The 71,459-nt window shown below is 46.0% G+C and overlaps 3 protein-coding genes across 3 annotated transcripts in view; all 3 read right to left on the bottom strand.

The window, feature by feature from the left end:
• Positions 1-12,703: 12,703 nt before the first annotated feature.
• Positions 12,704-32,097, bottom strand: AMER1 (APC membrane recruitment protein 1). The gene is made up of 2 exons (XM_083372305.1): positions 32,026-32,097; positions 12,704-17,103 (listed from the first exon to the last, which is right to left on the bottom strand). The coding sequence occupies exon 2, from the start codon at positions 17,029-17,031 to the stop codon at positions 13,777-13,779; it is 3,255 nt and encodes a 1,084-aa protein (XP_083228431.1). The 5' UTR covers positions 17,032-17,103; positions 32,026-32,097; the 3' UTR covers positions 12,704-13,776.
• Positions 32,098-50,170: 18,073 nt separating this feature from the next.
• Positions 50,171-56,927, bottom strand: ASB12 (ankyrin repeat and SOCS box containing 12). Its single transcript, XM_083372015.1, has 3 exons — positions 56,780-56,927; positions 52,519-53,361; positions 50,171-51,021 (listed from the first exon to the last, which is right to left on the bottom strand). The coding sequence occupies exons 2-3, from the start codon at positions 53,336-53,338 to the stop codon at positions 50,888-50,890; spliced, it is 954 nt and encodes a 317-aa protein (XP_083228141.1). The 5' UTR covers positions 53,339-53,361; positions 56,780-56,927; the 3' UTR covers positions 50,171-50,887.
• Positions 56,928-67,141: 10,214 nt separating this feature from the next.
• MTMR8 (myotubularin related protein 8) overlaps positions 67,142-71,459 on the bottom strand; it is a 46,017-nt gene continuing 41,699 nt past the window's right edge. Inside the window, exons 13-14 of the mRNA XM_083372322.1 lie at positions 69,328-69,454; positions 67,142-68,207 (exon numbers count right to left, since the gene is read on the bottom strand). Coding sequence (XP_083228448.1) covers positions 67,899-68,207; positions 69,328-69,454 — 436 coding nt within the window. The 3' untranslated portion in view covers positions 67,142-67,898. The remainder of the gene's footprint in view (positions 68,208-69,327; positions 69,455-71,459) is intronic.

The raw sequence follows: 71,459 nt of genomic DNA, 5'->3' as shown, positions 1-71,459 counted from the left end.
CAGAAGCAAATTACTCCCACAAAGAAGATCCATCATGATCCTTCTTCCGCAGCCTCTATGTCGGCATTTGAATTTGCCATCATTGCATGGACGAGCTTTCCAATAGGGAAAAGCAAAAAGGTCATTGTTATAAGAAGATTTTCAGCTGACCAATCTCATGCTTGCATTGTGAGACAACCCCAAAACTGCATTAAAGTTATAAAGCCAGCTGGCTCAAAGCAGTCTGGATTGTAGTGGGGAAATGATGGGTAGTGGGGGGGAGGGAAGGAAAGGATATTCCTTTTAAATAAGTGTTTCCGTCTCCTTGTGCAACCTTACACAGAGAAACGCAAAAATGATCCTATTATTTCCAAACTTAAGATGCTTCCTACGTCATCTATTGTGCAGATGGAGAGTAGCGCAGTGTTTGCAGTCTTGAGGATTTCCAGAATATTTATCTCTTGGAGAACTGATTTCTTAGCTGCCTTTCTTAGGGAGAAAAAACAAGAGGGAAGAAGAAACTTCTTCTTAGGACCCAGAAATCGTGAATTGACAAAGTCAATTTGCAGCCACTTTCCCAGTGAACTGCTGAAGCAGCTCTTGCTCATCGAAACATGCTTGACCCCAAGACCAGAGGGAGAAGGTGGGGGATTCATGGGGCCGAGAGGCTACAGTACCCATGTGTCTTGAGGGACCCACGTCAGGGACGTGAGATCCATCTTCCAGCATGATTTAATTAGACCTAATTCAATTTGAGAAGATGTGGGCCATCCTGGAAAAAAAGATAGGAAAAAGAAAGAATGATGGATGAGCAATTATGGCTTAGGCTGAATGAGATTACAAGACTGACTAGCAGTAAACATTAAAGCAGAATTAAATCAGGTTTAGGCCGAGTAGGGAAAGAGTCTTTGCCCTCCATTTAATCTCAAATGGACCCCAGAGACCCACCCAGAGGGGCCATCATGAAAATTGTCTTCCTTTAAATGTGAAGATCATATGCACCAAGTGACAAAGGAACCACATGCAATCCCTTATGGAGAGTGTCAGATCCTGAACATATGATAGATAGCTTCCTAATGGATTTTCTCCCAGTCTGGGGGTGGGGTGGGGGTCCTCCCTGTGTTTGGGTATCCATTCTCATAACGTCCATCAAAGCTGATTGTCATTCCTTTGAGACAGGCCACGTCAAGAGTCAGGGACAGCAAGGTTTCCAAAAATGTTCTTTGTTCCATCTTATTCCAAACACAATCAAAACAGGGTTATTTTGGGTTTATTCTCATGATGAAAAATCTTTTCTAAACCATTAAAAGTTCCTTCGTGTTTTTCCCACTCCCAAGGCCAGTTTTTAATGTTTTAATTTGTATGTATGTATGTGTATTTTCAAGCCTAGGTCCACACATCTCAGTGATCTCCTTAACCATGGAGTTGGCGGAATAGAATATAGAATAATAGGTTGGAAGGGATCCTGGAGGTCTTCTAGTCTAACCCCCTGCCCAAGGCATGAGTTTTTATACCATTCCAGAAAACTGGTTGTCCAATCTTTTCTTGCAAGCCTCCAGTGATGGACTATCTACAACTTCTGGAGTCAAGCTGTTCCCTTGATTAATTGTTCTCACTGTCAGAAAATTTCTCCTAGGTTGGATCTCTCTTTAACAACTGACTGAGATCATGAAAAATGTAACCCACCATTTATAATAGAGGTTCTTCAAACCTGGCCACTTTTAAGACTTGCGGACTTCAACTCCCAGAGTTCCTCAACCAGCCATGCTGTCTGGGGAATTCTGGGAGTTGAAGTCCACAAGTCTTAAAAGCTGCCAAGTTTGGAGACCCCTTGTTATAAAGACACTTCCTCCTCATTCTCTGTCAGGTTTTAATTTCCATCTTGTCAACACTGCCAGCCTGGGCAGGAAGGCCAAATACCATGAAGGAGGAAAGGAAGATTGAAGGGTCTTTACTTTAAAGCAGGGGTCTTCAAACTTGTGGACTTCAACTCCCAGGGCTGGCTGACGAATTCTGGGAGTTGAAGTCCACAAGTCTTAAAGTTGCCAAGTTTGAAGACCCCTGCTTTAAAGTCTTCACTTTACTCTAACCCATCCTTTCACAGCTTAGATTCACACAACACTCTACATTTCAAGAAGTGTTGCAGGAAGGTTTGTAAATCAGGATATGAATCCTAACATTGTGAAACAAGCTTACCGATGAGAAAACGGTTATCAAGCATTCCAAATGCATTTTGGCTTAATGCCCAGATGTAATTTTTGGCAGAACTTATAAATATGATATTATCAAGCATTTTTTGTTACCATTTATTTTATTTTGTTTTATTTTATTTTAAAAAAATCTCTTTCCTAAGTCACCAATGAAAAAGAGCAACCTCTTTCTTAAAAAAAACAACCTCAAATTTATTCATTAGCCTTTAGCAAGAACATTCATTGCAAAATATCTTGAAAACCGTGTAGTCCAATGAAGGTCTTTAAAAAACATTCATGAAACCCAAACCAAAACAAATTGAGGAACAATGAAAGACGGAGTGACAAACGAGAGAAGTTTCATTTACATTAAACCCAACTGCATGAGACAACTTTACATTTGGCAGTGATTTAACATATACTTTGTAATTTCAGCATAAACAATTTCAAAATTCTAAGACAGTCAATGAGATTATTTCACCACATTGATCAGCACCAGATCTTAGATCTCTTAGGATGGTAGAAGGTTGTTTGAGAAGAGATTGCTTATAGAAGGTCTGACTATATCGGTGTTTGCCAACCTTGGCCACTTGAAGATGTGTGGGCCTCAACTCCCAGAATTCCCCATGCTGGCTGAGGAATTCTGGGAGTTGAAGTCCACTTATCTTCAAGCTGCCAAGTTTGAGGAACAATGCTGTATGTTTGAGAAACAATGCTCTAATCATGTACAAACAGTGTCACCATAACTAGCTGCCTGTGTATTGAAAAAGAAGCACAAGAAACGGATCGATGGAAAATCCACTTTTGCACCTCCTTCTTCAGAGGAGGACAAAGTAGATCAACATCTGCTAATATCCAGCAAAATATGAGCTAGGAACTTCCCTGGTCACTGCTGAGTCTCAAGTAGCTCTCAAAATGGATCAAGGGATCAACCCTGCTCCCCCCCCCTCCATATACTCATGTTTTTACTTTTTCTCTGTCTGGTTTTGCAAAAAAACACACACCTAACCATAGTTCTCCGAATATCCAAGTATTTGCAACATACAATCATAAATACGTAAAGAGTGAAAAGTTTCAGGATTTAGATTATGAACTCTCCTTCTGTGCCCAAGTAGATTACAGAGCGTCATCCTTCAGGTTTACTTGACCTTGTGTATTTACAACCAAAAAGGACAGATATACGCATACAGATAGTCTTCCACTTAAGACTGGCCACTTAATGACGCTTTAAAGTTACGACAGTCCTCCCCAGAGCTATTTATGACTGTTTTTGAACTTATAATGGCTACACATCCACCCCTCATGTGTGGACACACGATTGCGTTTTTGGCACTTTGCAACCAGCTCACCTTTCAAGCCATTTCCACCCTCCTGCAGAGAAGGGCAGGATATAAATGGAATTAAAATAAAAAATAAATAAATAAAATATGACCACAATTAGCAAAGGTTTTTTTTTGCTGATTACACCCATTGGGGAAAATGGGTTTGCTTAACAAATGTCAAAAAATTGGTTCTGGTCACACAATGCCTTGATTTATGACTGCAATAACTGATGACTGTAATTCTGGGCTTAGTTACAGTCGTAAGTTGAGGACTATCTGTATTAATGTTTTCATGGTCATTACATGACAAAAGGAAGGCCCCACTTCATTATTCAATAAATATCTGCTTTTTTCTTCTTCCAAATGAAAACATTCTTTTATCGAGAATAAAAAGTCATAACCACATTTAAAGACAGCCAAAAGTATCATGCAGTAAAACATTCTGCCACCCTTAAAAATGCTGTTTTTTCCCACTTGTCATTTTTCTGTAACATGGCACATTTTAATACTATCCAGAGATGTAAAGTCTATTTAAAAAAGAAGAAGAAGAAGAAGCTAGAAATTTACAGGAAAATAAAGGGAATAAATCAGGTTTTTCATTGGGCTCATAAAAAAGAAGAAATAGGGGAAGAGAACACACAATTCCCTAACCCAATTTTTAAAGCCCTCATATTTCTCATGTAGTAAAAGCTGACAACAATAAAGCTAGGGTGGGATTTAATATCAGTCCTCTGAGTTGGCCTGATGGGTCACCGGAACAGTGTTTTTCCAACTTTTAAGACGTATGGACTTCAATTTTCAGAATTCCCCAGCCAGGAGAATTCAGGGAGTTGAAGTCCACGCCTCTTAAAGTTGCCAAGTTTGAAACACACTGATCTAAGATGCTGACTAGGATAAAATTAGGACAGGTAAGATCGTGATTATGTTGTGAAAATCCTGAGCCCAAAAAAAAATCTTTCACCATTTTTGTGAACCAACCCGTCACATTGTCCTCATGTGGCATATCTGTTTAAACCCAGATCGTGTCAGTCTTAAATTTGCATCTTGTTCAATGCATTAAGGGTTAAGATGCTGCATTAAACTCAGCCAGAGAACTGGGATGCGTTTGTTTCTTCTTACTCCGATAACTAGCTTTCCACACTTCAGGAAAAGGAGTTCCCATGCTCTTTTGGTTTTTAAATTTCCTCTCCAATATTACCCTTATTAAAGCTGTAAAGCACACGATAAACACACTGGAACGCGGAAACATTTTGGCACAATTATTTTTCTTCTACTCTTTACATGTAACAGACATACCGTCTTAAGAAACACCAGGAAAAGAAGAAAAACAGCAACAGGTCAGTATTTTAGCTTAGTGTCAAGGTCGGCAGCCTTTGGCTACAGATCATATAGCAAGAGCACTTATATACCGCTTCACACTGCTTTACAGCCCTCTTTAAGCAGTTCACAGAGTCAGCCTATTGACCCTAACAATCTGGGTCCTCATTTGACCGACCTCAGAAGAAGGCTGAGTCAACCTCAAGATGGTCAGGATCGAACTCCTGGCAGTGGGCAGTGAGTTAACCTGCAATGCTGCGTTTTAATCACTGCGCCACCATGGCTCCTAACGCAACATCCGATCAGCTACAGCAATAGCAATAGCACTTAGACTTATATGCCACTTCACAGCCCTCTCTAAGTGGTTTACAGAGTCAGCATATTGCCCCCCCCCCCAACAATCTGGGTCCTCATTTTATCGACCCCGGAAAGATGAAAGGCTGAGTCAACCTTGAGCCGGTTAGGATCGAACTGCTGGCAGTGAGCAGTGACTTAGCCTGTAATACTGCATTCTAAGCATTGCACCACCACACCCCAGCCAATTTGTGGCACAACCCGTAATTCCTGCCAACTCTGCCAAAAGCTGGTGGCAAATCACTAATGCCCAGCAATAGGATAGTTTGGTTTTTTTGTTTTTTAAAAAGCAAGGTTTAAGATAGCTGTGTCAGTGCAGCAAGCTGTTCAAAAGAAAAGGAAGAATTGTTCATTTCAGTCCCATCTGCTCTGCAAATAGGTCATCAGACGCTCCCTGCAAATTCCTTTGGAAGCTGAATAAGCAAGGCTGCTTATCCCCGTTTAAGAGAAAGACACAATTCCCTAAACCAAAGCAAAAATGCAAGATTCTCCAGGAGAGAAAAACCAAAAATGAGCTTCTCAAGGACAAGATACCTGGGGGACAAGATGAATGAAGGCAAGACGCCAATTTTAAGTACACTGATGCCCACAATCTATTATTAGCATGTTCCCCCTGCTTTTCACTGCATGCACAGAAGTGGCAGCCATCATCTTTTCTTCAAATATGAAACTGGATTGATTTCTTTCAATTTCTTTATGACCTAGAGGCTACTTTACTCCCAATGGGCTTTGACCAGCTTATGCTTAAAAAGCAGGAAACAATGAAAACGGATACAGACCGGATATGTTCAAAGGGCAGAGGTCTCAAAATATTCCATGGGGCTCCCTATGGAGACTCTGTCTATGGAGATTCTCAGTCATGCAGGACAGGAGTCTCCAAACTTGGCAACTTTTAAGACTTGTGGATTTCAACTCCCAGAATTCCTCAGCCATGCTGGCTGAGGAATTCTGGGAGTTGAAATCCACAAGTCTTAAAAGTTGCCACATTTGGAACCCTTGATCCAAGTCGTGGCTGTTCCATGGGGCTTAACCAGTGTCCTACCCCAGGGCCTGGGAGAAGAGCAACGGCTTCAAAGGGTTTCTGAACATCATCAAGAAGGAACCCTTATGGATTTCTGGGGGGAATTTTATTCCAGACAGTTGGTGCTGTGACAGGAAAGGCATGCTTCCTAGATCTTGACAGGAGATGCCGTTTGATCGGAGGGACCTGGAGTACTTCTACTCTACTATTACCAGACGAGCAGAAATGATCAGAGATAGCTGGTCCCTCAAACGACCACATCCAGTGCCACAAAAAGCTTTTGAGATGGTAACCAGCATCTTGAATTATACTTGGAAGCTAACTGATAAACAGAGAAGCTCGTTGAACCGTGGTGTCACATCACCAGATTACGGCATATCCTATTATTGCCTGCACCACCACACTCTGAATCGGTTGTAGCCTTCAAGCGTTCTCCAAGAGCAGCCACATGGAGGCCACCTTTGCTATACTCCATTTGTGAGGTGACTAGGACATGAGGGACTGTCTGAAATGCTTCCTGATCCAGGAATGGAGGCAACTGGCTCATTAAATGGATCTGTGCAAGAGGCTTTGTGGCCACAGCTGCCATCCACTCTTCAGACAGGAGCTAGGAATCCAAAACAATCCAAGGTCTCCAAGATGACACAACTAGTTGTAACCAGCTATGAAAATAACCTTGAGAAAAAGGAGAAACAGACACGATTAAGGAATGGTCAGCTTGAGAGAAATTCGAATCCAAAGTAGGAATGTAAACTTGAAAAAGCATCTCAGGCTGGACCCTAACCCTACTTCTTTCTCTTCAGGACAAAGGGAGAAAGGGAGAAAGGGGGGAGGCACAGTGAGAGTTGAAAGAGTATGCAACCTTATCATATAAGTAGCTTTAATATTCGTAACTTTGGTGCTCGAGTTTGGTCTACTACCTTAAAGAGGCAGTCTTGAATAAGAAAGGGTCACGCCATATTTATATAACGTATTTTTAGTTTTTGTCGTTGTTAGTCACCCAGAACTGCATCTATGAGCTAGGCAGCCATATAAATCAATTTAAATAAATAAATCCAAGACTAGAGTTAAAAAGTGCTCTGGACAGGGGTGGGGTGGGCAAATATCTATTTTTTATTTATTTATTTATTTTATTTTAATTCCATTTATATCCCGCCCTTCTCCGAAGACTCAGGGCGGCTTACAAGCTTAGCAGTAGCCTTCATTCTATGTATATGCCTGCTTATTAGGGCTTTCACACACACCCCAAGCGGCATTATTACAAAGTCAGCTTATTGCCCCCAACAATCTGGGTCTCCATTTTACCTACCTCGGAAGGATGGAAGGCTGAGTCAACCTTGAGCCTGGTGGGACTCGAACCTGCACTAATTGCAGGCAGCTGGTGTTACTTAAGGAGGCATTAGCCCACTGCTCCACCAAGGCTCTAGAACTACTCAAGTCTTGTTGGAATTGAGTCCGAGTCTGTTCCTTTGCATCCAGACCTACACAAGACTCAAGATACAGGAAGAGAAAATTAAGCAGGGAACAGGGGAGGTTTGGGAATGTTTCCAGACTTTTAAGTCCTCTTTGCAGTGAAGAAGCTTTTCTTCCTCCTCCTCCTCCTCCTCCTCCTCTTGTAACTGTGTGTGTGAATAACCTTGAGAGACAGGAAGGAGGGCTTCAGCTTAGACCACCATCATAAAAAAAGTATCTCAGTCTGTGAAAGGAAAAGAGACGTGGGAAACATCCCAGAAGGGACCTTCCATAGTTTCTGCAGAATAAAAGGAAGGGGTTAATAAAGGTAGTCCTCAACTTACAACAGTTTATTTAGCGGCACTGAAAAATGTGACATGACCATTGTTCACACTTACAACCATTGTGGCATCCTTGTGGTCGCGTGATCAAAATTCAGATGCTTGGCATCTGATTCATATTTATGATGGTCGCAGCGTCCCAGAGGGGGGGGGTGTCACATGATCCCCTTTTGCGACCTTCTGACAAGCAAAGTCAATGGGGGAGCCAGATTCACTTAACAACCACGTTACTAGCTTAACTGCAATGATTCACTTAACAACTGTGGCAAGAAAGGTCGGGAAATGGGGCCAAACTCATTTAATAAATGTCTCACCTAGCAACAGAGATTTTGGGCTGAATTGTGGTCGTAAGTCGAGGACTGCCTGTGACTTTCAGATGTGCAAGATTCTATTCGTGTAACCTTACAAAAAAGGTACAGCTAATGCTCATACCGGTGCTGCTTATCTGGGATAGCTCAAAGAGTTAGCAGACGTTTGTTTTTCTACATGCAGTGAGTATATTTTAATACAAGGGCACCATCAAAGATATGGCAGTTTCTTCCTAGTTGTCAGAACGAGATCTCCTTCTGCGTAACACACGATGCTATGCAAATGGCCATCATCATCTACTCTATTTCTTCAGCCTTGAAAGTTATCAAGTCAAAAATGTCCAATCAAATACAATCAAGACTGCAAGACAGATCACAACAGGAGAAAAATCCATTCCAGCTCTAACACACTACCTTTCGCCACAATTCTGCCAACATTTCCTTGCGACAATTCACTTTTTTTCCCCCCAAAAGGCTACAACACCAAAATCTGAAAGCCCCTTTAGAATGAGGTCAGATGCAAAGTCAAAGTACGGAGCACCCTAGTACATTATAAAATTGGTTTTCTTTGGGGGGGGAAAGCACTTCTATAAATATCTACAACCTAAAGGCTAACAAATACATATCTGTAGACATTCTTATTAGTTTGAACACTTATAATATCCCTTTTCCCCAAACAAACAAACAAAAGAGAGAAGTGTTTTACGCCATTTAACAAATCCCACAAGATGTCTTTGGTGATATATTCAAAAGGAAGAACTATGTGCACGCCACACCAAATCCAAAACACCTGAAAGCATCAATTAATGGATGAACACGTTACAGCGAAGTTTACCCATCGTATCGGCAGCATAATCGTTTGCAGCAATTGAAAAGAGAGGTCCCTTCAACAGATCATGCCTCTCAATCTCGCCCCGGCCTATTTCAGAAGTCCCAGCTAGGCAACATTTTGGAGGCTCGTCAAGTTTAGATACCACCACCACCACCACCACTACTACACTGTGGCCAGTTAGCTGCATTTGGCTTGGAATCACCCAGGCTTGCAGTCAGGGATAGGGGATCTTAAACATTGGCCAACGGTCATGTTGGCTGAAAGCAACAGGGGACAATGCTCTACATATCAAGACGTTCCCATCGGAAGGAAAGCCACCTTAGATATTTTAAGATGGGTGGAGTTGACAAAGAGGCTACCGTTGGGCTGAGTCGCACCCTACTCTGTGTGCCACCCAATGTCTGGAGGGAGGTTTCAGCTTTCCCCTTCTCTCCCCCAGCTGGAATCCTGAGCAGAATTTTCCCCCACCCCCTTTGAAGGAGATGGCAAACTGATGGTAAGGAGCACAAGTGCCAAGACTGGAAGAGTCTGAGAAAATGGAGATCAGGTGGAAAACTTCTTCCCAAACATTTTCAAGGTGCCATGACATAATTTGTTAAGTTCACTCCCCACCCCACCCCAAGAAAAATTAGCATGGCAGGGAAATCTCCCTGGAGGCTTTTAAGAAGAGACTGGACAGCCACTTGTCTGAAACGGTTTAGGCCAGGGTCTTCTGCTGGTTGGACTAGAAGACCTCCAAGGTCCCTCCCTTCCAACCCTGCCATTATTATTAAGAAGACTGGACTAGAATCTTTCTGCCCAATTTGCTTGTTTTCGCCCAACACTGAAAGCCTGTCCTTTATTTTATTTTTATACAACAGACTTCAGCACTTCAAGCTTTTCCCCTCTCCAGGTGGTCCTTGACTTACAACCATTTTTTCAGTGACCGTTCGAAGTGACGACAACACTGGAAAAAGCGACACCAACGTTTTCCACACAAGTGTGGCAGCATCCCCGTGATCATGTGATCAAAATTCAGGGGCTTGACCCATGACGGTTGCTGTGTTCCGGGATCATGTGATCCCTTTTTGCAACCTTCTGACAAGCAAAGTCAATGGGGAAGCCGGATTGACTTAACCGTGTTATTAACTGCAGTGATTCCCTTAACAACCGTGCAAGAAAGGTTGTAAAATGGGGCAAAACTCATTTACCAAATATCTTGTCTGGCAAGGAAAATTTGGGGCTCAATCCTGGTCATAAGTCAACAACTATCTGTAGTAGCTTTGTCCCTATTTTATTTCCAGATTTCAGCTTTTCTCTCTCTAGGGACAGCTACTCCTAGTTGGGAAATCCTTGATTTACTACAAATGGAAGCAGCCAAGAAGCCCGTTTTCTTCTTTTCAAGGGCAGCATCCAGAAGAGGGCAGGGTCACATATTTTAGCTCCTATTTAGAGGGAGAAATTAAATGCTATTAAATGATGCCCCAAGCCTATCACTTAAATTGAGCTCAATGGTTTTGTTTTTCACTCCCATTTCTTTAAAAAGTAAAATTTCGCCACCACGTTTCAGGGACAAGGATTCAAGGGCTTTCCAGCAGCCAAATGCAGAATGGGTGGTATCACAGATAGCTTATCAACTTATTCGTCATAACGCAGAAGTCGGACCGGCGCTTGCTCTGCCCGCGAGCTTTTGAAAAAACAAGTTTCATCCATCTTTGTGCAAAAAGGATTCTGAAGAATTAGCACCAACCTTCCAGTCAGGAAAGGACCAGGGCTTTTTTTGTCATAGAACGCCCAGAACGGAGTTCCGGCACCTTTCTCGGATGGAACCTTGTAGGGTAGGCAAGGCGGGTTGTATGACACGTATGAGTTCCGTCAACTTTTTTTTTTTTACCAAAAAAAAAGCACCGGGCAAGACTTTCAAAGTTTGTCTCACTTGCGAATTCTGAACGCTGCCAGGGGCAACCACGAAAGAAAGGATTGCACGGATTGTTAGAGATGACTCGCCCTGGAGTTCTCCTGCACAATATTTCTGCAAATATCGATAAAGGAGAACATTTGTAGCTCGGGGTTGAAATGAGGGGTCCTTGATGCTTTTGAGCTTTTCTTGCAGACGTTTCATTACCCAAACTAGGTAACATCATCAGTGTTACTCACTAATGATTAGCATTAGTAATGTTACCTAGTTTGAGTAATGAAATATCTGCAAAAAAAACAACCCAGCTCAGAAAGCACCAAGGGCCCCTCATTCCACAAATACCGGGCATTCTTGAAGCCGTGTCTTTGGCAGAGAGACAAACTTGAGAGCTTTTGCCTCATATTACGTGTCCTGTGTGTGCACAGGTGGTACACAGCATCTGGATTTTGTACCAAACCAGCCAGCCTTATTTGGAAAGAAAAGGAGCTTTTCCCATTGGAATGTCACAATTCCCTAGACCAGGGGTAGGCAATCTCAGCTCTTTTATGACTCATGGACTTCAACTCCCAGAATTCCTGAGTCAGCTGACTCAGGAATTCTGGGAGTTGAAGTCCATGAGTCATAAAAGAGCCGAGGTTGCCTACCCCTGACCTAGACGCACATCCTTCTTAGGTGCAACTGGGACAAGTAGAGGTACAGTGCAAGAGAGCTGCGAGGGGAGACCAAGCCAACTTTGGCCAACTAATGGAGGCTTTATTTCCTAAGAAGCTTCTCTGCATCCAATATTACTATTAACCTCCATTCTAGACAGCCTAGAAAATTGATTTCAACAAATATTCAGTCAGGCAGTACTTGGAATCTGATTCCAAAAATGATCTTCTAAGCACGCACGCGCATGCGCGCACGCACACACACACACACACACAGACACACACACAGAGAGAGAGGCTGGATCTAACTCATTAAAGCAACTTCATCCTTTTTCTAGCTCAGATATAGCTTCCTTCTGCAATGGCCAGCTGATCCTGGTAAATGGCAGCACATCTTGAAAGAGCTATAGACGGGGTTCACAAACACACACACACACACACACACACACACACACACACACACACACACAGAGCCCAACACATACAAGCAAGCCAAGTCTCCTTTTTGGAATCAAATTGGAAGCACTGCAGAGTTCTAAAATTTAACCATTCTGCTACTTTAAATAAGGGCACAGGGGTTCCCCCCCCATTTAAAATATGCCCTTTCAGAAGTTACAAGACCTCCGCTGCATTGACTTTACTTTGTTCCAGTATCAAGAAGTGTTTTTAATTTTTTAATTGTATGCATGTCTCCTTAGAAGCAATATACCCCAAGTACGATCCTCCTAGATTACAGATCGCAGAGCTTTTTTTGACCCATTCCCCTCTATAATCACATCTTGCCCTAATTTAAGTAACAGCCAACTTCTTGCTGTTTTGCCCAGCCCATCCATGGCAACCCTAATCTCCTAGTTGACAAACACCAGGTTGGTTGGTTTTCTGCCTCCCCCCCCCAATAAAACCACAGAAAGCCCAGCTGAACTTGAGCAGCACTCTCTTGACGCAGGGTTTCCAAACTTGGCCCATTTCTAGGTATATGGACTCCCAGAATTCCATAGCCAGCACAGCCATTGCTGAGAATTCTGGGAGTTGAAATCCACTCAACTTCAATTTGCCAAGCCTGGGAAAATGTTGCTGTAACAAGTAAACGCACTTAAGATGTGCTTCACGGATGCAATCCTATACGTCCCGAGGGCCTGTTGGCTCAAGGCAATCCTAGACCTTGCACCACTCGTCAAAGGCCACATTCCCACCATGACCTAGGCCAGGGGTAGGCAACCTCGGCTCTTTTATGACTCGCGGACTTCAACTCCCAGAATCCCTGAGTCAGCATAGCTGACTCAGGAATTCTGGGAGTTGAAGTCCACGAGTCATAAAAGAACCGAGGTTGCCTACCCCTCACCTAGGCTAAGACTCATTGTTGGGGTGGAGGGGAGATATAAAATGGGTGCTAAGCCTTTAGAAGGCTCAAGGCACTAATTCTGCCCCTTAACTTCCCTCCCAACTAAAAAAAGAAAAGAGAAAATTGGCCCCAACCATTCGGGAAGAGGTTCTGGGACCATAAAAGGTAGGCATGCCAGCACCCCTCTATTCTTGCCCTCTTATTCTCTCGTAATAAAAAGCAGCTTAGCTGGTCAACTTCCCAGCATAGGTGCTCTCAAACTCAACTAGGAGTTGACCAGTTTCACCGTAAGCAAGCCTCTCATTTCGGAAGCTTCCTCCAAAATATACCTTCTAACTTTGGCCACCTAGTCGGCTTTGGGAAATAATTTCTGCTCCTCTTCTCATGACGGTGCAACTGGACGCGATCCAGGACTTTATTCCCATCCCCTCAACTTCCAAGACCGCCCCTGTTCTCTCCATACCATTTTGCGGGATCCGCGGAAGTTCCCTCTGCCCACAAGCATGCCGGTTTTTAAGGCGAAACATCAGCAGGACATTTCAGCCCGGTTCTCCCAGCTTCTAACCCAAAGTCAACACTCTGTAGTATTTTTCTGTATCCCTCACCACCCACCAGAACCAAAGCCCCTTCCGATCCAGCTTGAACCCTACGCAAGGAAGCTACTTGGCTAATGACGTTCATGGACTGACTAGCTGGCCGGAAGTGTCTCCCAAAGGCTCTGGGTCTAGAGATTCCCCAATGTTCAGCTTTGCCCCTACAGGTAGTCTCAGCACTACTTGGTGTGAAGCTCAGATGTCCCCCGAGCCGCGTCTCCAGGCTTACACATGGATGACTTGTCAGGGGAGCAAGGGAAATCAAAGCTCAAAGGCAGATCTCGGCCTTTCTCTCCCAAAGGGAGGACCCAAGCGTGTTTTTTAGCCAGATTGCCCCCACCAGGCCTCTGAGGAGTAGGGCCCACTGGTGACATCACAGGGGCCTGCAGAAAGAGAGTGGAGGGCCTGGTCAATGGTCTCAATGCTGGAAGGACAGGATGGTTGCTTTCATCTGGTTCCTTGGTGAGATTCTGCCCCAGGCAAGCCCAAGGAGGAGCCGTGTCAGAGTGCTCCAATATTCCCCAAGGACCTTGAGAGGGAAGTGTATTCGAACCAGCCTCTCCCGCTTTCGTTTCTTGCAAGGAAAATTCCTCCTTGCTGTATGGTGCATTCAATTGTCCTGGCCACGAGAAGCCACCCACGCCATCTTTTCTTTCTCCTGGAGAATGTGGCACCCCTTCCTGGCCAATGCCCAATCCCAGAGGACCGGGATCCTTTTTGGAACCGCTCCGCGGCTCCAACGGCCTAAAACTGTCCTTGGATAGCTGCAAGCTTGCCAGCTCAAACTCCAGACTTTCGGTGTCCAGAGATCGGCTTCTCCTGCAGACGGACAGCGGCTCCAGGAGAGGCGGACTAAGCTCCTGAAGCCTAAGACGCCGAGGGAGGCTGGCAGCTCCCCAGTGGGAAGAGACCTGAGGGTACTCGGGAAACATTCGCTCGTCACATTCAGCAAAGGAGGCTTTGGAGTCGTAAGTGTCCCGGAAAGCCTCGAAGGAGGCGGTCAGGTCCTCATCCGTGTTCATCTCCAGATGTCCCTCGCACTCCCCTTCCCCTTCCTGTTCCACATCGACAATGTCAAAAGTCACCATTGTGGGCAGGTCAGGAAAGTTCTGAGTGAACTCGGAGCCTGAATCGGAACTTCTCAGACTTTCAGACAGGCTGGAGAAAAGAGTCCCGTTGCTGGTGAACTCCACCAAGGCTTGGGAGAAGTTGACAGCTTCTTCTGGTCCGTCGCTGCCTTCCTGGCAGGGCTCTTGAAAGTCAGCCCTTGGAGAGCAGCTGGGGTGGCCATGCGCTCTGTAGAGAGGGCAGGTCACAGAGTTTCCCGAAGCCAAAGCATCGAACACCGGATGTTCTCCGCTGGAGTCCAATTCTGAGCTATTCTCTTCCGATGGCTGAATAAGGCAACTACTGTGTGCTTTCGTGGTGGTGCTGGTGCTGCTGCTACCACAAAGCTTTTCTGGACAGAGCTTCTTGTGGAAATCATCTTTCCGGTCTTGGTTTTCCGCTAGCTTCTTTCCACCGCTTAGACCCTTGTCCAAAGCACAAAGATTTATTTGCTCACAACCAAGGCAACTCGAGCTCTTCCCAACTAAGCCGGTTGTTTGCATTTTACATTCAGACAGCTGCCCTGGACTCAGATGTTGGTCTCTTCTAAGCTCCTGGAGATGTTTCAGGGCCGGGTCTCCATGCATCTCCCAAAAAAGCAGCTGTTTCTGGAGGGTGGCCAGCCTTTGCTCTTCCATGGCTTCACTTTTCTGACCCATCAGCCAGATCAAGTCCTTTTCGTCAGGGAGAGCAAAGTCCAGGAACTGGTCAAATATCTTCGAAGGGGACACTTTCCCATCAAACCAAGATCCCTCTCCATGAGACGGGCTCATCAACGCATCGTCAGGTTCGTAAAACTCATAAAGAGCGTCCCCACTGTAGCTGTCTCTCGGGAGGCGGTCCTTTTTGATTTCATCTAAGCCATCCCCAGCTTCGTCTTCATCCCCGGCTTCGTCTTCAGGACCTGGGGTGGTAGAATCATAGTAGCCCTCATCACTATTGGGAGCGGATTCTTGTTGATCGCTGTGCGGCGTCAGGAGCTCCGTGTCGTTCCTTGTTCCTTCAGGGTACAACTGAGCTTCCAGCTTGGCCTCCTCCGTGCCCTGAAGGTCACATTCGGTTAGGAGCTCCGGCAGATGTGCTTCAGAGTCTGCATCGCCTTTGATGGCTCCTGCCCACATCTGCTGGAGGTACTCTTCTAAATCGTCCGGCAGGGCCATTTCCTCCCCTCCGCCTTGGTAGGTAACCAAACAAGAGGTCCTTTTGGCAGCCTCCCGGCTGCGTTCGGCAGATGTGGAGCTCTCCGTGATGCTATCGATGTCTGGTTCTGCAATTATATCCCCACAACCGGTGAAAGAGTCAAAGCTTTTAAGGGAGGTCACCTCCCCAAACATCAAGCTAAGTTGCTCCCCTGAGGGCGCGCAAGGAGGGCTCTTCTCCAGGAACTCTGGCTCAAAAACCTCAGGGAGGTCCCCGTAGGCAGAGTCACCGCAGATGTCCTGCAGGTTTGGCTGCCCATCCTGAGATCCTTCGAGGCTGGCCGGCCCTCCAGCTGCCTCGCCGACAGACCGAATTGGGCTTGAGGCCGGGCAGTCCATCTCTCCCGCCTCATTGTGGCTGGCTGCTCTTGGAGGCCCAGCATCGCCGGAAAAATTCTCCCCACCTTCCGGTGTCGCCATCCCCCTTTGAAGACCCCCATCCGGCCCATTTCCAGGTGGCTGTTCTTCGGTCGCGGTGTCCCGGAGAGCCCATTCTTGCAGCTCCGTCTTCTCAGGTTCCGCAACTTTGTTTTTCCGATGTCGGCGGATGCTGTTGAAAAGCCCCTTCAGCCCCTTTTTGGATCTTGGGAGGAACAAGGACTTCTCTCCCGTCAGCTTCTTTTCAAAGCCTTCGGCGCTGCTGGAGAGAAAGTTGGAGGGCTGGGCGAAGCCAGCTCTGAGCTCGGCTCCCAAAACTGCGCTCTGAGAACTCGGCAGAAGCTGGGGAGGAGGCAAGTCTGGCCCCCCGTCCGAGGGGCTCCTGAGGCATCCAGAAGCGACCTCTTCGTGCGCCACGTCGCTGATGCCGTCATGGGTCTTGCTCTTGCTGAGGCCCTTTTTGGAGGCTCCCTTGGCCTGGTTTTTATTCTTCCCCCCAAAAAAGCTGGGCAGGGTGCAGATGCTTCTCTTCCCCCCGAAGAACTTAAAGGCCGTCTTCTTCAGCTTGCTGGCGGGCGCCTGTTGCCGATTCAGCTCTGCCCCAGCGAAGGAAGCACCGCAGTGTTCGGAGAGGTGGCCGGCTGCCCCGTTTTCCTCCTGGGACTCTTTTCCCTCTTTGAGCGAGAGAGACTTGGCCCCGGGATTCTCACCGATGCCGGCGGCTTCTACGGCAGCCATTCTGGCTTGCATCGTTAAGGGAAGGCCAACGAGCTCATGGCTGCTTCCTCTAGCGTATCTTTTGACCGAAGCATCATGGGAATTCTGAAGGGGGGAAAAAAAGGGAAGGGAATGGGGAAGAAAAGAGAAAGAGCATCAAGATAATATACTGAAAAGCGGCAACTCTTTAGAACTCCGTTTCTCAATCGTGGCCCCTTTAAAACACGTGGACTTCAACTCCCAGAACTCCTCAGTTGGTGTTGCTGACTGGGGAATGCTGGGAGTTGAAGTCCACAACCGCCTTAAAGCAGCCAAGGTTGAGTACTACTGCTTTAGAAGATCCTGCAATGGTGTGTTAGAATAACCTTGGGAGACCAGGCAAAGAAATGCAACCGGGGAATGGTTACATAAAAGGCAGCTGAGCCCACGGGGTGGGTGGGGGGTGGGGGGAGAATGTGGGTGGGGCAAGATACCCTGGCTAGTTTGGGGGCTGCAAAGGGGACAAAGGGAGAGAAAAGTACTTTCAGATTTGCAAGATCGATGTCAACCTTAATAGACGGACAGAACCATGAATAGAATTCTGTTTTATTCTAACTCTACATTGATAGAATCTGGTAACTCTGACATTACTCGATTTGCAACGATTCATTTAGTAACTATTCAAACTTACAACGGCGCTGAAAAGAGTGACTTATGACCATTTTTCACACTTACGGCTCTTGCAGCCGCCCCACAGTCACGTGATCGACATTCGGATGCCTGGCCACCGGTTCATATTTATGACGGCTGCGGGGTCCTGGTGTCACGTGATCACGTTTTGTGACCTTCTGACGGGCAAAGTCAATGGGAAGGGGAAGCCAGATTCACTTAAGAACCGTGTCACTAAGTTAACTGCAGTGATCCACTTAACAACTGTGGCAAGCAAGGTCGTAAAATGGGGCAAAACTCACTCGGCAACTGTCTTGCTTAGCAACAGAAGTTTTGGGCTCAGCTGCGTTTGCAAGTCAAGGACTGCCTGTAGTTTTTTCTCCCCACATTTACAGATGCACAGCTAGGCAGGGTCCCTTCTGAGTCTCTTGCCCCATCCACCTGGCTTTCCTGCCTGAACAGGGGGTTGGACTAGTTGACCTCCAAGGCCCCTTCCAACTTTACTGTTATGATTATGATTATGACCTTTCTGCTGCAGGCTAAGGTACCTGCTATCTGACTGTTCTCTTGGCTGCGTCTCTTTGTTGTCTCCCAAGGTCATTTCCACATATCATTTCAGATCCAGACCTTCAGATTCTAACCAAGAAAAACTAGAGTCCCAGCACCAATTCTCCGAAGACCCCTAAATCTCTTAAGATATTCTGCAGAGGCAGATATCTACTTACACGAGTATATGGCAAACGTGGGGGGGAAAAGGAGTGGGCTCCAGATGTTAGCAAAAACATCTGGCACCTTAGGCTTCTTCATCAAACATCTCTGGCCAGAAACAAGCTCCTCAAGATCTTATGGAGATTCTCAGCCATCCAGGTCATGCTTGTCCCAAGGGTGCTTTTTCAGGAGGCAACTGGACTATTCTTGTTTTCCTTTGAAGAACGTTTCGCTTCTCCTCCAAGACGCTTCTTCGGCTCTGACTCCCCACCATCTAGTCAGAGCTGAAGAAGCTTCTTGGAGGAGAAGCGAAACGTCTTCAAAGAAAAACAAGAAAGTCCAGTTGCCTCCTGAAAAAAGCACCTTTGGGTCCTCAAGATCCTGTTCACTTTATTGACTTATTGGCCAAGGCCTCTTTAGAGAAACTTTGGTTCAGCAGGAGAAGGTTGAAAATTGCGTTGTATTATCCCTGGAGCCAAATTGGAGCCGTCAGCCCAACGTCTCTGCCTATAGTTACAATGGAAGGACTTTGCCTTTGATGGCCTCCACAGCTTCAGCCACAGGCCCAAACTCTAATTCCATGAGCTCATGTTGCTCACAAAATGCCTGAGAAGTGCAAGCATCAGGGCTAGCTTTAACACTTGGTTCCCATGTTGCACAGCTTGATAAAATTATCCACACTGGGATTCATTCCCTAGCTCAGGGGTCTTCAAACTTGGCCCTTTTATGACTTATGACTTGTGGACTTCAACTCCCAGAATTCCTCAGCCAGGCATGCTGGCTGAGGAATTCTGGGAGTTGAAGTCCACAAGTCATAAAAGGGCCAAGTTTGAAGACCCCTGCCCTAGCTGAAGGCAGTTGTGTAGAAGTCATCTAGCAGTCATCAGTTGGGGTAGGTTAGGGTTCCTGCATTGAACCGATAGTCCTATTATTGACTTTTAACAGTTTAGGGCCAGGGTGGGCAACTAGATGACCTGTGGACCTGGCTGGTTCAGGAATTCTGAGAGCTGAAGTCCACAGGTTGTAAAGTTGCCCTAGTTGCCCATCCTTGGATTAAGGATTGAATCCCGAGTGCCGCGTAGCAGAGTGAGCGCCTGTTAGTCGTCCCAGCTTCTGCCCACCTAGCAGTTCGAAAGCACGTAGAAATGCAAGTAGAAAAATAGGGACCACTCCGGTGGGAAGGTAACAGCGTTCCGTGCGCCTTTGGCATCTAGTCATGCCGGCCACATGACCACGGAGACGTCCTCGGACAAGCGCTGGCTCTTCGGCTTTGAAACGGAGATGAGCACCGGCCCCTAGAGTCGGAAACGACTAGCACGCATGTGCGGGGGAACCTTTACCTTTTACCTATGTTTCTGAACATGTTAGCAATAAAAAGCAAAATGGCTGATCTCGTATTTGTAGTGCTTTGGTGTTAACACCGGTCCACCACAAAACAAGAACATCACACTTATGGCCTTTGATCAGGTATTTATGAAACTCAGTAGTCCAGTGGTATATAATTTCTCATCTTCGGTAATTCAGCCGAAGGCACAGGCAGATGACCTCCGATGGGTGCACAATAACTGTTCGCTCCTACCAACTATTTTGTTCTGGCAAAAATCAAAGTAGAATCCACTAAGCCTTGAAGATTTCTTCCAGCTCTTTGTAAAAGAGGAAAAGGGACTATGAACTCTTCATTCCCCAATCCTTATCCTAGAAGGCTCACACATTATTTTTCTTTTTTCACCTATATCAGTTGATTCCTCCATATATGTAATACATACAGCCCAAAAATGCTTATCATAGAAAATGCCTTATTTATGATATCCACACATACACACAGAGGCACGATGATGGGATGTCCCCATGACACAATCGTTCTATCTTTGACCGATTACTTGGATCTCAAGGTCTCAAATCCATCCAGGGACAACCTAGCTGCTTCCTAGCTGTCCTGCAAACAGACAAAAAACTTCAAGACCCCCAACTACCGTGTTTCCTCGAAAATAAGATCCAACTGGAAAATAAGCCCTAGCATGATTTTTCAGGATGCTGGTAATATAAGCCCCACCCCAAAGATAAGCTCCAGTTAAGATCATCAGCCAGACGGATGCGTTTAGTACCGTATTTCCCCAAATATAAGCCCTAACCGGAAAATAAGTCCTAATGGAGTCTTTTGGAGCAAAAATTAATATAAGGCCCGGTTTTATTTTTGGGGAAACACAGTATTCCTGTGAGGGAGGTAGTCCTTGACATACAACCACAACTGAGCTCAAAAAAAAAGACAGTTAATAAGTGACTTCTGCCCCTGTTTTGTGACCTTTCTTCACACAGTTGCAAAGTGAATCACTGCAGTTGTCAAGCTACTAGCACTCTTAAGTGAATCCCGCTTTCCCATTGACTCAAAAGGTTGCAAAAGGGGATCGCATGACCTCGGGACACTGCAACCGTCATATATCCAGGCCAGTTGCCAAGCATCCCAATTCTGATCATGTGACCGTGGGGATGCTGCAATGGTCTAAGTGTGGGAAATGGTCATAAGTCACCTCTTCGATGTCATTGTAACTACATGTCGTTAAAAATGAGAAAAATCTGGGAACTCAATTCAAATCTTTCCAGCCCATAGCTTTGGGGCGGGAGGGGAATTCCCCCTCAACTGACCCTTAAGCCATAATTGCCTAACTTAAATCATGGTGTTTGGCAAAGACTCACTGGCACTAGCTTCAAAGTCAGGTAGTAACTTCAGCTCTTGCAATCAAGATTTAACTAAAGGATTATTAACCCTCTCAAGGCCAAGGGATGACCCAGAATTTTTTTTGGGAGAGAAATCTTTTACGTAAGCACCATGGAGGACACAAAACAAAGATTAGAGCCTTCAAAAGAAGCTCAGCTGAATCTACATGATAATTCTGCCTTAATCTGTCCAGCTTCAGCCAAGCGGCTGTTGACAGACCCTCCTTTAATCCCTGGAAATCAGTAAAAATATGTCTGAGAAGCATATCCATCCTGCTCTGTCTATCAGCCCAGATGATGCGTTGCTATACAACTAATTCTTAGTAAATCACCAATTTACAGAATATATGATCAAATAAGATAAAATAATCTTCATTGTCATTTTTTACTGTGGGCAGAAAGGCTCACATCAAAAATGAAATTTAGTTGCCCGCTCTCAAAGTGAAACACATACATGACACACACCTGAAACATACTATATACCACACCCCTACATATACATAAGAATAAAATGTTAAATACTGTCCATCTTGAATACGTAACGGAAGGAGGAAGCTTGAGAGTTCACAAGGTTAATACTGTATGGAATGAAACTATGGCTGAATCTAGAATGTTCTGCTACGAAGCCTCCTCCCAGAAGGTAATAGGTAAATAGAACTAGCTGTCTAGAAGCAGAATCCAACCTGATCAAGTGGAGACTTCCTACAATCCAAGGGGCTAGACCAGGGGTAGGCAACCTTGGCTCTTTTATGACTCGTGGACTTCAACTCCCAGAATTCCTGAGCCAGCATGGCTCAGCTTGGAAACCTCTCCCTTTCCCCTCAGCGTGGCTGGCTCAGGAATTCTGGGAGTTGAAGTCCACGAGTCATAAAGCGGCCTAGGCCAGGGGTAGGCAACCTTGGCTCTTTTATGACTCGTGGACTTCAACTCCCAGAATTCCTGAGCCAGCATGGCTCAGCTTGGAAACCTCTCCCTTTCCCCTAAACATGACTGGCTGAGGAACTCTGGGAGTTGAAGTCCACGAGCCATAAAAGAGCCATAGTTCCCCCATGTTGGCTCAGGAATTCTGGGAGTTGAAGTCCACGAGTCATAAAAGATCCAAGGTGGCCTACCCCTGGGCTAGACTCTTCCTTCCTGCATGGAAGAGCCTCAACTGAAGTCAGCCTGCCCAGAACTTAATGGACCATGCTGGGCCACCTCTGAAGATATCTACCATGGATTGACATTTGCCTGCATCACACATTATTCAGTTCCTCTCCTGGCTGGCCTGCCAAGCAGAGGAATTTTGCCTTTATTTCCCCAATTAAAAAGTATGAAATTGCCAGAAACTGGGAAAAGGAGTCTATAGAATTAAAGGGCTACACCTCTTTCTCTCTCCAAGCCATTCTAGCCAGAAAGGTGGTCATGTTCTAATGTTCTCCCATTTGCATGACTACATACTGGATCTGACCTACTGCTTGGATTTCCCTGGCATTAGCCACAACATTGAAATTTGGGACCTGAAGTCTCTTGCTAATCAATACTTACTTTTTCCCTTGTTTTTATTCAAGTTTTTGTTCAAATTAACAATAACAATAAAGTTGGAAGGGACCTTGGAGGTCATCTAGTCCAACCCCCTGCTCAGGCAGGAAACCCTACACCATTTCAGAGAAATGGTTGTCTTGTCTCTTATTAAAACCTTCCAGTTTTGGAGCATTCTCAGCTTCTGGAGGCAGGTTGTTCCACTGATTTAATTGTTCTAATTGTCAGGAAATTTCTCCTTAGTTCTAGGTTGCTTCTCTCTTTGGTTAGTTTCCATCTGTTGCTTCTTGTTCTGCCTTCAGGTGCTTTGGAGAAGAGCTTGACCCCCTCTTCTTTGGGGCAGCCCCTGAGATGTTGGAAGGCTGCTATCCTGTCATCCCTCGTCCTTCTCTTCATTAAACTAGACATACCCAATTCCAGCACCCGTTCCTTATATGTTTTAGCTTCCAGTCCCCTAATCATCTTTGTTGCTCTTCTCTGTACTCTAGTCTAGAGTCTCAACATCTTTTTTACATCGTGGTGACCAAAACTGGATGAATGGGATGTCCTTGAAGATTTGGTGCCAGATAACTAACATCAAGCAGGATCTGATGATGAATCCCTACCCATTATTTCAATCCTCCCCTATAGCCAGATCTCTCCATTTCAGGCCTTGACACTCTACAACAATATTTCTCAAGCTTGGCAATGTTAAGATGGGTGGACTTCAACTCCCAGAATTCCCCAGCCAGAATGCTTTGGGGATTGATGGCCAAACAGTTGGGGGGGAAAAAACTATGGAATTTTATTTTTATACATGACAACTGCAGAGAGATTGTTATATGCTCAAAAATGAACAGCTTTGGCACTACCTACAATGGAGCAATAGTTGCTAAATAAGATGGAAGTTGCAGAGAAGGAGAAATTAATATCTGTGATTGATGAAAAGTTAACATTTACATTGATGGCTGACCGGAAACCTTTTACGGACTTTTTGCATGAAACCAGGAAACGGTGGGTTCAAGTCCGGCCTCAGCCATGAAAGCCAGCTGGGTGACCTTGGGCCCGGTCCATCTCTCAGCCCAACCCAAATTTCACGTGTTGTTGTTGTGGGGAAAGTAGTAGTAGGAAAGAGCATTAGATATGTTCACCTTGAGTTGTTTATGAAAAGAATACGCTGCTTCTCCAAATCACCAGAAGGCAGAATGAAAAGTTGGACATTACGATATTCTTAAATGAAAGTGATTGCATTCAGGAAACACAGCACTAGTATAACTGGAAAAACAAGAATGTCCCGACTGAGACTTACAAGGCCTTGAAGTATCTAGGAATTTATTTCAGTCTTCCTAAAGATATCAAGTTCACGGCCTTTTAGTGAAAAGACCAGTAAGAAGACAATCAAATCTGCCAGCCCAAAGAATTAAAATTCCATAAAAGCAGTAACTGGACTATAAAAAGCCAAGAGGATTGTTAGCCTGCGGTTGACCCAACAGTTTCGCACCTTCAAAGTGGCCTCCACATTAACAGCAAGCAGTTCAAATGTCTGTTACCTTCCTACCTCCCCAGCAGTAAATAGGTTTTTCTGAAGTCCAGCTACGCTAGAGGCAAATAGGAGAATCCACTGGCCAAAATATTGGCTGAAACGAAGCTTTTGAGGCTTTTGAGCCCTGAGCCTAGTTCATCATGGCTGAAAAAAAATCCTTTCGCTTGGAAGAAAAAACAACAATGGAGGGGCTTATGCCAGGCTGAGATAAAGCTACAGCGGAGATTAAACGGTGTGTTTGATTTAGATTCGCAAAACAATGGGGGCTAATGCATCACTCCACCCTGTGATGCCTTTTGTCATCAGTCCTCTTTATCTTATCCCCAACTAACCTTATCTATGGGAAATCCTGCACAGAAAAGTGGTTCTTGCTTGCATCAACGGAAGGAGAGCTCCAAGATCACTTGAAGTGATGATAGCACAGCTTTATACTGCACTGTTGAGGTCGCACTTGGAATAGTGTGTCAAATTCTAGACACCACTGTACAAAAAAGATGTTGAGACTCTAGAAAGATTGCAGGGAAGATGATTAGGAGGCCAGAGGCTCAATAATTATGGGAATTGGGTATATCTAGTCCAGGGGTAGGCAACCTCGGCTCTTTTATGACTGGTGGACTTCAACTCCCAGAATTCCTGAGCCAGCTGGCTCAGGAATTCTGGGAGTTGAAGTCCACCAGTCATAAAAGAGCCGAGGTTGCCTACCCCTGATCTAGTCTAATGAACAGGACTAGGAGTGACCTGATATCAATATTATTATTTATGTTTATTATTTTATTAAATATATTGAACATCCATTTTACCACACAATAACTATGGGCAGTTTACAATATTAAAAATATAAGCGTTTACAAAATCTATACGCAATAGGAACTAAATAATAAAAATAATAAATACACAACCCTATAAAACATGGGGAAAGAAGGAATAGGATGAGTGGGGGGGAGAGGGGATCTTTTATTAGTCTGTCAATCATCCCAATTGGAGCCTAATATTTGAGGGGCTGTCAAAGAGAAGTGGGGAGGGGGTGTCAACCTATTTTCCAAAGCACCAGAAGGCAAGACAAGAAGGAATGAATCCAAAGTTGGGACAGAGAGAAACAGACTTTTAGGATGCTGTTATGATCTCCTATAGGGACACGGTGGCTCAGTGGGTTAGGATGCTAAGTCTGTCGATCGGAAGGTCGGCAGTTTGGCGGGTCGAATCCCGAGTGCCGCGTAGCAGAGTGAGCGCCTGTTACTCATCCCATCTTCTGCCAACCTAGCAGTTCGAAAGCACGTAAAAATGCAAGTAGAAAAATAGGGACCGCTCCGGTGGGAAGGTAACAGCGTTCCATGCGCCTTTGCCGTCTAGTCATGCCGGCCACATGACCACGGAGACGTCCTCGGACAAGCTCTGGCTCTTCGGCTTTGAAACGGAGATGAGCACCGGCCCCTAGAGTCGGAAACGACTAGCACGCATGTGCAGGGGAACCTTTACCTTTACCTTGTGATCTCCTACTACAGTAAATTGGCATGGAATCCATGCTTGTGCCTGTTTCTTGACTTGGCCTATCTCAAAGGGCTGACAAATATTGACATAAAGATCAAATTATAGAAGATTTTATTCTTTTAAGAGTTGGAATAGACTGCGTGAGTGTTGGTGTGCACAGAGGTGCTTTCGTCTTGCATCATTATCCTGGTGCAGGTCAAAAGATAAGGTTTGTAAGTTTATAAAAGAAGATTTACAACTCAAGGCGGCAAAAATACAGAACACATCTTCCTCCCCCTATTTTCCCTACAACAATCACAACTCACCAAGACCATTCACTAATCTGAGGAGCAAAGCAACCTAGAACTAAGGAGAAATTTCCTGACAGGGAGGACAATTAACCAGTGGAACAGCCTGCCTCCAGAAGTTGTGGGTGCTCCAACACTGGAGGCTTTCACAAAGAGACTGGACAGCCATTTGTCTGAAATGGTATAGGGTTGAGCAGCGGGTTGGACTAGAAGACCTCCAGGGTCCCTTGATGTCTGTGGAGAGTCACCCAAGTCCTAGTTATCCCAAAGACACTTTTTCAACTGGACTTCCTTGTTTTTCTTTGAAGATGTTTTGCTTCAAGAAGCTTCTTTCGTTCTAAAGTCCCCTCCAACTCTGTTATTCTATTTTATTTCTATTGTAAAAAGAGTTAGAAGTCACTTTTTATGTAACCGTTTCCTTTTATATATTTTTTATTTTACTGACCTTTTATTTCCTATTTTTCTTTCTCTTCTCTCCTTTTACAATTTCCTTTCTTGATCGTTAATCTTTTTTTCTTAGGTTTTTATTTTATTTTAATAAAGCTAGTCAAAGAAACTGTGCTTTTCCTTCCGACCTAGAAGCCCTAGGAAGGTTGAAAAATTTAAAAAATGCTTGGATCTGCATTTTTTTTTACTATGATTATTTCTACAATTATTACCTCTTTATTTTCTGCTCTTTTGCTTTTAATAGTCATTTCTTATGCCATTCTTATTCATTTAATCTTTTTTTTTAAAAAATCTAATTTTTTGGCTTATGATGGTCAACTAAATAAATAAAATAAATAAGGTTTCACTGTATCACATATAAAGGCCTTTGTATTCCCCCTCAGCACTGTAAGAATATCTCTAAAATGTTTTGGGCTCTGTATTACGTTGCAGCTGTTTTGTGTCATGTTGATTTTAATCTTGATCTTGACTTCACTGGGTTGTCTTTATTATTGTGCAGTTTAGTTTTATTACGCCATGTTATAATTGTTATACTGCTTTGGATTTATGTTTTTCATTTATCTGTACACAACCCAGGGCACTCTACTTGATACTTTAAAAGCGCAATAAATCAACTGCAGGGTGCAAATAACTCAGTAAAGATTAAAAAGTTATAAACTGAAAATATATGTGACCTAACATGCACTAAGATTTGCAGTCCAATGCAAAATTGACCAGACTGAGAAACCTTAATGAAACCAATGGGTTGAGTATGTCTGTTTTTGTATATCTATGTATCTACATTTATATTTATCTGTCTCTGTGTATACATTTTTTATTAAACGTTTTGAGAATAGGAACGTCTACTAACTACATTAGAGCAGAGGAAGTGAAAAAGAAAGAAATAACAAGAAAAACTAAAATTTCAATGAGAGAATGGGGGGGGAGAGAACAAAATATAAGGGCATAAAGCAGTAGCTTCTCATATTCTTCACAGCAGTTAAAAGTACAATTATATTTTAACTTCTCTTTCTAAAGTTACAACCTGACTCTCTTCTTTCTATAATCTGCATCCTGCCTAATCATCAAAACAAGTGCATTTTTTTCTCAATATTGTCTTTTTCTCCAAACAAAGAAGTTTATCCCTCTGTCACTTTCGTTCTGTCAATTTCACCAAATTGGACAGCCTAAATCTTTCCATATTTCCACAATCTCCCCAAAGGGATTGGGGGGATTAGTTCCCATGAGCTTTCCCCCCCCCCAGCACTTTATCCAACAATCCTAAAAGTCAAAATTCTGGCTCCAATAAACTTCTCTTTTGAATGATCCTGCAACCGTCATACATGTGAACCAGCTGCCAAGTGCCTAAATTTTGATCAGATGACCATGGGATGCTGCAACAGCCGTTAAGTATGGGAAACAAGTCACAGGTCACTTTTTTCAGTCCTGGTTTCATGCCGGTCACTAAATGAATGGCTGTTAAGTCAAAGACTACTTCTACAACACCACCCAGGGTCGCTTCTGTAAGACAGGCAGCGATATAAATGCAATAAATAAAAATAGATAAGTCAAAATACACACGCATGTCTCCAAAATCACTCATCAATTGTGGATAATTTCTCAGCTTCTTTGCACACATTCCAGCCTCAGTTTAACAAACAATGATTGCAGTGTGGGTTGTATTTAACTGACATCTGACCCTTCTGTTTACATTCTTCTGTCTTGGCACGCCATGAATATGTGGCCTCTGCCAACTGCGGACAGAATGCCACACAGCTGATCCTGGGTATGCAAGTCCATGACAGATCACACCACAATAAATTGGCCAGCTTTTAATTCATGAACAAGGAGCTATTGTGATTTGTTATCTCTGTGCATGCCGGTGTCTGATTGTCCCAGTTTATCACCAGGAAACACAAAAGATGACAAAATCTGGTTGAACAAATGTATTCTCTGATCTTAAGATGCTCAGGTTACATGGGGAAAAAAATTCCAGAAATATTACGATGTTTTGCAATGGCTCACCCATGAGGGATGTGGCAACAAGGTCAGGATTGGGATGTTGGCACTACAGGTAATCCTCGACGTATGACCACATTTTCTGTTGCTAAGTGAGACACTTGTTAAGTGAGGTTTGCTCCATTTTACGACCCTTCTTGCCATATTTGTTAAGTGAATCCCTGCAAGTGTTAAGTCAATAACAAAGTCGTTAAGGGAATCTGGTTTAACCATTGACTCTGTTGCCAGAAGGGCGCAGAAGAGGATCACATGATCCAGGACACTGCAACCGTCATCAATACGAGTCATTTGAATTTTAATTATATTATGGGGACGTTGCAGTGGTTGTAAATGTGAGAAATGGTCATAGGTCACTTTTTTCAGCGCTGTTGTGACTTTTGAACGGTCACGAAATGAACTGTTAGTAAGTCAAAGGCTAGGTCAGGAAACACTGTCAGCCAAGGGCATGTATTAATTCCATAAAAATAGAGGGATCTACACACTGCACGCTTAAAAAAATGTACAAAGAGGTAGAAAGGGCGAAGTGTTGCATTCGACAGAGATATCAAAGAATTGTTGTGTCATAAAATCGCTTTAATTAAAGAACAAAGCAGTGCTTCGCTTGCAACCATTTAGTGACCATTTGAATTTGCAATGAAAAAAGTGACTTAACGACTGGTCCTCCCACTTATATCCTCATGGTCATATGATCAAAAGTCAGGCACTTGGCAACTGGCATTTGAAGAAACCACAACAACAGGCTACAACGGGTTTTTCAATGGGAATATGACTTGACCAGGCCAGGGCGAAACTGAAATCTGATTTCTTCTACTGCATTTTTTTCAACTGCCTTAAAATTAAGCTGAAAAGTTTCCACCTTGTGGGATCTGAAACATCCCCTTCGCTGCAATCCGCAAAGCAATACACACACACACACACACACACACACACACACACACACACACACACATAAATGCACTTCCCAAAAGGAAGCATTTACATAGCTTCACTTGGGCCTTGCTGTTCAGTATTATAACAATAGAGTTGGAAGGCACCTTGGAGGTCATCTAGTCCAACCCCATGCTCAGGAAGGAAACCCTATACCGTTTCAGACAAATGGTTGTCCAGTCTCTTCTTTAAAACTTCCAGTGTCGGAGCACCCACAATTTCTGGAGGCAGGTTGTTTAGTCCTCAACTTACAACCATTCATTTAGCGACTGTTCTAAGTCCAACAGTGCTGGAAAAAGTGACTTATGAGCAGTTCTCACACTTATGACTCTCACAGCATCCCCATGGTCACGTGATCGAAATTCAGGGTGCTTGGCACGTGTTTAACCGCCATTTCCCTCAGTGAGCGGCTCTTCGCAGCATTTATGGCGGTTGCAGCGTCCCAGGGTCACGAGATCACCATTTGCGACCTTCCCAGCCAGATTCTGACAAACAAAGTCACTGGAGGAAGGCCGATTTAACGACCGCATGATTCATTTAACAACTGCCGTGATTCACTTAACAACTATAGCAAAACAAAAAAAGTTGTAAAATTGGGCGCAGCTCCCATAGCAATCTCCTTGCTTAGCAACAGAAATGCTGATCGTAAGTTGAGGACTATCTGTAGCTTTAATATTTTTTTAAACAATAGAAACTTCATGCAGATGGAGCCACTGCCTCAGTCAAACATGAAAACCTTTCCAAACTTTCTGGACGGCTGGCCTGGTCAGTCTCTCCACTCCACCAGAGCAGCAAGCAGGTGACCCCCAGCCTCCTCCAGGAGACCCTCTCAAAACCAGCACTGAGAAACAGAGCCTGATTGGGGTGGGGGCTCCCCAAAGCCCCTTCCCAGCTCTGATCAGCAACCTCTTCTTTTTTTAAAAAAAAATCTTTTTCTGCCATGTTATAAATGAAAGAATACACCCTATTATTTCAACCCAGATTTCAAGATAACCCTATTTAGGTCCTCAAGAGTTGAAGTGAAGGACATTTTCTTATTTAGAAAGCTGAAAATATTGAAAAAGGAGGAAAAAATAAACGTTCTATCAAGGTCAAAGGCTTTTTAAGATGTCAATATTGCAAGCCTAATTTTTTTTTAACTTTTCAACCAAAATTGAGGACATTAAAAAAAACCTCTGCTATATTTCGTATCCAAGTAGCAGTTAATGTGACAATCATTTTGGTTGGAAATGGATTAGTTAATATTAAGATCTCCCTTATATTAGTAGTGTAGGTAGATGATGGATAGATTAGGTAGATTAAATTAATTAGATTAGATTAGATAGATAGATAATATCTGAGAGATATTATAGGATAATATTAGATAATGATAGATTGAGATGAAGATAGAGATAATAGATATTATAGGATAATATTAGATAATGATAGATAATATTAGATAGATATTATAGGATATTAGATAATGATAGATTGAGATGGAATAGATAGATAGATAGATAGATAGATAGATAGATAGATAGATAGATAGATAGATAGATAGATATTATAGAATGTTAGATAATAATAGATAGGATAATATTAGATGATAGATAATATTAGATATTAGAATATTAGATAGATGATAGATGACATAGATAGATAGATAGATAGATAGATAGATAGATAGATAGATGATAGATAGATAGATAGATAGATAGATAGATAGATAGATATTATAGGATAATATTAGATAATGATAGATAGGATAATATTAGATGATAGATAATCTTAGATATTAGAATAATATTAGATAGATGATAGATGACATAGATAGACAGATAGATAGATAGATAGATAGATGATAGATAGATAGATAGATAGATAGATAGATAGATAGATAGATAGATAGAGGATAGATAGATATTATAGGATAATATTAGATAATGATAGATAGGATAATATTAGATGTTAGATAATATTAGACATTAGAATAATATTAGATAGATGATAGATAGATAACAGAGAGACAGAAAGAGAGAGAAAGGGTTAAATGAGACATAGTTAAATGAGAGAGAAAGAGATACAAAACACAGTCCATGCACATTTGCAGTAGCTGTATAAGGGACCACCCCTCGACAACGGCAGGCCAAGGGGAATCCGAACAGGGGAATCGCTGAACTTGACAGTTTGCGGACCGACCTTCTGGGCTCACACGCGCGTGCACGCTCTCTCTCTCTCTCTCACACACACACACACACACACACACGTGCACCTTTCGCCCTGCAAAACCGCACCTGCAGCCCGCTCCCTCATTAAGGCGGGGGTGGGGGAGCCTCCCGCAGACCAGCCCGACGACCCCCCACCCCACCCGACCCCTCTCCTCTCCTCACAGCCCACCCAGCCACCCACCCACGCCTGGAGCCGCTCCGGCGCCGGCAAACGCGTCTGGCCTGCAAGGAAGCTGGGCGGCCGAAACCCCGGGAAGGGAAGACCCAGGAAGGGAGGGTGGGTTGTTGGGGATTGGGGGGGTTTTTGCCGGCAATTCTGCCCCCACCCCAGCGGAGGACGACCTCCCTCCCCCTCTCCCTCCTTCCCCGCCCCGCTTTGCCAAAAGCCAGGCAGGCCCTTCCCGACACCCGCGGAGCCGCCGGGAGGCGACACAAAAGGCGAGCGAGGCGTGCACACCACCGGCCGCCTTGCAAAGAGACGGAGGGGGGGGGGAGAGGGAGGGAGGGGGGGCCGGGAAGGGCGGAGGGGAGGGGAGGGGGGAGAGCCGGAGCCACTCACCGAGGCAGCCCGCGCTGCGGCCGGGCGCGAGACGGCGCGCCGGGAAGGAAGTTGCCCGCCGCCGCCGCCGCCTCGCCGCTCCCCCCTCCCCCCCCCGGCGCCCAGGAGCGTCGGGGGCGGGGCCGGCGGTCCCCTCCTCCTCCTCCTCCTCCCAGCCCAGGGGTCGGCAAGCTCGGCTCTTTTATGACTCGTGGACTTCAACTCCCAGAATTCCTGAGCCAGCTACGCTGGCTCAGGAATTCTGGGAGTTGAAGTCCACGAGTCATAAAAGAGCCGAGCTTGCCGACCCCTGTGACCCAGCCCAAGGCGTGGCCGGGTGACAGGCAGGCAGGGCTGGCCAATGGGGAGGCGGGTAGGAGGGGTCTCCGCCGCTCCGCCCCGCCTCCCCTGGGCAACTTTCCCGGGAAGGCAGGCGCGGCTGGGGCGCCTCTTTTTCTCCGCCTCGGCCGTCCCGTCCCGTCCCGGAGCCCCGCGCCGGTCCCTCGGAGCTGCCCTGCGGCTCTTGGAGCGCCGGTCGCGGCGGCTGGGCTGGCTCCCTGCAGGGCCGGTGGCGTTTTCAGGTGGCCGCGAGTAATAATGATAATAATAATAATAATAATAATAATAATAATAATAATAATAATAAATATAAATATAAATATAAATATAAATATAAATATAAATATAAATATAAATAATAATTATTATTAATAATTATTAATAATAATAATAATAATAAATAATAATATAAAGTTGGAAGGGACCTTGGAGGTCATCTAGTCCAACCCCCTGTTCGGGCAGGAAATCCTATATCGCTTCGGACAAATGGCTGTCCAGTCTCTTCTTAAAAACATCCAGTGTTGGAGCATTCACCACTTCTGGAGGCAGGTTGTTCCACTGGTTAATTGTTCTAACTGTCAGGAAGTTTCTCCTTAGTTCTAGGTTGCTTCTCTCCTTGATGAGTTTCCACCCGTTGCTTCCTGTCCTGCCTTCAGGTGCTTTGGAGAATACGTCCAAGACTCTATATCCCATTCCACACAACTGGTTGTCCAGTCTCTTCTTAAAAGCCTTGGAATGATGGAGCACCCACAACTTCTGAAGGCAAAGCTATTCCACCGGTTAATTGTTCCTACAGTCAGGAAATTTCTCCTTAGTTCTAGGTTGCTTCTCTCCTTGACTAGTTTCCATCTGTTGCTTCTTGTCCTGCTTCCGAAGGAGCCGAGAGTTTCCTGCGAAGGGTCCCCGGGCTGGCGGTTTTTTTGGGGGGGGAGTCGAAAGTGGACGCGCAACCCAAATGAACGGGACGGAGTCCGACCCCGAACCCGGATGAACGAATCCAAATGGAAGCACAAGGGAAAGTCCGCAAAAGCAGCATGCCGCGGGTGTGTGTGTGTGTGTGTGACTTACAAACACAAACACCGGACCTTTGCCAGCGTTAAACGGGGGCAACCCCCCCACACACACCCTTGATAAATAATGCAACAAATTTTGAGGCTAGTTGGATTGCCATTTTGTCACTGTGCAGGTAGTCCTCGACGTAACGACCATAACGAAGCCCAAAATGCTTCAATTGCTAGGCGAGACAGCTGTCAATCATTTATTTTATTTATTTTATTCGATTTGTATACCGCCCTATTCCCATAGGACTCAGGGCGGTTTACAGGGCAGTTAAAACCATGAATACAAAAAATTAAAAACAAATAAAACAATTAAATTCAAGCCCCAAGAGTAAATCTAAAACCCAGTTAAATTAACAACCCCACAGTATGTTTTTGAATGAATCACTGTAGTTAATAACATGGTTATTAAACGAATATCTGGCTTCCCCACTGACTTGGCATTAGGTCGCAAAAGGGGGGGGTCACGCGACCCTGGAACGCTGCAACCGTCATAAATACATGCCAGTTGCCAAGCGTCTCATTCTGATCACCTGACCTTGGGGATAGCAGTAGCACCGTAGACTTATATACCGCTTTACAGCCCTCTCTAAGCGGTTTACAGAGTCAGCCTATTGCCCTCCCCTCCCCCCCAACAATCATGAGTCCTCGTTTTAGCGACCTCGGAAGGATGAAAGGCTGAGTCGAGCTTGAGCCGGTGAGACTCGGACTGCTGGCAGCTGGCAGCAGGTAGCAGAATTATTTATTTATTTTATTTAATTAAAATTTTATACCGCCCTATTCCCGAAGGACTCAGGGTGGTTTACAGGGCAGCATAAAATACAATATAAAAATAGTATAAATTAAAATAGAATTAAATTACTTAAGCCCAACAATTAAAACAATATTAAAAGCTAAAACCCCTTCAGTCCAGGCCTGATAGATCAAAAAAACAGGTTTTCAGATCCCGGCGAAATGAACGCAGATCCGAAGTTCCACCGGTAATTCATTCCAAAGGGCAGGCCCGCCCACAGAGAATGCCCTCCCCCTGGGGATCACCTGCCGGCACTCCTTAACCGCCGGCACCCTGAGAAGACCCTCCCTGTGGGAGCGCACAGGACGATGGGAAGTTGATGCCGGCAGCAGGTGTTCCCTTAGATAATCCGGACCCAAGCCATTTAGGGCTTTATAGGTCATTACCAGCACCTTGAATCTCACCCGGAGGGCAACCGAAAGCCAATGCAGCTCACGGAGAAGAGGTGTTACACGGGAGTATCGGGAAACTCCCATAACAACTCACGCGGCTGCATTAGCCCTCAGCACTGCATTCTAACCACTGCGTCGCCAGGGATGCTAGAATTGTCTATGAAAAACAGTCACTTTTTTTTCCCTGTGCCATTGTCACTAAATGTCAGGTCCCCACATCCTTATTGTCTTCCTTGCATGTGTATTTCTGGTGGTCTTGTTTTGGGGCCTGCCGTTCCGCTGGGGGGAAGGGGAATAATTGCTTTCGCTTGGGATAACTTCCTACCTTTCCCTCTCCTGCCTTCATCCTCTTGAGAAAGGAACGTGTCTCCCTTATCAGAGAAAGGAAAGCTGGAGAAGACCTTGAGATGCACACCAACTGTGCCAGTTATCTGCACATCTGACCACCTGTGGATTGGCTGGATTTCAAATAGACATCTGGTGGGAGGTGGAAGATTGCTGGTTAAACTACGCCGCCGTTTCATTGGGATTTTCCCCAGATCTCGCCTTGACTTCCCTACTGTCGCTGACCCCTAATAAAAGTTTCCTTTTGAGACAATGCCTGTTTCAAGAGTTCTGCTTTCTTGGGTGGTTAGCTGAGGTGGGTCCTTACACTAAATGAATGGTTGTAAGTTTGAGGATTACCTGTATTGCCGTTCTGGTATTTTTAATTATGTTACTGTATTTGTATTTTGTTTTTGATGTCTAATTATCTTAGTGTATTGTTATGTTTATTTTTACTTACTGTACTATATATTTCCTTCTTGTCTTTATGTTTATCTGACTTTTATTTATATTTTCTTCTTAATGTTTATTTTTATTTCTATTACTGTAATTTGTTATTTTCCTTTTTCAGGTTGTAAGCTGCCCAGAGTCCCAGGAAGTAGAACAGCTCCAAAACTGAGTTGAGTAATGGATAAATAAATTAAAATCTGGACCTGTGAACCCAAACCAGCAAAACTATCTAATTTTGCTAGCAAAATTTACAACAAAACAATCCTCCCTACTAATTTTATCGATGGCAATTCCCAATCCTGGTCTGCTTTATTCAATATTTAGATAGAAACTTGATTAAGGCCATCGACCAAATTAGTTTTAAGGATCTCAAGGGAATTCATGCTACTGCAAGGTTTTCTCAGCTTGTAAAACTGGCACCTTGTGGAGAGCTGAATAGTGACAATTATTGTCCCTTTTTAACCCTGAATGCCATTTTATTTTGCATGTTCCATTTTGTGTGTTATATTTTCTAGGTTTTATTTAATGAATCTTATTTAGACTGACCTGTAATAGAAAAAAATTGATTTGATTTGAAAGCACACGAGACCAAGGAAATGGCCTTTGATTCCTGGAGGCCTAAATGATTTCTCCTTCATCTAGTTACTGATCATCACAAAATGTACAAGCAGTGTAGAAGAAAGATAACAAGGAATGACATTTTTAGTGGAGAGGTGTGTTCACACAACTTGCTAAACCACAGTGTATACAGCATGCTGTCCCTGTTTTGCAGTTTCTTCTTTGCATCTCCTCTGACAGCTGTTGTTTAAAAAAGGAGCACCTGTATGTGATCTTGAAGACTTGGTTCACAAATCTCTTTCCTTAGCTGGGGAATTCTGGGAATTGAAGTCCATGTGGCTTAGAATTGCCAGGATAGACAACAGAGTCTATACAGGAATGAGTACTGACAAGCTAGCACTGATGACCCCGTCAACTCCTCTTACTTTCCCCTTGGTTGGAAATTTACGTCTGGGAGTTTGCAAGAGGGATCACAGATGCGTTCATGTGCAGATGTGGAAGATTTCATTACACAGAAGGAAAGTGTTACTGGTTTTTGACGCAAGAAAGGAAGAGTGAACTATTGACCTGATCCACTCAAGTTGCTAGTGTTCCTGGGGCTTCAGAATTAGGTTCACGCTGCAGATTAGGAGCATGCTGTGACTATTAATAAAATATTTTCCTAGTCTAAAGGAAGGAAGGGAGAAAAAGAAGAAAGAAAGAGAAAGAATGAGAAAGAAAAGAAAGAAGAAAGAAAGGAAGGAAGGAAGGAAGGAAGGAAGGAAGGAAGGAAGGAAGGAAGAATGGGAAAGAGAAAGAAAAAAGGAAGGAAGGAGAATGGGAAAGAAAGAAAGAAAAGAAAGAACGGGAAAGAAAGAAAAAGAATGGGAAAGAAGAAAAAAGAAGGAAGGAGAATGGGAAAGAAAGAAAAAGGAAGGAGAATGGGAAAGAGAAAGAAAAAGAAAGAATGGGAAATAGAAAGAAGAAAAGAAAGAAAGAGAAAGAAATTTGGAAGATGCACTAACCCAAGAGATGGTCCAACATGGATTGATCTGGCTGCTGGAAATAATACTGACACTCAAGAACTGTGCAAGGAACCCTCAGGGGAAATGATAGGATTGTTCAAACCAAGATACTGTACTTTTGCATGAAAGATCCTTGGTCCATCATCTTTCGCAAGGTGTCCTGTGTTAAAACATAGGACATAGAACAATAGGCTTGGAAGGGACCTTGGAGGTCTTCTACTCCTATCCCCTGATCAAGCAGGAGACCTACACAGACAAATGGCTGTCTAGTCTCTTCTCGAAAACCTCCAGTGATGGAACACCCACAACTGTTCTCACTGTTAGGAATTTCCCTCAGTTCTGTAGTGTGGCAAATTTTTAAAGCATGGTTCAGTGTTATGGACTTCAACTCCCAGAATTCCCCAGCAGCATGCTTTGAGAATTGATGGTAAACTGTTGGGAAAAAACTCATGCCTTCAGAAGTTTTGGGCGCTCCATCATGGGAGGTTTTTAAGGCTAGACAGTCACGTATCTGAAATGGCATAGGTTCTCCTGCTTGAGCAGGGGGCTGGACTAGAAGACCTCCAAGATCCCTTCCAGATTCTATTCTATTCTGTTCTATTCTATTCTATTCTATTCTATTCTATTCTATTCTATTCTTCTATTCTATTCTATTCTATTCGTGGAACTTTGTTTTTACATATGACAACTGCAGAGAGATTGCTATATAGGTTCAAAAATGAGTTGAAGTCCACTCATCCTAAAGTTGCCAAGGTTGGCATAAACTGATATAAATGCTCACCAAGATGCACATTCAGGAGCGTGAAAAATAATCCCTTCCACTCTCCAGGTTGGGCTTTTACATCCCGGATCCAGTGAGGAGATAATCTTTTGCCACAGTTGGTCTTAACAATCCCTTTGATAGCCTGCTGTGCAATTATCGCGCACCCTGATCAAAATGCTTGTAGGAAAGGGAATCTGTATGTGCATCCCTATACAGGTTGCCATGTGACAGGAACCTTCAGTAGAATTTTTATGCCATTGTGCCAAGGGTATCCACTGGGGGTCAAAACAGCACAGACGGTGGTCACAGCCATGGAATCGAAGGCCCACCCCCTTTTCACATAAAACGGTGGGGAGGGCTTCCAATGAACGATAACAGTCACCACCGTGAGCATTTTCATTCCTCTTTCTGCAGACCCCCACCCTCGGCGCTCTCTTCCCTCCATACATTTTACTCTGGGTCAAAAAAAATCAGGAGGCGATTCTGTCCGTGGTGCACAAGACGGGGGTGAGGGTTTGTGTAGCCTTTTCTGCACAACTTGAAAGGTGAAGACGTTGATCTAAGAAAACTGACACGCCCGCATTTTTTTAAAAAAATTATGGATTGATTTACATTTATTATTCAACTTGGATGCTGCCTGGATCCCAGGGAGTCTGGGCTGCACACAACAAAGCAAAAAAAGAAATTACGGTAAAACCAAGAAAAGGGACAAGATAAAATGGGACAAGCGGAAGAGAACGGATGGAATCTCCCTTTGCCTTGACAAAGATCTGGGTGAAGAATCACACTTTCCGTGCCTTTCAAACACCAGAGGCTGGTTGGGGGCATCTGGATCTTGGGAGAAGCTCATTCCAGAGGTCAGGAGCTGCCAGAGGGAAGGCACCTTCCAGAATGACATTGTTTAATTGCAGGAACCTGGAGCGTGCCAGTTTTGCCATTTTGGATCGGCTTGCCTCTTTTATGACACGTGAACTTCAACTCCCAGAATTCCTGAGCCAACATGGCTCAGCTTGGAAACCTCTCCCTTTCACCTCAGCATGGCTGGCTCAGGAATTCTGGGAGTTGAAGTCCACAAGTCATAAAAGAGCCAAGGTTGCCTACCCCTGGGCTGGGCGGATACAGGTAGTCCACAACTGCAATGGAGTCCAAAATTTATGTTGCTATTATTTCTTATTCTATTCTATTCTATTCTATTCTATTCTATTCTATTCTATTCTATTCTATTCTATTCTATTCTATTCTATTCTATTCTATTCTATTCTATTCTATTCTATTCTATTCTATTCTATTCTATTCCTAAATAAGTAAAGTAAGTAAGTACCGTAAGTAAGTAAAACCTCCCCAATATTCTCAAACACCTTGACAGCAAGGCATTAAAAACAAATCCTCTTTGGGTGAAGGAAGAAACATTCTGAAAATCATCTATTTTCAGCACATGCTAATTTAAGCAAGCTTGGAATTTAGGGCTTAAGCATGAATGATGCAGGAAAATATGAATGCTCCAGTTGGAAATTGGATAAAAATGGAACGAGACAGTTCTCATTTTTTCTTGCAATTGATATATTTGTAGTCAATGACCGTATTATGCGGGCATTGACCAGAAATGTATCAATATTAGTGAAACCCAATTGTTTCAATTTCTCCTTCGCTTGGTATAGGTTTTCCTTTCCGAAAACAAAGCAGATTATTCTCCACCTTCCATCTTATTATTCATCAGCAGAAATTCAAAGAAAAAGTTTGGTTGTTGTTCCCCAGCAAACAACAGAGAGCAATTATAAACGTTTATCCACAAGTCGTTCACTTACGTTCTTGGAAGCTGTCGACCTCTTTTCTGTTTGCAAGAAATTTCTAAATTATCGTGAAAGTCTGAATGTTCTTCCTTTCACCCAGAAAGTGGCATTAATTGAAGGTGCCAGTTGTCACCTTTGAAGCTCTACATGGCTTGCGGCCAGGTTATTTGAAGGACCAGCTTTACCCAGTTACATCTACCTGACATGGTATAGGGTTTCCTGGCTGAGCAGGGGGATGGACTAGAAGACCTCCAAGGTCCCTTCCAACTCTGTTATTCTGTTCTGTTCCGTTCTGTTCCATTCCATTCCATTCTATTCTAAAAAAGAAATAATTCTCTCTCTGGGCCAATTCAGTTCCTCAGATTGTCAGTTCGAATTCCTCTCAGGCCAAAAGGACTTGAAAACTGGCACTAGGTTCTGAATCGTTGCCAGGTTCGGTGCAATAAAAGAATAAAAACACAGCTTGGTTGATAAAGGGTGTCATAACTACACACCTTCTGGGCTGCCCAATGGTCTAATCAGTTGACGAAGCGCCAATGAATGTGAATCCCCCTTTTGTCAAGCCTACGGGGAAACAGGCTGTTTAGTCCAAGGTGGTGTTTTCAAATACAAAAGATAGGAAATTGGCATTTCTGTTTACTTACCAGGAAAAACTTCTTCCTAAGTCAGGGGTAGGCAACCTCGGCTCTTTTATGACTCATGGACTTCGACTCCCAGAATTCCTGAGCCAGCCAAGCTGGCTCAGGAATTCTGGGAGTCGAAGTCCATGAGTCATAAAAGAGCCGAGGTTGCCTACCCCTGTCCTAAGTGGATGCAAATCATGTTCGGAATTTCTTTCAAGCTAAAGACATACTTTATTTCTTCCAAGCTAAGGACATACTGTTCCATTAGCTCTTTAAAATCTGCCTGACCCTGCTTGCCTTTTCTCCCTTCCTCCCTCCCTCTCCCCCCTCCCTCTTTGCAATTGTTTCACTTCAGCAGGGAAAGCAAGCCTTGAGTCCCAGCTGAGGCTAGACACCCATTACGTTTTCTGCATGCTGAATGGAAAAAAAACTACAGAGCGCAGAATGTAGCATTTGCGCAACACCAACTTCAAAGGGAAGCACGGGGGAATTTTAGCGTTCATCCTGCTCACTGGAGTGTCGAAGCAAGCTAGCTTAGAGATTGTCCAACGGAGTGATTGCCAGGAGCCTAGAGGTCGATGCTTCTCAAGGTTGACCATTTTTAAGATGTGTGGGGTTCACTCCCAGAATCCCCCAGCCAGCGTTTTATTTTATTTTTCTTAAACGTTGGGCCTGTTGCAAAGCAAAGGGCCAACTTCCAACCCTCTGTTTATTTCCATGAAACTCTCTTATGATGCGGCTAACCGTTGTCAGAAAACACAGGGGTGAAAGGGTTGCAACCCAAGCATTCCCAGCTAACTCCCAGAATTCCTGAGCCAGCATGGCTCAGCTTGGAAACCTCTCTCTTTTCCCTCAGCAGAAGATAGCTTAGGTTAGGGATACAGGTAATCCTTGACTTACCCTCATCTGTTTAGCAAATGTTTGCAGGTCCAACAGCACTGGGGGGAAAAGTGACTTACAACCAATCCTCATACTAACAACCGTCACATCATCCCCAAGGCCAAGGGATCAAAATTTGAGCACTTGGAAACCAGCCTATATTTCCATCGGTTGCACCATCCTGGGATCGCGTAATCGCCACTTGCAACTTGCCAAGGCAGCTTCCGACATGCAAAGTCAATGGGGGTTTTATTTAACGACTCTCTGATTCACTTAACAACTGTGGTGTTTCACTGAACGACTGTGGCAAAAAATAAGGTGGCAAAATCAGGTGTGACTCTAGCAACGGTCTTGCTTAGCCATGAAAATTCTGGTCCCTTAAGGTGATTTAAGTCAAGGATTACCTATAAGAGAGTTTGTCTCATTTTGATGCCGGGGGTGGGGGGGGTGGGGTGATGTCATGTTGTCTTACCATTGTGTTTGCTTTGTTGAAAGACCCTGGATCACCTTGAAGTCTCCCTTCCAGCACTGGGGTCTTCAAACTTGGCCCTTTTATGACTTGTGGACTTCAACTCCCAGAATTCCTCAGCCTGGCTGAGGAATTCTGGGAGTTGAAGTTCACAAGTCATAAAAGGGCCAAGTTTGAAGACCCCTGCTCCAGCAGTTCCGTTAGCCAAGAAAGAAACCAGAGTTTGTGGCAGCTGATTAAACTGGAGAAATCTCCGGCTACTAAAACTATCAGAGAGAGCCACAAAACAAAGGAAGGTGAGGCAATGTGAATGCCTGGCTTTGCTTTTAGAAGTCAGAAGCACGGCCCCTTGTTCCTGAAGCCCTGATGTGCTTCAGTTGAGCTTTTCTTGAAGCCTCTCCTGCTGAATCTTGAAGGCTCACAGAGATTCACAGACGCCGTTCTGATGAGACACTTTTATTGAAGCTACTCAAAGAGCTCTTAATAAAAAGAAAGAAAGAAAAGCAGTTCCTCTAAAACCCCAGAGTTCAAGCAGACCCCAGGTTCAAATTCAACCCCTTTTTATTGACCCTGACATCAGAAGGTTCTGCAAGCAGCGTTCTTTTTTCACAAATGGAGAGGCAAGGGGTGCCTCTGTGTTATAACGGACCTGCCTAGCCAATCTCAGCCCCTTTGCTTCTGTCTTGGCCGGCTCTTGTCTTCACACCGCTCTTCAAAGCATTGCCCAGCCCAAGACGAGGGACCTCGGAACACTAAAAGGTGGGGAGCAAACTCAGCAGTTTTCCTTCTGATAAATGGCTAAATTGCTTGATTGGTTGGGTCGGCCGTTCTACAGTTTTTCCAAGAAATAATTCCTCCCCGTTCTCCTTCTCCTCCTCTCCACAAACCCCTCTCCCTTCTAGCAGTCACGATGTTACCTGGTTTGGGTTAATGAAACATCTGCAAGAAAACAACCAAACTCAGAGGACACCAAGGAGCCCACAGTTGTCCTCCTTCTCCTCTCTCTCCCTCTCTCTCCTCCTCCTCCTCCTTCAGTAATTCTCTTCTGAGCTCACCAGTTACTTCTGCCAATAATAATAATAATAATAATAATAATAATAATAATAATAATAATAATAATAATAATAAAGGTAAAGGTTCCCCCGCACATGCGTGCTAGTCGTTTCCGACTCTACGGGCTCATCTCCGTTTCAAAGCCGAAGAGCCAGCGCTTGTCCGAGGACGTCTCTGTGGTCATGTGGCCGGCATGACTAGACGCCAAAGGCGCACGGAACGCTGTTACCTTCCCACCGGAGTGGTCCCTATTTTTCTACTTGCATTTTTACGTGCTTTTGAACTGCTAGGTTGGCAGAAGCTGGGATGAGTAACAGGCGCTCGCTCTGCTACGCGGCACTCGGGATTCGACCTGCCAAACTGCCGACCTTCTGATCGACAAGCTCAGCGTCCTAACCCACTGAGCCACCGCGTCCCTCTAATAATAATAATAATAATAATAATAATAATAATAATAATAATAATAATAATAATAATAATAATAATAAGAGCCTTGGTGGAGCAGTGGGCTAATGCCTCCTTAAGTAACACCAGCTGCCTGCAATTAGTGCAGGTTCGAGTCCCACCAGGCTCAAGGTTGACTCAGCCTTCCATCCTTCCGAGGTAGGTAAAATGAGGACCCAGATTGTTGGGGGCAATTAAGCTGACTTTGTAATAATGCCGCTTGGGTGTGTGTGAAAGCCCTAATAAGCAGGCATATACATAGAATGAAGGCTACTGCTAAGCTTGTAAGCCACCCTGAGTCTTCGGAGAAGGGCGGGATATAAATGGAATTAAAATAAAAAAATAAATAATAATAATAATAATAATAATAATAATAATAATAATAATAATAATAATAATAATAATAATAATAATAATAATAATCAGCTCTCCATTGACCCCCTAACCAATTTAAATGATGATCAGGGTCAGGAAAGGTTTCCAGCTCTCTGAATTTTTAAATCGATACAGAACACAAAGGTCTATCTCTGACTGATCCAATCTCCGAGCCCTTCCTGAGACAACACACGGTTCTGCGTTTCTAACAGCTTCCCCAGCTCCATTTTGGAAGGACCAAATTGTGGAACTCAAGATTTCCCGGAGATGGCCCGCCTGTGGCTTAGAAAACGCCGCTTAATAGGGTTCACAGTCTTCCGACATTGTAATTAGATTTAGGATTCATAAATAATGCAAATGTTTTTTGGTATTGCCCTCTGCTTCAAAACATCCAGGGTAATCTCCAAGGGATATTGGCAGATGGATTTCCCATAAAGCCTAATTGTTTTACACCTGGGAGATGAGGAGTAGTAATTAAGACTGTCCAGTAGAGATGGGGACCCCAAACTTCCTTCTCCGCAACCCCCCAACTCTGGTTCAACAGCACCGTCGTTGCCTACAATAGGAAAATGGCAGTGTAAGCTCTAAAACCAGCCCATTGCTTTCTTCAAAAACCAAAACGAAACAAAGCTGAATTAGATTGTACTACTTTAGAACTGTTTTTCCAAAGAGGAGGAGGAGGAGGAGGAGGAGGAGGGAGAGGAGGGAGGGAGGAAGAGGAGGAAGAGAAAAGGGAGAGAAGGAGAAAGAGAGGGACTGGAGAAGGAAGAGAAGGAGGGGGAGGAGGGAGGGAGGAGGAGGAAAAATGCCAAAAGAGAAGTCAACGTAAGAAGAACTCTACCACTTTCGGCCAAAATCCAACACAATCCCACCTCCATCACTGCACCCATCTCCTACCTTCCAGAAGCACCAAAGTAGAGCGCCAGTGCAATTGCCCTCTTCTGCCCCCTTTTGTTGGAATTATAGAACAACAATGCATAACGGGACCTAGGTAATGTTTTCAGTTCAATACTGTCACCTAGTGGGAAATGACTTGTACTATTCTTCTTTTTATAAAAACAACAACAATATATTTCATCTCACAAGCATTAATGCTTATCATTAAAATAGACATTATAATTAAATGTCAAAATAGTTCTCAAGGCAACAGTTTAGCCCAGCTTGGATATTGTCCCAACAGGGAAAGGCACTGATGAATTTAAAAAAAATCTGACTTTTAAGATGAATCCAGGCAATTAATTCTGCCATTTATTCACCCATTTATTAATATTGTGGCTGTGATATTGCAGGTGCCTTGCACAAACAATCTTCTCTTTTCCTCTTTTCCCAGATTAAACTGAACTATGCTGTAAAGATGCGAAATAATTTCCCTGAAAAATCTGCAGTTGTAAATTAGTAATGGAATACAAATGACAAAAAATAAATCTTTCAAATAAATCTGATTTTGCTTCAGAATTCCGGAGAGGAGAAAGACATTTGTATTAAATGTGGTGAGCTTGCTCTTAAAATCACATTAGCCTTTATCTAAAGTATTTAAGAAGCTTCCCACTAGTAATAATTAAATCCATATTTGCATTTCCCTATCTTATTAAACAAAAGAAAAGTGATATTGATTAAAACACACATACTGTACCAACAGATGAACTCGCAAATATGCTGTTTTTCAACCTTGGCAACTTTAAGATGTGTGGACTTCAACCCCCAGAATTCCCCGGATGGGACAAGTCTAGTTTGGCCAGATTTCTGTCTGCAGGTGAGGAACAATAAAGAAAGAAATAAAGAACAGCTCGCTTCCAGAAGTTGCGGGTGCTCCATCAGCGGAGGTTTGCAAGAAGACCTTGGACATCCATTTGCCCAGAATGGTACTGGATCTCCCGCTAGAACAAGGGGTTGGACTAGAAGACCTCTAAAGTCCCTTCCAACTCTGTTATTCTGCATCCTACAAATCTGTTTAGAAAAACCATAACTGGTTTTTTTTTGGGGGGGGGTTAAGAGCCAGGTTATCAGCGGAGACGCCGCGGACCAGCTGGACCAGCTGGGTGGCGGAGGCGGAGGCATCGGCGGCGCCGGAGGTGAGAGACCCGCCCCTGGACCACAACAACCCTGGACCACGGCAGCCCTCGCAGCCATACAGGAGGGGCCGAAGGCTCTGCTCTGCCCCTGACCGGCTCCCGGGTGGCGGCGGCATCTTCGGCGGTAAGAGCAGCGGTGCGGCGTCTCGACCACCGTGGGCTGCCCCTGGACGGCGGTGCCTCCGAAAGATGCGCACCAAAGGAGACGCTGGACAATGGAGGCGACGGCCCGACCCACCTCCTCGAAACATCTTGATCGGAGACGGCAACACCAGGGGCATGACACCAGGGACTCCCGTACCTCTGAGATGCCACGCTCTGGACGGTCCCCAACCAATAGGGGCCATGGAACTGCGGCCGGGAACAACGCCCAGAGGATCAGGGAGGGAACTGTTTGGGGCGGCTGAACCACCGGAGCTGACGCCAATTAATGGATCCCTCCATCCTGCCTTCTGCCCATTCTCACCCATCTTTGCCCATTCTCTCCCCACAGGACATAACGGGCCTGGGTGCTAGCCACGGTGGCAGAGTGGCTGGGCCATACACCTGCTACCCCATAGTGGTGAGAGCTCTATGGGGTATGCCTCACCCAAAGTACGTTCTGGACCACCTCCGGAAGCAGAGACACAACCCATCGTGAGAGGATGAGGAGTGGCCTGCTTCTGGGGGTTCGCCCGGCCAAGTGGCAGTGGCAGGGCGACGATCCAGATACGCACCTACCCGGCTCGACCCTCCTGCAAATTCACCATCCAGGGGACAGCCTTCCCGGAACCACCTGTGACTATGCCCGTTCAATACTCTAGCATAGCACTGCACGCCCTCAGGGGTTCCCCACTCTCCTGGGTGCGACCCGCCTGCATCACATCCAATCTTGATGACGGGCCCAACCACTGGGCCTCTGAGAGATGGCCGGGCAGGGTCAGGGGCCTCCAGCACTTTTCCATCAAGAGGCCCCTGATTAAGTTCTTAGCTAAGTTTTTTGTGGGGTTAGGGAGGGGGGAGGGAGGAGACTATGGTTGCGCGGGAAAGGCACACCTTCCAGCCACCATAACGCATGCCAGGCCCACGGCCGTTCGCGACGGCGTACAACGAGGGCCAGTCGCCGATAACACCCAGTGGCGTACTGACGAACATCCCATCCCTAGGATGGTGGGGAATGGCAGAAGGTGCACAGACAGAGGGCCGTATCGTCACCGGGAGTGTCATCTCCGCTCTGTAAAGGCGGTGAGACGCTCCGACCCTCTGTTCTCCCCCGGAGGACCCGGGAGCAAGGGTGCGCACCCTCCCATGCTGAGGCTGGTCTACCTGAATGCAAGGTCCGCAGCCAACAAAGCTCACCTCATTCGTGACCTATTGGAGAGTGAGCATGCGGACCTGGCCTGCATCACGGAAACCTGGCTGGGCCCAGAGGGGGGGTGTTCCTCTGGTTGACCTCTGCCCGCCAGGTTTCCAGGTACTGCACCAGCCCCGGGCTCATGGGAGGGGCGGGGGAGTGGCAGTTATCATCAGGGAATCCCTTAGCCCGCGAGAGACCACCGTCCCTCAGATGGTCGGGTGTGAGTCTCTCCTACTGAGATTCGGCCCAGGGGCGCAGCTGGGTCTGCTGCTGGCGTACCTACCACCTAATCGTGCAGCGGCGGCCCTACCCGAGCTACTCGATGTCCTCTCAGGGTTGGTGGTTGAATTCCCAAGACTCATGGTCTTGGGCGACTTTAATCTACCGTCCCTGGGAGGATCGTCCGAACTGGCTCGGGAGTTCATGGCTTCCATGACGGCCATGGACCTGTTGCAAATAATTTCTGGGCCGACTCATGAGAGAGGCCACAACCCAGACTTGGTGTTCTTGTCTGGACGGTGGCGCGATGATGTCGGTGGGGGTGCCACAACTGTTACGCCCCTGTCATGGACCGATCACCACCTCCTGCGGCTAGACTTCCCCCTTGCCACCCCCCACCGTGGGTGCACGGTGCCAGTCAGATGGTACCGCCCTAGGCGCCTAATGGACCCTGATAAGTTCCAGGCAGCGCTTAGGGACTCGCATGCACCCCCTGCTCACAGCTCGGCGGAAGCCTTAGTGGAAGCCTGGGAAAAGGCAGCCACGGAGGCTCTGGACCGAGTTGTACCCTTGCGGCCTCTGACCCGGCGCAGATCCCAGCGAGCCCCATGGTTCACCGAGGAGCTCCGGGAGATGAAGCGTCGGAGACGGGGCCTAGAAAGCCGTTGGAGGTCCAGTCGATCCGAATCCGACCGATTGCGACTAAGAATCCTCACCAGGTCTTATCTCGCTGCGATAAGGGTGGCAAAATCCAACTACTTTTCCACCCTCATCGCGTCCGCAGATAATCGCCCAGCTGCCTTGTTCAGGGTGACTCGCTCCCTATTAAACCAAGAGGTGAGGGAGGAACCCTTGCAGGGTCGAGCCGAGGAATTTGGTCAATATCTGCTGGATAAAATCGCTCGGATTCGAACTGGTCTGGACTCCAACTGGGCTGAGATGGAAGAACAAGACATGGACAGTCTTGTCGACGTCATCTGGGAAGAATTTGATCCTGTAACTCCTAAGGAAGTGGACAGGATTATGAGAAGGTTAAGCTCCTCCACATGCTTACTGGACCCGTGCCCTTCCTGGCTGGCCTATGCAGCTCGAGAGGCGACACGAGGCTGGTTCCTAGCGGTCATCTCTGCTTCTCTGAGTGAGGGTCACTTCCCCACCGCCTTGAAGGAGGCGGTGGTGAGACCTCTCCTCAAGAAGCCCACCTTGGACCCATCCTCTTTGAATAACTTTCGTCCAGTCTCCAATCTTCGCTTCCTTGCGAAGGTTGTTGAGAGCGTGGTGGCGCACCAACTTCCTCAGATCCTGGATGAAGCGGTTTATCTAGACCCGTACCAATCGGGTTTCAGGCCGGGCTACAGCACGGAGACGGCATTGGTCGCTCTGATGAATGATCTCTGGAGAGCCCGGGACAGGGGCCATTCCTCTGTCCTAGTCTTATTAGACCTCTCGGCGGCTTTCGATACCATCGACCATGGTATCTTGCTGCGACGCCTCAGGGGACTGGGAGTGGGAGGCACGGTTCTGCGTTGGTTCTCCTCCTTTCTCCAGGGTCGCTCGCAGTCGGTGCTGACAGGGGGACAGAGGTCGACCCCGAGGCCTCTCGCTTGCGGAGTCCCTCAGGGGTCGGTCCTCTCGCCTCTCCTGTTCAGCATCTACATGAAACCGCTGGGTGAGATCATTCGCAGTTTTGGAGTAGGGTACCATCAGTATGCTGATGACACCCAGCTTTTTATCTCAACTCCAAACAATATCAGTGATGCCCTAGACGTGATGTCCCGCTGCCTGAAAGCGGTCCGGGAATGGATGGGGAGAAACAGGCTTCAACTGAACCCGGACAAGACTGAGTGGCTGTACGTACCGGGAAACCAGGAGATTCAGAACGTCCCACTGCTTAACATTGGGGACAAGTTACTTCCCCCTGTTGATAGGGCCCGCAACCTGGGTGTCCTCCTAGACTCGCAGCTCTCCCTGGAAGACCACATTGGAGCTGTGACCAAGGGGGCCTTCTCCCGGGTTCGACTAATTCGCCAACTACGGCCTTATCTGGACCTGGATTCCTTACGTACAGTCACCCATGCCCTTGTGACATCTCGCCTAGACTATTGTAACGCTCTCTACATGGGGCTGCCCTTGAGATCCACTCGGAAGCTTCAACTGGTGCAAAGTGCGGCGGCACGGACACTCTTGGGAGCCTCCCGATACTCCCATATCACACCTCTCCTCCGTGCGCTGCACTGGCTTCCGGCTGCCTTCCGTGTGAAGTTCAAGGTGCTAACGATGACTTACAAAGCCCTACATGGCATGGGTCCGGACTACCTTCGGGAGCACCTTCTGCCGATGTCAGCACCCCACCGTCCTGTGCGCTCCCACAGAGAGGGCCTCCTCAGGGTGCCACCGCTCAAGGAATGTCGGCTGGTGGCCCCCAGGGGGAGGGCATTCTCAGTGGGTGCGCCAGCCCTCTGGAACACCTTACCAACAGAAATCCGGATGGCCCCTGACCTCCGTACCTTCCGTCGCGACTTAAAAACTTTCCTGTTTCAGCAGGCTGGCCTGGCATGATAGCGTTAATTGGGGTCCCAGTTTGTGTTCATTAGTGTTTCTTATTATTTTTATTGTTCGATCTGTATACCTTCCTTCCTCTGTACACCGCCCCGAGTCCCTCGGGAGAAGGGCGGTTTATAAAAACTAATAAATAAATAAATAAATAAATAAAAACAGATGAAAATGGTAGCTCGGTCCAAACATAGGAATGTCACAATTAAAAACGGAAGAATGTTTTAACTTCCCCTAAAACGGCCCTCTTCCAATAAGAGCAATGGGGTGCCGTTCCTTCTAGGGTGAATAGCAATCTCTTGAAACATTAAGGGGACACGGTGGCTCAGTGGGTTAGGACGCTGAGCTTGTCGATCAGAAGGTCGGCAGTTTGGCGGGTCGAATCCCGAGTGCCGCGTAGCAGAGTGAGCGCCTGTTACTCGTCCCAGCTTCTGCCAACCTAGCAGTTCGAAAGCACGTAAAAATGCAAGTAGAAAAATAAGGACCACTCCGGTGGGAAGGTAACAACGTTCCGTGCGCCTTTGGCGTCTAGTCATGCCGGCCACATGACCACGGAGACGTCCTCGGACACGTGCTGGCTCTTCGGCTTTGAAACGGAGATGAGCACCAGCCCCTAGAGTCGGAAACGACTAGCACGCATGTGCGGGGGAACCTTTACCTTTACCTTTACAAACATTAGGTGTGCCTTTTTGTCAACCTCCTTAGAGCAACGGAGCTCGATCTTCAAAAAAAAAAAACAACCCACAACAACACTGCTCCAGCAGTTCCGTTAGCCAAGAAAGAAACCAGAGTTTGTGGCAGCTGATTAAACTGGAGAAATCTCCGGCTACTAGAACTATCAGAGAGAGCCACAAAACAAAGGAAGGTGAGGCAATGTGAATGCCTGGCTTTGCTTTTAGAAGGTAGAAGCAAGGCCCTTTGTTCCTGAAGCCCTTTCCGAGTCGTGCTTCAGTTGAAGTCCACACTTCTTAAGATTTCCCCCAATTGGGAAACTCTGTTTCAGCTACTGCATAATTTTTCACCTGCATGATCTTCAAAAAAAAAAAAAAAAAAAAACCTCACAAGGATAAAGCTTGATTCTTCCCAGCTATCCACCAGGAGAGTGAGATACATATATTTTTTGTCTGTTTCAGTTGGTCAATATTAATGTAAAGTTGGTGTTAAGATGGTGGACTTCCACTCTTCTGGGAGTTGGAGTCCACGCGTCTTAAGATTCCCTAAATTGGGAAACTCTGTTTAAGCTACCGCATTATTTTTCACCCACACCATCAAATGCATTCAAGCAAACCACACCACACACTGGCGTTCCAATTCTTAGTAGCGTCTTTCTTTTTTCCTTATCCAGTTACAGTATTTGGTAATCCTGGGCAATTCGGCGTTGATCTTCTGTTACACTTGGTGTTTGAGGTAGTTGAGCAGCAGTAGTGGGATGTCCAGTCGATCCACGGCTTCGGGATGGTTCTCCAGTTTCATAAACCTTCTGACTGCCAGTCTGCACTGAGACATCAAGGATTTGGGGAACGCTGGAACAGCAGGAGGGAATCGGGAGGAGAGAGGAAGTAATCATCCTTGCACAGTTAACACAGCTAAAGATTTCACTCCCTGTGATGCCGTCAAGGTCATCACATCCATAGAAATGAAGAAGAAAGAAGCACACGTGCTTTGCGGCTTTTGATCTGTGCACAGCATGAAATCTAGCTTTTCTGTTCTGGGTATGGGTTGAAATAGAGCCATTCCAGGCAGAATTGGTTTATTGGGGGGGAAATACGCAAAATAATCAAAGAAACTGGAGATGACAAGGGGAAGACGGGTCACCTTGGAGATCATTGGAAGATCTAGGATGAGCTGGAGGAGGGAGGGGAACAAGAAAAAATTGTGCACCACGCTTGTTCTACCAACCCTTAAAATTCATCCCAGGACTCCGAGAAGTTTATTCACCTGGAATTCAGAGCAACCAACATTCATAATGTCTATGGAGATTCTCCATTATCCAGGTCATGGTTGTCCCAAGGGTGCTTTTCCAAAAAGTCAACTGGACTTTCTTGCTTTTTTTTTCTCCTTGAAAAGGTTTCGCTTCTCATCCAAGAAGCTTCTTCAGCTTCTGCCTTTTAAAAAGCATCGTTGGGACAAACGTTCCTAATTTTGTTACTCCTGTGCTGTGGACTGATGCAAAACCACCGTGTGGTAGAATTTTTAGAAAGGGTTGGTCAATTCCATCCAGGCTGTAAAAAAACCCAATTTTTCATTGTGTGCACAACCCGCACGGAAAAAGGGATAAGGAATGCTGTTGTTGTGAATGTAGATGTAGCTATATGTGCATGGATGACTTTTGCTTTGGGTGACTGTTTTGTGTTCGTTTTATGCACATTGTGTAGCATTGCTTACTTCAGAAGCAAATAATGTGATAGGTAATCTATGGAAAGGGGAAGGATGGAAGGAAGGAAGGAAGGAAGGAAGGAAGGAAGGAAGGAAGGAAGGAAGGAAGGAAGGAAGGAAGGAAGGAAGGAAAAAATCAGACCATATGGGACTAGCACGGACCCTCCAAGGTAGCTAGGAAAGAATATCTTTTCCCTACAAAAAAGAAGAAGAGCCGAGAGTGGAGTGCTGCCAAGATTAGAAGAGCATTTAGGGAACCTCAAAGGAAAGGAGGAAGGAAGGACGGAAGGAAGGAAGGAAGGAAGGAAGGAAGGAAGGAAGGAAGGGAGGGAGGGAGGGAGGAAGGGAGGGAGGGAGGGAGGGAGGGAGGGAGAGGGAGGGAGGGAGGGAGGAAGGAAGGAAGGAAGGAAGGGAAGGAGGGAGGGAAGGAGGGAGGGAAGAAGGAAGGAAGGAAGGAAGGAAGGGAGGGAGGGAGGGAGGGAGGGAGGGAGGGAGGGAGGGAAGGAGGGAGGAAGGAAGGAAGGAAGGAAGGAAGGAAGGAGAGAGAAGGGAGAAGAGAGAAGGGAGAAGAAGGGAAATTTTAATAATTTGCATAGCCTTCTGTTACATTAAATAATTTTTAAAAACAGACACACACAAGTTACCTCTTTCTCTGGCCAACAGCTCAAGCACTTCAGGGTTTGCTGAGCTCTTCTCCAACGTGATACCAGGCAAGTAGACATTGGCACCAAAATCAACGAGGAGCTCGACAAACTCTCTCCTGCAGCCGTGCTTCAAGCAGACTTCCAGGAGAGTCTTGGGACGTTTAATTCGGGCAATCATGTTCCTATCCGAGCAGTTGTAGTTGGGCTCAGCCCCATACAGCAAGAGGGTCTTGAAGCACTCCAGATGACCGTAGACGGCAGACAAATACAAAGGTCCGCAGCAGGATACAGAGTTGGCCGCCCACTCCGGGATTCGGGGTTTGACGTTAGGCTCTGCACCATGCGACAGCAGCTCCTGCAGGATCGCGAGGGCTCCCTCTCGCGCGGCCGTGAGCAGCGGGGTGCAGTTGTTGTGGATGCTCCCAGAAGGACACGCCCCTGCTTCCAAGAGGACCTTCACACAGTCAAGGTGCCCGTTGTTGACGGCAATGAACAGCGGCGTCTGTGCCTTGACGTCTAAGCTGTCCACTTCGGCTCCGTGGTCCAGGAGCACCTTGACGCACCTGATGTGGCCCTTGGAGGCCGCTAGGCGCAGGGGCGTGCCTGGCACCCCCCAACCGCTCCGACTGTTGATGACCCGTTTGTATCTCTCTTGGTGCAACAGTTGGTCCAACAGCTGGTAGCTGTCCTGGGACACGGCGAGACTCAGCTCTTGTCTTTCTCTGTCCCCGTCTTCATCTTCGCTGGGCTGGAACAGGGAGAACATCTTGGTGATATCCAGCAGGCTCATCTTGAACTGTCTCTTGAGGGGGACTTTCATTGTGAATGGTGCAGTGCTGGAAGCTAGAAGTCAGACAGGGGCTGGGTTAATGATTTTGGATAAAGCGCAGTATTTGCAACCTTGGTCAGTGCCTCTCTTGGTGGGACACAGATGGTTCACAAGTAGCAAATCCAGCATATGCTATTTACATGCAAACACAATGCATTTTCTAGAGCCTGGATGGATGGATGGATGGATGGAGGATGGATGAATGAATGAATAAATGTATTTCAGGTGGCTTCCCTAGCATTTGCTCACAAAATAAAGAAAATACCAGAGTATTTTCATACATTCAATTTTGCAGCTACTAAGATTGTCGGACGAGCAGGTACAAAAACAGCCAAGGAAGTGACTGAAGCCTGAGAAACGGGCCCCTCTTCAGTCAACAGGAGTGTTCATTTACCACCAGCTTATCAAATACTTAGGAGATTTAGGGCTTGGCAGCACAAAGAAACAACAGCCAACCACTTAATAGCCAGTCAACAACACTCTAATCAACAACTAAAAAGCCACACTCACAACAGGCACCACATAAATACCACACAGAGAATAGCCCAAAGCACAGATTCTGCTAGAGAGAAGCCCCCTGAGAATGGGCTCCAGCACGTATTTGAAAGTTCAGAAGACTCAAGCTGTGGTCCCGGCCACCAACCCAGATTGGATCCTGCATTCATTTAGCAACAATCTGAAGTTGTGAAAGCAGTGGGGGGAAAAAACACGACATAACCAGGCCTTGCATTTACAACCATTGCAGCATCCCTGCAAAAACTGAGGACGGTTGCAGCATTCTGGAGTCCTGTGATGCCCATTTGCGACCTTCCCAGACAGTTTCTGACAAGCAAGTCAATGGGAGAAGCTGGATTCCCTTAACCCGTGGTGGCGAACCTATGGCACGCATGCCACAGGTGGCACACAGAGCCATCTCTGTGGGTACATGCGCCATCGCCCCAGTCCTAGGCCTTCAGCTGGGTTTTATAAAACATTCTTGCTTTAGGCCTCTGCCGCTGTGTGCAAAAAAAAAAAGGTTCAATCAATCAATTTCAACTTCTTGTGGGGAAAAAAAAGACCTCGCAAAGTTGGAATTGGTTGATTGGACTTTTTAGTCCCACAGTCTGCCGTTACCAGCACAGCCTCACCCACCCAATTGGCCACGTCCACCCAATGAGCCACACCCACCCAATGGGCCATGCCCACCCAGCACCCGACGGTACATAAGTGGGTTTTGGGTTGCAGTTTGGGCACTCGGTCTCTAAAAGGTTCGCCATCACTGCCCTTAACCATCATGTACTTCCCTTAATGACTGCAGAGATAGGTTAATGACCAGGGCAAAAAAGATCATAAAATTGGGCATTATTCACTTAACCAGCAATGGAAGTTTTAGTCCAAATTGTGATCCTAAGTCAAAGACTACCTGTACATGGAAAAACATCCAGGGATGTCCTGAGGCACAAAATAGAAGCCAAATGTTGTGCAGCAGTAAACGTCCTTGCTTCAAACTTTCTAGGATCAACAGAGGGAACATGGACAAGAAAAAAAAACGTACAAGGACAGGTTAGGTGAAGCCTGGCCCCAAAGCAGTAGGGATCTTGAGTGAGAGGGATCTTGAAGCCCTAGTGGACAATCACTTAAATATGAGCCAGCAGTGCAGAGCAGCAGCCAACAAAGCCAATGCAATCGTTCATTGCATAAACAGAGTGATAAGAGTCCAGATCGTGTGAAGTATTAATACCGCTTTATAAAACCTTAGTAAAACCACATTTGTTTTGGTCACCCCATTACGAAAATGGAATGTTGATACTTTGGAAAGAGTGCAGAGAAGAGCAACTAAGATGGTTAAGGGCTTGGAGGCTAAAACATATAGGGAACGGTTGCTGGAATTGGGCATGTCTAGTTTAATGAAGAGAAGGACAAGGGGTGACAGGATAGCAGTCTTCCAATATCTCAGGGGCTGCCCCAAAGAAGAGGGAGTCAAGCTATTCTCCAAAGCACCTGAAGGCAGGACAAGAAGCAACGGATGGAAACTAATCAAGGACAGAAGCAACCTAGAACTAAGGAGAAACTTCCTGACAGTTCGAACAATTAACCAGTGGAACAACCTGCCTCCAGAAGCTGTGGGTGCTCCATCACTAGAGGCTTTTGAGAAGAGACAGGACAGCCACCTGTCTGAAACGGTAGAGGGTGGAGGGTCGCTTCCCGGTCTATTCTGATTCTGAGATTTTTGAGAATCCCAAATTGGCTGAAAAAACGCCCACCCACTTACTTCAGCTAGGCCAGGGGTAGGCAACCTTGGCTCTTTTATGACTCATGGACTTCAACTCCCAGAATTCCTGAGTCAGCATAGCTGACTCAGGAATTCTGGGAGTTGAAGTCCATGAGTCATAAAAGAGCCAAGGTTGCCTACCCCTGAGCTAGGCGATGAACAACGCTTTGCAAGGCTGGCTGGCGTAAAACAACCAGAAGAACCCTACTCAGAAACTTAAAGAGAGAAAAGAAATTTCTGTTCAGACAACCCCCCCCCCCAATGCAATAAATGCATCCACACGGGTTAGACTTGGCTAGTACTACCTTCATTGGAGGTTTCAGGCACAGTGTGTGCGGAGGAACCCCCTCTTCCGGCTAATCTGATGATTCAACCTAGTTGGGCGAACCCAGACAATCGGAGAAACTCAAAACCCAAGTCAAGGGTGTGGCGTGAAGCCGTCAAAGGCTTGCGTGTTGGGGGGCGATGGCTTGAGCCAGGCTGCTGCTCCCCCTTTTTTAACTGCAGCCAGTTTGGAGCGGGGGGGGGTCCCTTTTAAGCCCCTTCCCCAGCCCTATCCCTCCAATCCGCGCGTCCGCCGGTCTCGCCGCCCAAACCCAGCCGGGAACCCGACAGTCCGGAGTCGCGCACGTGTGAATCCCCCTTTTTTAACTGCAGCCAGTTTGGAGGGGGGGTCCCTTTTAAGCCCCTTCCCCAGCCCTTCCCTCCAATCCACGCGTCCGCCGGTCTCGCCGCCCAAACCCAGCCGGGAACCCGACAGTCCGGAGTCGCGCACGTGTGAATCCCCCTTTTTTAACTGCAGCCAGTTTGGAGGGGGGGTCCCTTTTAAGCCCCTTCCCCAGCCCTTCCCTCCAATCCACGCGTCCGCCGGTATCGCCGCCCAAACCCAGCCGGGCACCCGACAGTCCGGAGTCGCGCACGTGTGAATCCCCCTTTTTTAACTGCAGCCAGTTTGGAGGGGGGGTCCCTTTTAAGCCCCTTCCCCAGCCCTTCCCTCCAATCCACGCGTCCGCCGGTATCGCCGCCCAAACCCAGCCGGGAACCCGACAGTCCGGCGTCGCGCACGTGTGAATCCCCCCGCGCCCTCCAGGTCGACCAGAAGCCCCCCCTCCTCCCGCTAGTCGGGCGGAGGGAGGCTGGAGACGAGCCCCCCGTCCCGCCCGGCGGCAGGCCATACTCACGAGCTGGTGGTGCCCGGCGGACGGGTCGCCGTGTTCCCCCCCCCCCCGACGGAGCGTCGCCCGGGGAGCCACCGACGGCCGGCCCGGCTGTGTCGCAGGCCGGCCTCTGTGAGGTGGCCGGGACCGGCTCGGACGAGCGCTCGCCTGACTCCCGCGCCCGCCCCGCGCCCTCGCCGGCCGGCCGGCCCGAGCGCAGAGCCGTCGAGGGCGGCCAAGCCAGAGGCGACACGAGACGGGACGGGACAGCTGCGCCGGGCCGCGCCGCGCTAATTTTAGCCCCGCCGGCTGGGCAGCTTCCATTCTGGGAGAGACCCCCGCTCGCCCGCCCGCCCCTCGGAGACGGAGGAGAGGCAGCCCCGCGACCCGGCTTCGCCAAGCCGGCGCCCGCCGCCGCCCCCCAGCCTTCTTGGCGGGGCCGGTTGGCCAGGTGTGGGTCAGCTTAGGCGAGGAGGGAGAAGAGGCTTGGCCCCGGGACTTGGGAGGGAGGGAGGGAGGGGGGCACCAGGCTCAAGGTTGACTCAGCCTTCCATCCTTCCGAGGTAGGTAAAATGAGGACCCAGATTGTTGGGGGCAATAAGCTGACTTTGTAATAATGCCGCTTGGGGTGTGTGTGTGTGTGAAAGCCCTAATAAGCAGGCATATACATAGAATGAAGGCTACTGCTAAGCTTGTAAGCCGCCCTGAGTCTTCGGAGTAGGGCGGGATATAAATGGAATTAAAATAAATAAATAAATAAATAAATAAAATTTATTACATTTATTCCATTTATATCCCGCCCTTCTCCGAAGACTCAGGGTGGCTTACAAGCTTAGCAGTAGCCTTCATTCTAGGTATATGCCTGCTTGTTAGGGTCTTGGACCTCCTCCCCCTCCCCGGTTTTTAAGAGGGCCAAAAGGGGGAAAGGGGGATGCAGAAGGAAGGTTGCAAAGAAGACGGTCGAGCTATTCTCCAAAGCACCTGAAGGCAGGACAAGAAGCAATGGATTTCTGGAGGCAAGCTGTTCCACTGGTGGATTGTCCTCACTGCCAGGAAGTTTCTCCTTAATTCCAGGTTGCTTCTCTCCTGGATTTAGTTTCCAGTCGTTGTTTCTTGTCCTTCCCTCTGGTGCTTTGGTGAACAACCTGGCCCCCCTCTTCCTTGTGGCAACCCCTCAAATACTGGAACGCTGCTATCATGTCTCCGCTATTTCTTCTTTTCTTTAGACTAGCCAAACCCAAGTCCCGCAGCCGTTCTTCGTATGTTTTAGTCTCCAGGCCTTGGATCATCTCAGTTGCTCTTCTTTGAACTTTTTCCGAAGTCTCAACATCTTTTTTGTGATATGGTGACCAAAATTGGCTGCAGTATTCCAGGTGTGGTCTTACTAGGGCTTTGTAAATCTACATTAGGCGACCCAGGGACACGGCAACCATCATAAATACACGCCAGTGGCCCAAGTGCCCAACATTGGATTATCTGACCTTGGGGACGTGGTAAGCCCGAGGACAAATGTTAAGTCATGTTTGCAGTACTGTTGTAACTTGGAAGGGGTCGTTAAACACATGGCTTTAAATTGAGGACCACCCGTATTAAACAAACAAACGTTAGGATTTAGTGCAGTTTGCATGCCCAAGCATTAAACACTTGCAACCCAAGGCAGGCGACTAAAGTGAGTGGGTTGTAAAAGCACAATTGGGAAAGGCAAAGCCAACTGCCCATCCCCCATCCCTGGAGAGGTATTCTTGGATCCTCTCCACAGGATGCTGGATTGGTTTTAAAACCAGCCAGAGAATTTTATCAGAAAAACAGAAGAGGCTTTATCAGCACTTAGAATTGATAATGGGCAAACTAAATTAGGCACAGCAAGAAGATATTCAAGGATGGAAAAAAAACAAAAAGGCAGGTCTGGATGGAGTGACTTTTGAGTCTGCTTGTTTATTTGGGCTTCCCCCTTGGAGATTTAGATATAGATTTTACTCAAGAAGATTAACTTTAACCGATGTGTATTCCGGTTTTACTTATTTTACTCTGCTTACTCATTCCACTTGATCTTACAGGTATGGTCCTCTCTGTCCTTTGCTTTTTTCCCCCCTATTGTTTTTTTTTTTACACTGATCAAAATGAATAAAATCCATATTCTGTCACACACACTTTTTATAGGATTCTCTTTTGGCCACTGTGCTTCCAAAGCAGCTATAAAATAGCCTTGGGGGCGGGGTGGGGTGGGGTGGGAAGGTACAAATAATAGCTGCACGACTTTAAAAAAAACACATAAGGCAATAAGTAAGGTATGGAAAAGAACGAATACCGTGGTTTATAAGATCGCTCATTATGAAAAGGAGAAGCACCCTACAAATATTCATGTGGCCTCACGTGGCTGGGAGGAAAAGCAGAGGAGATGAGGCAGCTGCTTTGCAAAAGGCTGGCATTAAAACGACTGCGTCAATGCACGCAAATGCAAGGCTGATCACCATTTATTATCAGTCCCTGCAAATGGAACTGCGCAAAATAGATTACAACTAAAAGGGGAAAAAATGAACCACTTTAAGACCACCTTCCCCATCTGGCATTTTTCACATGTGCTGGATGACAATCCTGCATTGCTAAAAGGATGATGAGACTTGGCAGTTGGATAGGTTCAAAACAGAATCTGTTCAGTGGCTTCTCTGCTACCAACTGTACAAGTTCTAGCTAAGAGGGTCTTTTACAGAGGGTGTGTAAGATGTACGGAGTGATGCAATTGAAGCACAGTTAAGTCATACAGGTCCTCAACTGAGCCCAAACTTCCTGTGGCTAAGCGAGGCAGTTGTGAAATGAATGTTGCCCCATTTTACGACCATCCTTGCCTCAGCTGTTGAGCGAATCCCTGCAGCTGTTAAGTTATAGTGCTGTTCTTCGGCGAATCCGGCTTCCCCATGGACTTTGCTTGTCAGAAGGTCGCCAAAGGGGATCACGTGATTCCGGGACGCTGAGACCTGTCATAAATATGAACCAGTTGCCAAGGGTCCGAATTTTGATTATGTGGCCACGGGGAGGCTGCAGCGGTCGTTAAGTGTGAAAAAGCAGTCGCAAGTCACTTTTTCCAGGGGTGATATAACTTCGAACAGTCACTAAGTAAATGATTGTAAGTTGAGTGCCTGTACCTTTTTTTTTAAAATTGTGACTATTGTTAAGATGGCTGTCATGGCTCATGTCCTTGCTCTGCTATTCCTGCCCATGGAGCCCCCCGCCCCCCAGAGTAGACGGAGCAGCCCAGCGCCCGCTCCTATCCCTCTCATGGGGGATAAGAAGGGGCTTCACTCCCATAAATAGCTTGGAGGTGTCTCCTCAGGGCACACCGCTCTTGAGATAGCCAAGGAAGCCACACTTAGCTCAGAAACTGAGGGCTTTTTCAGACTTTGTGACATTGTGAAAGGGCATCCAAGTGACCGTAGGGTGGACTTGTGAAGGCAACCGGGAAGATGAGAGTCGATAATGCCATGAGGTGGAGCTGAGCTATGGAGAAGACTAAGGCTTCTTGGACAAACTTCCACCTCGCATTCCGATACCCCCGAAGACGTTGTTTTATAGTCCTATATGAAGAGAAACTTTTTCAAACCAGAAAACGGGAAAGCAGTTAGAACATCCGTCCCACATAATATTGTCTTTCTCAGATCTTCTGCCACATCCCTTTTCCTCCTGCTTCTGCACAGATACTCAGACAGAGGGTCCAAACCTTCTGAATATTTCTTTATTTGTTAAAAAATTTTTGCCTCCTATCTCATCGTGGAGCAATTCCAGGCAGCTTACAGCAACAAAAAGGGAAAAAAAACGTAAGGAAGGAAGGAAGGAAGGAAGGAAGGAAGGAAGGAAGGAAGGAAGGAAGGAAGGAAGGGAAGGAGGAAGGAAGGAAGAAGGAAGGAAGGAGATGGAGAAGGAAGGAAGGAAGGAAGGAAGGAAGGAAGGAAGGAAGGAAGGAAGGAAGGAAGAAAAAACAAAAGTAAAATAATAAAACAATAAAGCAAACAATGAAAAAGAAAATGAGAATAGATCAATATGATAACCAAAGAAGTTGTTCCTCCTTCGTAAGTTGAGTGAAGAAAGAAGGTGGAGGAAGCGATGAGGAAATATAAGAAAGAAATCAAAGTTGCAAACAATGGGGTGAATGGGAGAAATTGATTACCTAACCCAAAGCGCCTCTAGAAGCAGTAAGGCCACACTTAAGAGTTTATGCCATCATTTTTGCACAGATTTGCCTACAAATGAGCATGGACCCATCCCACCATCTTCCATCCTTTAGGGTTGGGAGTGTTCTGTACCAGCCTACTACCGGCCCTGCAGAAAAGGCAGGGACAACCCCTTTACAAACGGCAAGAGGCTGGAATTAAGCTTGCCAAATTTATTAAGATAAAACAGAGCAAAACAAGACACCAACCATGAAACAGGAGCTATGAAACAGGAGCTATCCAAGCGGTTGCCTTCAGCAAACCAGCCCTCCCACGCATTCCCCTTTTATACAGTTCAGGGCGTGGCTTCTCTCTGCCTTCTTCCGAGGTGCCCCATTGCCTTCCTCTGTTTACTCCTGATTGACTGCCTCCTGCGTCGGGCGTCCTTGAACAGGGCCAGCTGTGGGTCATCTTCATCCACGCTGTCAGGCTCACACAGCTGGGTCTCCGTCGTGACCAGGTGGGAGGGGCCTGGCTGAGGGTTCTCATCAGCAAGATCTTTAACCCCCTCAGCAAGCTCTTCAACACCCCCCTCCTCCTCTGAGTCGTCCGACCCAACTGCCGAACCCACAGGCTCACCCTGAATCACAACAGGGAGGGCCACAAAGACATGAGGAAACCACGTGCAATCTAGGGCTGTGTATACCTGGCAGGTGCATCACGTGGCCCGCCCTTCCGTCCTTGCTGTCTTGGGTTTTCGAAACCCTTTTGTGCTTTTCCATTTATCTCCAGAGTTGCCCAGTCTCCCCCCATTCAAGTGAGGCTTTTGCACTGCCTGAGAGAGCAAACAGCAAACTAAATTTATGGTTAGTTGGATTCATAAGACTAATGGATCTACCGCACAGCAAGCCCTGAATCGTGGGCCAAGTATGAGTTGGCCAGGTTGTTCTCAAGTCTGCCGCCCATCTAAAAGCCTCTGAGTGGGTAGCTTCAGCGCTTTCATTAATATGCAATTTTCGCCATCAGTGCCAAAAGTTGGGGAAATGTTATTCCCCAAACAGCTGGTCCATGTTGACGTCTGCAGTTGCAGCTCATGTCCTACAGGGGGCATGATAGAATAGTACCTTCTGGAATCCAATGCCTTCGATATTAGGGATCTGTATGTTGCATTGTTACCTTTCTCCAAAGAATAACTTTGCTCTTGCTCATTCAAACGGACAAATACAGGGAAACCTTTGCTGTTGATCTCCATCATGTTGGACCATACAGTTCAATGCTAAGCTCTGTTTTAAATGTGGTGTATTTTTGTGCTAGGATTAACCCAGGCTGCATCCCTAATTTAGAAAAATAAGCAAGTGTCTCTTGCACATTATCCCTAGCGTCTCCATGATGATCTCAGCTTTTGGAGAGCACAGATGCCCGTGACACCAGATGCCTGAAGTATTCTGAATAAAAGTAGGTACGTTAAGCCCAGCTTGGCTTCTAAAGATACGACATCAATCTCCTTGGCCACTCAATCAAAGAGGCTTGCTATTGCTTTTCTGATTGGGACTTTCCAAGCATTAATTCTAACCCTGTTTAGCTTTTGAAGATCAACCCAATCTGAGATTGGAGCAATGCAGAAAACTTAACTTTGCCATTTAAAGCTTAAAGCTTAATTTGAGGTTTTAAAATAGCAGGATTGATTATATGATTCATGTCACCGGATGTTGACCCACAAATCTAATACCAACCAAATTCCAGGTGTTGGGATTACAGTTCCTACCAAAACGAAGCTAACTGGCTCACGAAGGGAGGCAACGGGAATTGTAGTCCTAGCCCTACTGGGACGGGGTGGTGGAAGAGTCTGAATTAAAGTGTAATGTTTGTCTATCAACTGGGTGATTTGACGCATAAACCCAGCTCGTTGTTTTAGCGATGGCGTTTCTTAGCAGGGAAAAAGTGCTGAATGATACTGAATAAAATAATTAGATACAGAAAAGCTAAGTAGGATCGGGCTTAGTTAGTTCTTAGAGAAGAGTCCTCCAAAGAATGCTAAGACTGAAGCTAGCCATGGAAATATGAAAAGAAAAGCAGAATCAATGCAAACGAGAAATCAGAAAAATCCGAAGAAACACAAAAATTCCTATGACTGCTAAGAAGACGGATTGTGCCCATGGAGTCATGAGCTGAACTGAACATATCTTGAACCTTTTCTTCAGAGTCAAGTTAAGAGACAGATTCCTGTTACGGCAGCGAGACTTTTAGTAGCGCAATATTGGAAGAAGGAAGAACTGCCAACTATAGAAGAGTGGACTTTAAAAGTTTCTAACTTGGCGGAGATGGCAAAGATTTCAGCGTATTTGAAAGACCAATCGCAACAGAGATACATTGTGGAATAGAGGAGATGGATTGATTATATTCAGAATAAATATGGGACTAAAAAGTTTCAGTTAGCATTTGAATAAGTAGTGGATCTATATAATGTATAACTAGTTAGTAGTTATTTTATTAATATTTTGACGATGGAGAGTTAAAGTGCAATAGAATTTAATGTTTTATGGTTGTTAGCATATTTTAGATTATGTTTGTTTGTATTTTTATACCCTGTATTCAGCTCTGGGAAGTTGGGGAGGGGGGAGGGGAGGGAGGGGTTGGGGAGAGGGGAGGGGGAGGAGGGGGGTTTTTGTATTCAAAAATGTATTGTAAAACTTTTCAATAAAAAAAAAGAGACAGATTCCTGGAAACTCAGCTTTTTGGCAGGGATGCCGATGCGAGGACAGATCAAACAAATATGTTTTTTCAGCAAGCCCTTTTCTCGCATATTACAAGCAGGGAAATGTTGTTTTGATGGGTCTGGAGTAGAAAAAAAATCTCCCAAATCCTCTTTTTTTGTGGGAGTCTACCACCATTAAAAGATCAGAGCTTCAGCAAATGACTCCTGTGAGAGCTATCACAGATGCAATTCATTTTTTAAAAAAAGCGCAAATGCAAAGTGACGTGTATTTATAGCGCAGAAAGGCCAGGAATATTTTTAGACCAATTCTCAGCTGCTTTGCCTCCCCTTCAAAATGGGTGCCCACCCAAGAATTTCACTCCCACAAAGGAAATCTGGCGTGGAGGTTATCTTTCTAGGAAGTCACTTTGGACAGGAGCTTCTCCAAGTTGATGCTTCTTTTTGGGAATTTATCTCTTCCTCCCCCCTCAAATGTGTCAGTTTAGATCCCTTTCCAAAGGTTACTCAAAGCATTTTTGGGATTTTTTTTGGTTTTGGTTTTCAACTTATTTTATTTATTTATTTTAATTCCATTTATATCCCGCCCTTCTCCGAAGACTCAGGGCGGCTTACAAGCTTAGCAGTAGCCTTCATTCTATGTATATGCCAGCGTTTTCCAACCTTAGGAACTTGAAGATGCGTGGACTTCAACTCCCAGAATTCCCCAGCCAGCATAGCTGGCTGGGGAATTCTGGGAGTTGAAGTCCACGCATCTTCAAGTTCCTAAGGTTGGAAAACGCTGGTATATGCCTGCTTATTAGGGCATTCACACACACACACCAAACGGCATTATTACAAAGTCAGCTTAATTGCCCCCAACAATCTTAGGGGATGCTAAGAAGAATCTAGATCTCCTTTTTAATTTGTATCATTGGGATTCGCTCATTTATAAACAACGGCTTGGAGAGTTCATTTTATATTTTCAAAAAAAAATATAAAAATTACCGAAGACTTGGAGCCACAATAGAATTGCCATCGATATGGAACATTTATGCGGACTACAGAGTTCCGTTAAGAGAATCACAGCAGTTGTTGAGTCAGCAAGACGGTTGCTAAGCGGATCCGGCTTCCCCATTGACTTTGCTTGTCAGAAGGTCGCAAAAGGGGATCACGCGACCCCGGGACACTGCAACCGTCACAAATATGAGTCGGTTGTCGAGTGCCTGAATTTTGATCAGGTGACCATGGAGCTGGTGCGACGGTCGTTAAGTGGGAAAACCGGTCATAAGTCACATTTTGTCAGTGCCGTTGCAACTTTGAACAGTCACTAAATGAACTCTTGTAAGTTGAGGACTTCCTGTACTTATGATCAGACAGGGCTGAGGAAAGGATATTTTTGTCCAGTTGTGAGCTCCAGAGGACACCTGATCAACTACTAGATGAGCCACATTCAGCAAATCTATCCTAAAATAAATTAAAGAGGGAGGTGGAGAGAAAGTCAATTAAGAAAACTTATCTAAAAATGGATGATTTTTAGAGATCGGAATGTTCTACAGCAAAAATAATAATAATAATCCTTTACCTAGAAAAACTCAACCGTGAAAAAGTCCTTTGTGTGTTATGTGCTAGCTCCAGAACGACGGATCTTATTTTTAAATGGTCTCAGATACAACACTGATGGAAGGAACCATCCTTGACTCATCTTAGAAACACGAGGAATTTATTCTGTTCGTAAGAAATTAAAAAAAACAAACCAATACTTACAAATTTAATTTACCGTAAGACTTGCAGCAATATATCTTTATATACACAACTATGATCTCCTAACATTTTTACTTTTATTTTCGCAGGGCACCAAGTGAATGGGGACTCATAACACACGTTCAGGATGGATGATCAAAAGTCTCTGATTGCACAATTTTAAACAATCTCGCAAGACGAAAATAGCCAGTCGACTTTATAGGGACTGCAAAAATATTTCAGCCCGAATATGCAACACAGTTTTTAACTATCCGCAAAAGGAAACCGGCTGAACCCTTTCACAAGGAATCTCTGTATGTTCATCTTAAAACTGGTTAGGCCTCGTACTACAAAAAAACATCACAGACGTGAACAGGCATGTTGTTCTACAACACGGACACACATAACCACCAGAGAGATACTTTAAAGTGGACAGGCAACCATTGCAGTTGGTCTAAATCTCTTCTGCATTATTATGAGTTCATCAGATATGGAGTTTAGTGGGATGCTAATGCCAATCAAAAATATTTCAGATATGTAGCCCACAAAGCCATTCAAATCACACCAATAGGCATAACTGGACCATAGTATTCCAGGGAGCTTTGAAGTGCCACAGGGAAGACAATGATGGCGTGAGTATGTGCATACACACATATGTGCACACACGCTTCCTTGCTAAACACTGTCCTCTGAAACACACACTTAAGACTTTTTGAAAGCTGCCTGCCTGGTTCCAAGATTTTGCCCTGCGAGGATTCAAGTCCATTTGCTTTTTTCATGAAGGAGGTGTGTAAAAATTAAAACTCTGAAACTGTGCACCAAAGGCAGCTGAAGAGCCATGGCTGACTTTTTTTTTTTTTTGCAAGAAACACCCACATATTTGGAACAAAAACCTCTGAGATGTTTCTCCTTAGGAATGCCATTTGCTTTACTAAAGAATGTAGGGAATGTTACTGTGATCTGATCCACTGATGCAGCGGTAAATGGGAGATAAGAGTCTAGCTGTGCAGGCTCCAATAAAATTACGTGGGAAGAACTATTATTTATCGAGGGAATACTGTCCTTTCTCCTATCAAGGGTTCCTCCAAGCCCCAACCGTCGTACTGTTGAAGCTGCAAGCCATCTCGGAGCTGAAATCCTTGATTCAGGAATATTCTCAAGCGCGTTTTGTCTCCTCTCCTCGTCCAGGGAGACGGATCTTCATAAAACCCACCGCCATTTCCTTGTTTCCGAGAATATTAAGGGCTTATTAAGGAATATTAAGGTTTGTTTTTCCCCCCAAAAGTTTTTCTTCATCTGCATCACTAAGCGGATGAAAGGAACGTCAAAATCTGCATGTGCTTCTGTTGGTGGACTTCAAGACCCAGAGGCCTCACGTTGTCTCTGCTGAGCGTTTTCTTGCTGGTACTGAGCCCACCCCTAAATAACAAAACAGGAAGCGCGGGTTTCCTTTTGCTTCAAAAACATGCGTGAAACGTGCATTCTAGCGCAGGTCAGCAAAGCTTCAGGCAACCGCCTTCACGCATGGAGGTGGGCATTCAATTTGTGGAGGCTTTGCTGCTACGGAGGAGCAGGTCCATTCTGATAATTGGGTAGGATATTATTGAGTGCTTGAGTAGAAAGCCGTATGGCACTTAAACCAAGGAAGACGCTTGATAAGGTGGACAATGTAGGAGAAGGAATTGCAGAGCCTGGGGGCGGAGTTAAAAGAGGGATCAGCCTAGATTAGAATCCCTCTGCAGCCACCAGCGGACGCTTGTGGCAACGTAGGGATTCTAGGCTGGTCCCTCTTTTAACCTCCGCCCCCAGGCTCTGCAATTCCTTCTCCTACAGCCGAGTTCCTACACGCTCTCCAAAGTGACAGTGACAATAAATGAACCCATCGTATTTGCAGATGCCTTCAGACTTTATCCTAACGTGCCACAAAAACATTCAAGACCATGGACCGTGAAGAGAGAGGACAACACGCAAGAAGGCGGGGCCTGTCCAGGAGAGTGAAACGAAGGACACAAGAGACAGGGAAGCCTGGCAAAGGCAAAACCCACACACTCCAAATACTGCATCACAACGATCAAGTTCACCTTGCGAATGGTTGGACCAAATGGGAGTTCTAACTTTGTAAAGAGGAAGGGGCTTACAGAAGGGCGAGGAGGGGGCTACCCGGAAGCAGCCCAGCCCTCCGGTGGAACTCAAAGGAGTTGGGAGCACCCTTCTGAAATGCATTGATGCAAGCATCCTTTATCTAAATTCTCCCCACCCCCAATTAAAAAAGGCAACCTGCTATGGGACCCAATGACCGTCCAAGGGCACATCTGTTGTTTTTTTCTTCCCCCCAAACAAATGTTTGGGAAATCTTTTTGGCTTGCGTGATCTGTGACAGCCCCTAACTCAGCATCATCCCCGACCTCTGGGCATTTGCCCCAAAGTTCTCCTCCACCTTGAGAACACAGAATACAACACTAAGCCACGTGTCAGTCAGGTGGTGTTCCCAGCACAGAGCCACGGATCTCACAGACTTTATTGCCCCTTTGCTCTGACTCTCCCAGCAGAGGTGAAGATCGCTTCAGGCCCTCTGGAGATCGGCTTGATCACTGCCCCAGAGAGGCACGCCGTGGACGGTGGTCGGGCTGCAGCCGCTGCTGCCATTTGGGGTGTCGCTGGGAGGAGGGAGGCCCCCTTGGCTCCTGCCCTGCCCGTCTGTTCTGCCGCCTTCTCTCCCACCGATGGTGTCACCGTTGGCCAGCAGCACAGGGGGGTCATAGTCCTGGGGGGTGTTGACCACAGGGGAGATGGAATGGTCCAGCGAAGAGGTCACCCCTTTGGAGAAGGCAGCCATTTCGTTTGGCAGGAGCCCATCCGAGAGTGGCATTTTCTGCATCGGTAGAAAGGGGGGATTAGGAAAGAGCTGTAAGGATGCTTAATAATCATAGGGATAAAAAGTGGGATTGTTGAGAACACAGACAGGACACAGAGAGCAGGAACGACTAACTTATCGCCACCGTGAAAGGAAATAAATAATTATTGTTTGGCTTTGCTTAGTTTTCTGCAATTGGGTGACTACCTATGGACTCACAAGACACAAAGAAGAGAGAGTTATTTCTCTCTCTCTCTCTCTCTCTCACACACACACACACACACACAGAGACACAGACACAGACACAGACACACACACACACACACAGAGAGAGAGAGAGAGAGAGAGAGAACATTCTATGGCTTTTGATATCTTAGCTTTACATCCTGGCTTTTTTTTTCCAGACCTCCAGATGGCTTACTTGAGGAATCCCTCATACTGTATATGTGCCGTTAAAGGTAAAGGTAAAGGTTCCCCCGCACATGCGTGCTACTCGTTTCCGACTCTAGGGGCCGGTGCTCATTTCCGTTTCAAAGCCGAAGAGCCAACGCTTGTCCGAGGACGTCTCTGTGGTCATGTGGCCGGCATGACTAGATGCCAAAGGCGCACGGAACGCTGTTACCTTCCCACCAGAGTGGTCCCTATTTTTCTACTTGCATTTTTACGTGTTTTCGAACTGCTAGGTTGGCAGAAGCTGGGACGAGTAACAGGCGCTCACTCTGTTACGCGGCACTCAGGATTCGACCCGCCAAACTGCCGACCTTCTGATCGACAAACTCAGCGTCCTAACCCACTGAGCCACCGCCTCCCTTTTATATGTGCCCTTGGTAGCTTACAAATGTTACTGTACAATGCAAACCACAAAAGAACCCAAAATGTCCTAGACAAACAAAACAAAACAAAACAAAATGAGGTAAATAAAACTGGAAAACCAACCGGCCAGTGCTTTTCAGCCCCTTCTTAAATTGTAGTAAAAGAAGTGCTGGTCTGAGATGGTCCGAGACAGAGAAAAGGCTGAAATGAGCTGCAAATCTCCCCCTATTATTTTTCTTCTAGATACAACTTGGGGATGCTCCTTAAGACAGGTTGCAAAATGACAGGTCAGGGGCTCAGAGGATATCGTGTGCCTTTGACTCACATTTTCCAGGTCTGCAGCGTTGTCTTCCAACTGCAAAGCCTGGTTGGTGCAGCTAAGCAGGTGATCCAGAATGCATTGTTTGGGATGCATCCCTTTATCAAAACGGTTATACATGCCGCACCAGAACCTGAGAAAGAGAGAGAAAGTAACAGACACACACACACAAAAAAAATAGCTGAGAGATTCTTCAAATGTTCACATTTGCAAGAGAAGGGAGCGGGGGAAAAGTTCTCTTTTTTTCTCTTTGCCGGCTGGGGAATTCACATCTTCCCAGTCGCCAAGGTTAAGAATCGCTTAGCCTCAAAGGAAGAAGCAAGCTTAATTCCAGGAGCTCTGATGTAATCAAGCTGCAAGCTTGGAAGAAGGAACCTGGTTTCCTTCCTCCTACCCAACATCAGCGTCAGCTTGCACTGGTATGGATCCATAGTTTGATGACCATCAATCTTAGATGGATCGGCTATTGCTGACACGATTTCAGTTGGCCAGAAATGGCAAGAGAATTTCCAGCTAAGAGAAAAGTGGGTTGGCATTCAAATCCTTGTTTCAGGCAAGGTAAAGGTAAAGGTTTCCCCGCACATGCGGGCTAGTCGTTTCCGACTCTAGGGGCCGGTGCTCATCTCCGTTTCAAAGCCGAAGAGCCAGCGCTTGTCCGAGGACGTCTCCGTGGTCATGTGGCCGGCATGACTAGACGCCAAAGGCGCACGGAACGCTGTTACCTTCCCACTGGAGTGGTCCCTATTTTTCTACTTGCATTTTTACGTGCTTTCGAACTGCTAGGTGGGCAGAAGCTGGGATGAGTAACAGGCGCTCACTCTGTTACGCGGCACTCGGGATTCGACCCGCCAAACTGCCGACCTCCTGATCGACAAGCTCAGCGTCCTAACCCACTGAGCCACCGCGTCCCTTGTTTCAGGCAAAGAAAGGCAATTACAGCTTAGCAAACGGCGGCATAATTTGGAGAGCTGGTGTCTGATTTTAGGTGCCCTTGGGACTGTACAATTAAGAGAAAGTTGTTTTATTGCCTAGAGATTACATTCTGCAGATGTCACAGATGTCACAGGGATGCTTTGGCCATAAACCTTGGTTTGATCAACCAAACTTGATTAATCAGTAAATAAACATTTTCTACCACTGCCATCTACCTGCCGCTTCCCTTTTCTTATGCTACAATCTCAAAAACCTTTAACGGCAGTTTCCCATTACAACCCAAGCAAGGATTTGTAGTTTAATGCTGGTTACCTCAAAATAAAAAAAAAGAGCCGTGATGGCACAATGGTGAGAATGCAGCATGGCAGGCTGACTCTGCCCATTGCCAGGAGTTCAATGCTGACTGGTTCAACGTTTGGTTTAGCCTTCCATCCTTCTGAGGTCGGTCAAATGAGGACCCAGATTGTTGGGGATGTAAACTACTCAGCGTAAAGCACTGTGGAGAAGTCTTAAGTCTTAAGTGCTCTTGCGATTGTTACAGGCAGTCCTTGACTTACGACAGTTCCATCTAGTGACCATTCAAAGTTACGACGGCACTGAAAAAAAGCGACTTATGACTGTTGTAGCATCCCCATGGTCACAGAATCAAAATTCAGCTGCTTGGCAACTGGCATGTACTTATGACAGTAGCAGCGTCCCGGGGTCCCCTTTGGTGACCTTCTGACAAGCCAAGTCAATGGGGAAGCCAGATTCACTTAACAACCGTGCTACTAATTTAAGAACTACAGTGATCGACTTTTAACAGCTGTGGTGAGAACAGTCCTAAAATGGGGCAACACTCACTTAAGCGCTAAAAGTTTGGACTCTATTGTGGTCGTAAGGTCGTACTGGTGGTTCCAAAGTGAGTAGATTCAGGCAAGCCCAGAACCTATGCCTAAGCCAGGGGTAGGCAACCTTGGCTCTTTAATGACTCGTGGACTTCAACTCCCAGAATTCCTGAGCCAGCCACGCTGAGGAGAAAGGGAGAGGTTTCCAAGCTGAGCCGTGCTGGCTCAGGAATTCTGGGAGTTGAAGTCCACGAGTCATAAAAGAGCCAAGGTGGCCTACCCCTGGCCTAGGCTGCTTTGTGACTCTTGGACTTCAATTCCCAGAATTCCTGAGCCAGCCACGCTGAGGGGAAAGGGAGAGGTTTCCAAGCTGAGCCA

The sequence above is a fragment of the Vipera ursinii genome (genome assembly GCF_947247035.1).
Source record: "Vipera ursinii genome assembly, chromosome: 12".
Lineage (NCBI taxonomy): Eukaryota > Metazoa > Chordata > Lepidosauria > Squamata > Viperidae > Vipera > Vipera ursinii.
This window is presented reverse-complemented; position numbering and strand designations above follow the sequence as displayed.

Bases quoted from the DNA above. Each gene is read 5' to 3' on its own strand.
- ASB12 (XM_083372015.1), bottom strand. From the start codon at position 53,338: ATGAAAGTCCCCCTCAAGAGACAGTTCAAGATGAGCCTGCTGGATATC. The intron at 51,022-52,518 runs GTAACTTGTGTG...CTGCTGTTCCAG, and splicing joins GCTGTTGGCCAGAGAAAGAG to CGTTCCCCAAATCCTTGATG.
- AMER1 (XM_083372305.1), bottom strand. From the start codon at position 17,031: ATGCAAGCCAGAATGGCTGCCGTAGAAGCCGCCGGCATCGGTGAGAAT.